General features: G+C 36.8%; 1 protein-coding gene across 1 annotated transcript; it reads right to left on the bottom strand.

Annotated features, from left to right (window-relative positions):
* Positions 1 to 22284: 22284 nt before the first annotated feature.
* On the bottom strand, positions 22285 to 40234 carry LOC150086495 (WD repeat domain phosphoinositide-interacting protein 2-like). Its single transcript, XM_090371438.1, has 4 exons — positions 40195 to 40234; positions 33148 to 33255; positions 25750 to 25823; positions 22285 to 22693 (listed from the first exon to the last, which is right to left on the bottom strand). Exons 1-4 carry the CDS (start codon positions 40200 to 40202, stop codon positions 22662 to 22664), a joined length of 222 nt encoding a protein of 73 aa, XP_090227564.1. The 5' UTR covers positions 40203 to 40234; the 3' UTR covers positions 22285 to 22661.
* Between the last annotated feature and the right edge of the window lie 31855 nt (positions 40235 to 72089).

The raw sequence follows: 72089 nt of genomic DNA, 5'->3' as shown, positions 1-72089 counted from the left end.
GACCGTGTTGGCCAATCCATGCTGTGTCGGTGTTACATGCATCGCGTATCATGGTGGAATCTTCGAGCATCTGTCGTAACATCATGAAATGCATCCATCTCGTACTCCATTGTTAATATTATGTCAAATAAATGTTTGCCACTAATTACTGTCGACGTTTCCGGTTATGGGTTCCTATGTGATTCACATTCCTTCAGATGTCACCCACCTCCCCCAAACGTTTGCACCAATATTCTTGAGACATCCTATATATATCTATATATATATATATATATAGTTTTTTTTTTTTTTTTTTTTTTTTGATGCTATATAAGCTTGCTCCCTTGCATCATTTGCTGCCACTAATACTATCCCAAAACCCTTCATTATGGAATTTGTGGTTGAATACAGTAACACCTTGCTATTTACAGAGGTTATATTCCCAAAAATATCCACAAACCACAAGTCTATGAGCAGCTGTTGTTGTTGTTACTTTGTTTTTTAGGAGCATTAGCAACTAAGGCCATATTGCTCCGGGATATGCGGTGGTCATTCCCTGACCTTTCCGCATCCTCCGTATTTGGTGGTGATGGGCTTGAACCCCGGTCTAATCAAGAAGCGTGTGCTACGCACTGCTGCTCCTTCCCACCTGGCTATGGAGGCGCCTATGAGCAGCAAAGTTAAGGGTACATGTGAGAAATGTCAGGTCAGGTTCTTAGCTCATGATCAGTCAATGTATTTTATATGTTGACTAGTCATTAACTCTGCTAGGTTTACTCCACGTAGAGGTCCAGATTGCCTGATTGTCAAGTTTGTAGTATAAATTAGCTTTCACCCAAAAACTCCATGGGAAATGAAAGCTTTGTTCAGCAGCAAGAAAATCACACATTGTCCACTAAATGGTCCTTCTGAAACACTACACATAAGAATAAATGTTAAATATGTAAATAATGATGACAAATATGTAAATAATGATGACAGTGAAATGGAAAGAGTAGTCAGGAAATTAAACTACAGAGTGTCTATGTTTATAAATTATTCACCTGATTATGAAGCTCAATTAAAATTTTATTGTAATAGGTATCTTAAAATGGCTTTCTGTAGTTATCAAAACAACTCAATGATTTTCTTCTCATTGGGTTGGCAGCCTTAATCCCAGCAAGCATTGCGACATTTAGCATTAAAATGGCAACAGTTCAAGAGAAAGCACTGTGGCTGTGGGATACCAAATCTCCAGTGACTGTAAAGAGACATTTTCAACAAGGATTGTTGAAATAATCAATGAGGTAATGGTTGAAACAGTTTCAAGAAACTAGCAGTGTGCTGCACCAAAATAGAGCAGGTAAGCCAATTGTATCTGCTGATAAAGTTTTGAAAATTCAGGAAGCATTTACTTGAAGTCCTACAAAATCTATCTACTGGGCAAGCCTGCAGCTGCAAATACTGTCAACAACATTGCACAGGGTGGTTCACAAGAGATTGAAACTTTATGCTTACAAAGTGCAAATCATTCAAGAAATTAAGCCCCATGACAAACACAACAAAAGGAATTCGCTGTTCACATTCTCAACTGTACAGATGAAGATGAGCACTTTCTGGAAAATGTCATTTTCACTGATGAAGCAACATTCCACCTGTCTGGTAAAGTTAACAGACACACCTGTTGCATAATGGGATCTGAAAATCCCCATTCAGTTTTTGTGAACATGAGAGTGCCAAGGTAAATGTGTGGTGCGCACTATCCTTCAGCCAGGTGACTGGGCCATTTTTTTTCTATGAAAACACAATAAACTCTGCAAATTACCTAAATATGCTCAAATTATATGCTGTACCTCAGCTGAAAGATATGCAGCCACAGGTATCCTATCAGTCAGATGGGGTATCACCACATTGGAGCTTGTGTGTGCATAATTTCCTCAATAAAAAAATTCCTAACCAATGGATCAGCCAGGATGGTTCCATTCTATGGCCTCCTTGTTCCGTGGATATGCAAAGGACAAGGTGCATGCAAAAAAAGTTAACACTGTTACAGAGTTAAAAGACTAAATTAAACAGGCAGTGACTTCCATTTTTGAAGATTTTTCAAAACACTTGGAATGAAATCAGCTGAAATCATCTTGACATTCTACATGCTATTAAAGGCACCTATATGGAGGTTGCTTTATTAAGTGTAGCAAACCATTTCATAATACCTGCCACAATAAAATTTTAATCAAGTGAATAATGTATAGATATCCTAAAGAATTGCAATGGGTAAGATAACATTTCAGAAGATGAAGAATATATTTATGGGCAGGATAGATATTGAGTTAAGGAAGAGATTAATTAAATGTTTTGAATGGAATGTCATGCTATATGGGACTGAGCCATGGTCACTAAAGGAGTCTGATATTAGAAATACTGAATCTTTAGATATGTGGAGAGAGAGGACTGAAAGGATAGACAAAGTTAGAGAGAAAGTATCGAGGAGGGTAGGAAAAAATTGAAGTGTGTAAAGGCTATAAGTTGAAGTAGGGATTTTTTTTTTTTTCATTCATGCATTCATTTTGCTTCTACACACTTGAAATGAAAAATAAAATTTTTCATTTCAAGTACGTAGAAGCAAAATTAAACAGGATTCTAATACCATGTGGGGGGGGAACTTAACTACTAAGGGTGTATATCAGGGTTGTCAAAAGCAATAGAGAACAGAAAAGTTACTTTATGCCAATGAGAATAGTATGAATATTCTATTTTACTATTTTTTTAACTGATGCAGAGAAAGTGCTTCCTTGCATCACCTAGCCTTACTAATAATAAGTAGGTGGTTGTGGTGTTTCTTGGGTTGTTGTAAGACTAAAATGGTACTGAGAATACCATTAGCAGTAAACATGTTACTACAGAAAAACTGATGTGATTCTATTGATTCTAAGGCCACTCACTGCATGGAGCTCATCAGTGACTGGAGATTATGAAAGTTGGAAGGACTACAGTTAGAAGGAAATGGAAATGTGATTGCGTGTTGACTGTCATGGATCTGCAAAGAACTTATAACATGATGATTTAAATAAATCTATAATCCTTTCACATCATGTCTGTGTGGAGTATGTCATTGGACTGCTGTCATAATTCTCCTGATTGTAAGGTGTGTGATGTAAATTTGTTTTAAAATTACACCCAAAAATGCCATCAGTGTTGAAATTTGGACAATTCTCTTCTCAGCACCATGCTCCAGTGGTCCTACACCCATAAAATAAAAGTTGCATATATAAATAAATCTAAAGGCTTCTTAATCACATGCCCACTGGACAGTTGTCATGGTCTGCCAGCTGCAAATTCGCATTTTTTACTAGTGAGAATGGTTGCACAGCCATAAACACATTCTGACTTTAGACATGAAATGAAAAACTACTCTGACAGCAGATAACATGTAGTTTGTTTCAGCAACTTGCACTTTCACTAGTCATATTAATTAGCAAAACCCTTTTTATATTGATGCCTTGTAGCATCAATATAAATTGGTCTGTAATCAAGTCACAAAGGAGGTTAGGCAAGCTAAGGCAGATTATGAGAAGTCTCTGCCAAAGAATGCCAAGAAAAGCACCAAAGACTTCTTTAATTATATTAATAGCAGAAGGAAGGGGTGAATCACCTTGGTCCATTTAATGTCGATAGTTTAATTGTTGATGATCCTGCTCGGGTTGTTGACAAAATGAATAGTTATTTTGCACCTACATTCAGGCATGAGAAGTTCTTTAGGGAGGGGAATACCAGAAGTTCATTGAAATCTAACAAGTAGCTAAATGATTTTGTGATAACTGAGAGCAAACTGGAGGGGAAATTGCTGAAACTTAACATAAAAAAAAAAACATGCGGTGGATGGGATCTAAGGAATATATTAAGGGAGGCAGCAAAAGATGTAAGCAAACCCTTAGCCATAATTATGAGAGCATTCTTTGATTCAGGAGAAGTTCCTGTGGACCGGAGATGCTACAAATTCACAAATCTACAAATTGACAAAGGACGATCAAAAGGTGATGTGTATTTATAGACCTGTTAGCTTAACTTCTGTTACAGGGAAAATAATGGAGTCTCTGGTTAAAGAAGTAATGCAAGACTATCTAGACAGGAATGCAATTATACTGCACTCACAGCATGGATTTATTAACATGCGATCTATTCTAACTAATCTGATTCAATACCATGATGCAGTAACAAAGGAACGGGATGCAAAAAAATATTTTGATATCATATACTGTACTTGGATTTCAGGAAGGCTTTTGATACAGTTGCACGTAAAAGATTGTTGTACAATGTAAAGAACTGTACCAATGTGGCATTCAGGGCAAGTTTCTGCTATGGATAAAGTGATGGTTAAGTGGAAGAAGACAGAGGTTATCAATGGGAACTGCTTTTCGTGCACTAATGTTATAAGTGGAGCCTCCCAGGGTTCAGTGCTGGGCCCATTGTTGTTTTCTATATCATTTAGTGACATTGATGAAAGTATATCAGACTTAACATCTAAGTTTGCGGATGATACTAAGGTTGGCAGGGTGGTTAATGACAGTAATCAGGGTAAGCTACTGCAACAGGATAAAAAAAAATTAGGCAGTGGGCTGAGAAATGGCAGTTGAAGTTTACCACTGACAAATGCAAGGTACTGCATTTGTCAGTTGTAAACATTTGTCAGGTAGCAGTAATCCCAGATTAACATACCAACTGTGTGATACTACACTCAGGGTAATTGTGCAGTCAGATATGAATTTCACTGAGCAATGCTGATAGGTTGCCAGGATAGCTCATGAGGTTTTTTCTGTTATATACAGGGATTTGCTAGCAAGGATAAAGAGGTGATTATCCCATTGTATAAAGCAATGATCATGCAGCATCTTGAGTACTACATACAGGTCTGGAGACCATTTTAGGAAAAATATAGATCTGCTGGAAGGGGTGCAGAGAAGGGCAACCAAATTGCTGAAGGGAACGAAAGGATGATCTTACCAAGAAAGGTTTCAGTTCTGCAAACTGCAATATCTAGAGACTAGCCAAGTGCACGGTGATCTGACTGAGGTATTTAAGGTCCTGAATGAATTGCGCAAGGTCAGTGCTTATGACATTTTCACTCTTGCTCAGACTACACACATGAGGGGGCAAAGTAAATTCAAATCAAGGAAGGTAGTTACAGGACAGATGTGCAGAGGTTTGCCTTCAGTCAACAGGTGGTTGATTGTTGGAACAAACTTACATCTCTTTTTGTGTTAGTCAGCAGGTTGAATAAATTGAAAGAACTAGACAAATTATTTCAGGGGACAGACAGGTGATGTGGAAGTTTATTTTATTTTATTTTTTATTTTTGGCTAATGCTTTATAAACTTGATTTCTTGCATCATATGCCATTACTACTACTCATAATAAAATATAAAATGGAATGATTTTTTTTACAAAAAAGTAAATAAATAAAATACATAAATAAACAAAAAATAACTACTGCAGCTAGAAGCATTTCAAAATTCATAAAAGAAATTACTATAGTTATAAATGTGATACTTCATTGTTATAAAGTTATTTCTTACTATTTCTGACAAAAAATAAATAAAATAAAAAATTTCAAGACAGCCAGTTAGGATTGAAAATTGTGTTTAAAAAAAAAATTAAAAAGTAAATAAGAAGGTTTCATTTTCCCCACATTTTTAATTACATGTATCCTCCATGTGATTCTCAGAGACCAATTTTTACAAAAAATTGAATATTCCGCTCTTGAATTCTCATGAAGGAAACACATAACAAAAACAAGCAATTTTATTTGTCTGTTTGCATCAACAGCCTGCTAACCTTTAAAAAAAAGTTCTGTGGGAGTTTGATATATGAATTTTTATAAAAATTAAAAGTATGATGATTTTACAAATAAATAAAATAAAATAAACTGTTTCAGCTAGGAACATTTAAAAATTTATATAAGAAAGTCACTGTACATGTCAGCATAGCCTCCTTCTGTACATAGTTTCCAGAAAACTGAGTTTGCTACTTGTGCATCAATCTTATACAGTAGAGGCACTTTGTGATGAGTTGCCACAGTAACTGCACTACTCTAAATAAAAAGCACTGCTCCAATAAAGAAGTATACTGTTTTTATTTCAATTGTGTGCCACTACCCTTGGAAGTTGAAAATTTCACTATATTACTAAGCTATTTATCTCTCTAAAAGGTCATATTTATAATGGAAATTGCACCACCCCTTCATCATTATCATATGATTTGGATGATTGTTTTCTACAGTAGCATGTTAGAGGCAACAAGAGGGAGTAACACTCTTGGTATGATCATCAGCAATGATTATTCATGCATTAAGAATTTACATATAAACGAACCACTAGGTGGCAATGATCACAGTGTACTGATGTGGGATTTACTTACATATGAAATTACCATCAGGGGTAAAGAGAAGGGTTTTTGCTTTCGTAAAGGTGACTACAGTGGTCTAAGAGATTTTTTACGTTCTATACAGTGGAATCAACCGAAAGAGCGAGCTGGCTTTAGGACAGGATTCTCAACTATGGATCGCCTTCATGTAATGTCACAGCTAATGGAGAAAGGAAATGAAAATAGAACACCATTATGCCTGGCATTTGTGGATTATGAAAAGGCATTTGACTCCATACAGCATAACAATGTTTCGGCACTGGAAAGACAGGCATAGATACCCCATATATTATGATTTTGAAGAAAATATATGAGAATGCTACCTCCTTTATTAGACCAGACAAAGACAGTAAATTTAAAATTGAGAAAGGAGTTCGACAAGGAGAGACAATATCTCCAAAGTTGTTTACTGCTGCCCTTGAGTAAGCTTTCAGATTAGACTGGTCGCAGAAAGGAGTCAATGTGAATGGAGAGTACCTAAACCATTTACGATTTGCAGATGACATTGTGGTCATAAGCCACGATTCCAAAGAATTAGAAGAAAATCTTAATCAGTTATGCACAGTTAGTAAGGATTTTAGACTAAAGATGAATATGGCTAAAACAAAGGTAATGATGAACAAGTATGCCACAGAAATGGATATAATGTTTGAAGGAGCGGGATTTTAGTGCGCTGAGCACTGACAGTGAATAATGGACCCGAACCTGGCCGGGTATTAGGCGGCAGCTGCTCAGGTGTTGGCAGCTCGTTAGTTCGGAGAGACCTGACACACTTGTTTCAGGCTGTTTCGCAAAGGTTTTGTGCTGTCGTAGGTGTTCAAGGTGGATATGGACATTTGTACATATCCATCTTGAGTAAAGTGCCACATTACTCAAGAACATACAAAAAAAAAAAAAAAAAAAAACTTATCTGGGACAAGCAATTAGCTGTAATAATGATAAATGGCTGGAAGTCAAGAGAAGAATAAATTTTGAATGGATAGCATTCAGGAAATATAGTCACATACTGAGGAGCAATATCCCAATTTGTCTGAAACATAAAATAATGAATCAATGTATACTTCCCATCATGACTTATGGAAATGAAACTTGGGCACTCACCAAAAGAATGGAAGAGAAGCTGAGAACTACACAGCGAAGAATGCAACGAATTATATTGGGAATTAGACTGTTAAGAAGAGAAACACATGGGTTAGGCAGCAAACTCCAGTAAAGGACATTCTCATCAAAACTAAAGAACTAAAATGGTCTTGGGCAGGACACATACCTCGAATACATGATGACAGATGGACTAAGAAAATAACAGAATGGTACCCAAGAGGAATTAGAAGAAAACCTGGAAGACAACGGAGATGGAGAGATGAAATTCATGAGTTTGTGGGTAGTAAATGGAGGGCCATTGCACAAAACAGAAGGAACTGGAAAGTTGCTGGGGAGGCCTTCATCCTGCAGTGGATTGAAAATGGCTGATATGATGATGACGAAAGTGGGACCAACTGATGATGTTACCAACAGCAAATTATAAATGGGACGCATTCAAGGAAGTAATTTTGGAAGCTGCTAGGCTTTTTGTTCCGACTAAGAAATACTGCTCTAGGTTTAGACCCAAATGGAGGTCAGGTGAACTAATGAGACTCGTGTCAGAGAAGAAAAATGCATGGGATGCACTTAAATTTTCAGGCGACATAGAAGCCTATGGTAGATACAAGCTAGTAGTAATATAATAATAGAGGCATGTGATGCAGGAAAGCAAGCGTACGAGCTTATGTAGCATCAGCCAAAAAAAAAAAAAAAAAAATTCACACAACCATTCCCTCTAAATGTTTGTCCAATTCCTCCTTGAATTTATTTAAGCTATCAACTTCCACAACGACTGATGGAAGTTTGTTCGAAAGTTGCGTACTGTCCACTAAATTTGGTATACTTATCAACGATCCAATCAAGAGGCAGACACTAGTTTATTTAATACCAAAGTTTACCTTTTTTTAAAATACTGTTTATCACTTTAATTACAAAAATATTTATTATCCATCTTTATATCTGTAGGTACTTTTCTGCAATTAGGTTAGTTTAGTTGTGAATGTAAAACATGACCTAACCTTAATAAAATTTATGCTTCATTACTTACAATAAAAAATATTATTTCAATTATAAATATTAATATTATAAAGACTATACTTTCCCCTAAAATGCCTAAAAGGAAGTGCATGTTTACAGAAGAGATGAAAACAAATTTCCATGTTTTGTATCTGGCCGAGAGGAATGGGAAGTTGAATGTAAAGTTTGCAGAATGGGGACATATGTTTCAGTAGCTAATAAAGGGGTTGGTAATCTGATGCATCACATTGAAACTGAGAAGTACAAGAAAGCAGTTCAAGGTGAGGCCTCTTCGGGAAAGGTTACAGATTTTTTTTTGTCAAAGCTGTCAGTAAAATAGAATATGATCTGGCTGCCGCAGAGGGTACCTTTGCTTTTCACACTGTTAAACATCACAGTAGTTACAAATCAATGGATTGCACAACTTTCATGTTAAAAAATGTATTTTTTGATTCTGAGATAGCAAAAAGATTTTCCTGCACTAGAACCAAGACAGAAGCCACTGTAAACTTTGTATTTGCAAATCATTCTCTTAATATTACTATAAAAACTTTAAAAGAACATAAAATTGCATACTGTGGGGTCTCAACTGATGGAAGTAATCATGGTTCTGAAAAAATCTTCCATTAATTATTCAGTATTTTGATGTAAATGAAGGAGGGTTATAAACAAGATTAATTGAATTACAGAAGATGCCTAACGAGACTGCAGATACCATTTCTACGTATGTTAAAGAAACTCTTGAAAAAAATGGTTTGTGTGAAAAATGTATTGCATTCACTGGGGACAATTGCAATTCAATGTTTGGAGGACTGAGACGAAATGAAGAAGGGAATAATGTCTTTGCAAAATTAAAAAAATTGTTGCATAACAAGACTGATTGGAGTGGGCTGCCCTGCACATGTTTTGAACAATTGTCTTCATAATGCCGCAGAACTTTGGGAAGTTGATACAGAGAACATTGTTCTTAAAATTTACCAGTATTTTCATAATTATACAGTTCGGACTGAAGAGCTTAAGGAATACTGTGAGTTTGTTGAGATTGAATATAGACAGCTCCTTTCTCACAGCAAGACGAGATGTCTTTCATTATTTCCAAGCATCACAAGGCTCACAGATGTTTCCAGCTTTACAGGCTTATTTTCTGTCACAAGAAAAACCACCCATTGGGATTAAAAGGTTCTTTGAAAATGGATCTAGTGAGATTCATCTTTGGCTCATGCAATCACTTATGAGTGTATTCCATACACACAACGAATTGAAAGGAAAAGTAACTCAGCTGCAGAAGTGCTAGATGTCGTCATCTCAGTGAAATAAATTATCTCGAAACGGATGGATCACAACTTCATGCCATTAAGAGTAAAGGAAATGCTATACAAAAAACATGGACTTGTACTTGATTTTATTTTTTTTTATTTGGTAGTTCTTGGCACATCGACTTCTGTGGCCATGATGCACCTCCCAAGGTTTTTACAGTACTTTGATCCAAGCCCTAGGCGGGATTCGAACCAGCGACCTTTGGGTTGCGAGGCAGGCACTTTACCCACCCGGCTAGCCGGTCGGCTTGTACTTGAATGTGAAAAATTTTCTAGTGATACAAAAAATCTGTATAGAAATGGCATGGAATATTTAGATAAGTGGCTTCACCATATGGAATCCATTTTCTGTTTTATATGGATGAAAATGGATGCAGTACCAAGCTGGAACGATGTAGAATGTTCCTGAAATTTCCTACTTGATTGACAAAGGGGTAACAATTGATGTTAAGTGTTTTGACCAATTTACAACTTGAAGAAATTGGGGATCAAATGAATAATAAAGACTTTAAACACATGCTTATACATGAAAATTGAGCCAAGTATTTTAGTAATTCAAAAAATATTGAATTCCATTCAGAATTGTTGAAAATTGCCCAGTTTTTCTTTGCAATTCCCCCTCACAATGCAAATGTAGAGAGAGTATTCTCTCTAATGCAAAGTCAGCGGACGAAAGAAAGGAATAGGTTAAATGTTAATTCTGTAAAAGGTATTTTGTTTTTGCAGTACAATTTCAAACATATGTCATGCGTTGATTTTTACACATATTTGAGAGGTTGAGTTTTATTGGCGCATCAGCAACTATGGCTATAATGCGCACACATATTTGAGAGGCAAGTCAGAGCTATTGAAAGAAATAATTTCAAGACAAATATGAATGTACTAATCCTAAACATCAGTAAATGTGGTTTACATTGTCTTTATTTTATTATTTGCATAATATATTTATCCTCTTTTTTAATCCAAGATGAACTTTGTCCTCATTTATTCACCCCAAAACCAGTATGTAAATGTCCTCTTTATGAGTGCAGAAGATGGTAACCCTAAGAGAATGGCAAGAAGACTGGCGAGGGGAAAAAGGGTGCCGTTATGAAGAAAGGCTTAAGATCTGCAATTTGCAACTTCTGGTGACAAGGTACCTGCAAGGCAATCTGATTGAGGTGTAGTAGTAGTAGCAGTGGCACGTGATGCAAGAAAGCAAGTGTAGGAGCTTATGCAGCATCAGCCAAAAAAAAAAAAAAAAAAAAAAACAATCACACCATTCCCTCCAAATGCCTGTCCAGTTCCTCCTTAAATTTATTTAACCTATCAACTTCCACAACGACAGATGGAAGTTGTTCCAGCAATTAACCACCCGCTGGCCAAAGGCAAATTTCTGCACATCTATTCTACATCTGTCCTTTCTTAATTTGAATTTATGCCCCCTTAGGTTCGTAATCTGAACAAGTGGAAGGATCCCATCAGAATTCAGCGTGCTCAATCCATTCAAGGCCTTATACACCTCGATCAGATCACCGTGCAGGTGCCTTGTCTCCAGCCACTGCGATTTGCAGAACTTAAGCCTCTCTTGGTAAGAGGATCCCTTCATTCCCCTCACCAATCTTGTTGCCCTTCTCTGTACACGCTCAAGCAAATCTACATCCTTCCAAAAATGAGGTCTCCAGACCTGTACGCATTACTCAAGGCGTGGCCTGACCATTGCCTTATACAGAGGGACAATCACCTCCTTTTCCCTGCTAGCAAAATTCCTATATATCATTGACAAAACCCCATGACCTGCCCTGGCAGCCTGTCTGCATTGCTCAGAAAACTTTATATCTGACTGCACAATTACTCCCAGGTCTTTTTCATTTTCTACCACCCTAAGTGCAGTACCACACAGTTGGTACGTTTCTCTGGGGTTACTATTACCCATATGCAGTACTTTGCATTTGTCAAGGTTAAACTTCAGTTGCCACTTCTTAGCCCATCTGCCCAAATTATCTAGATCCTGTTGCAGTAGCACACTGCCATTCACAACCCTGCCAACCTTTGTATCATCTGCAAACTTCGACATTAAGCCTGATATACCTTCATCAATATCATTGATAAATATACAAAACAACAGTGGACCCAACACCGAACCCTGTGGGACTCCACTAATAATTAGTCCACGAAGAGCAGCACCCATGATTACCACCCTCTATCTTCTCCCACTTAACCATCCTTTTATCCATTGTAGCAACTTACCCTTAATACCATTCTGCTCCAATTTGTACAGTAGTCTTTCATTGCGCAACAGTGTCAAAGCTTTCCTGAAATCCAAATATATGATATCAAAATTATTTTTTGCATCCAGTTCCTTTGTGACCACATCATAATAACCAATCAAATTTGTCAGACAACTTTCCCTTAACAAACCCATGCTGTGTCTGAATTATTGCTGCAGTCTTGTCTAGATGATCCTGCAATGCATCTTTAACCAGTGACTCCATTATTTTACCCAGAACAGAAGTTAAACTAACTGGTCTGTAATTACTCGTGTCACCCTTCGATCCACCTTTGTGAATTGGGGATACATTTGCACATCTCCAGTCCGTGGGAACCTCCCCTGAGTCCAAGGATGCTCTCACAATTATGGCTAAGGGTTTGCTTAGTTGCTTTGCTGCCTCCTTTAATATAACTGGATAGATCCCATCCCCCCAGGTGCCTTTCTTATGTTTAACTTCAACAATTTCTCCTCCACTTTGCTCTCAGTTATTACAAAATCATTAAGCACACTGCTACAATTTGATAACCTTCTTCCATTTTCAAACCTTAATAATTCCTCACGTGTGAATGTAGATGCAAAATACTCATTCAGTTTGTTTGCTATCTGAGCAGGATCATCAACAGTCGAACCATCGATGTCAAGTGGACCAATCAGATTCATCCTCTTCCTTTTAGAGTTTATATAAGTAAAGAAATCCTTGCTGTTTTTCTTAGCATATTTTGCCAAAGATTTCTCGTAATCCGTCTTCACCTGCCGAACCTCCTTTGTGACCTGATTACAGACTAGCTTATATCTGCCATAGGCTTCTGCGTCGCCTGATAATTTATATGCATCCTATGCATTTTTCTTCTCTGTCACGAGTCTCATTAGTTCATTTGATAACCATTTAGGCCTAAACCTTGAACAATATTTCTTAATAGGTATGAAACTTTTAGTAGCATCCACGATTAATTCCTTGAATGCTTCCCACTTAGAATTTACTGTGTGTAACATCGTCAGTTGATCCCACTTTACAGAATTTAAAAACTGTCTGAGACCACTGTACTCACCTTTACGGAAGCAAAAACCTTTTCCTTTACCCCTGATGGTAATTATATCTTTAAGTAAATCCCACATCAGTACACTGTGATCACTGCCACCTAGTGGTTCCTTTATCTGCAAATTCTTAATACACGAATGATCACTGCTGATAACCAGATCAAGAGTATTACTTTCTCTGGTTGCCTCTCGAACATGCTGCTGCAGAAAACAATCATCCAATAAATCCACAAAAGTCTGACTAGTGTGTGAGTGACCAACCCACAAGTTCCAGTCAATATCTGGGAAGTTAAAATCCCCCATTATAAGACATTCTGATTTACTGGCCCATTCTATTTCTCTGTACAATTGTTCATTGTACTCATTCAAGTCATTAGGCCTATAGCACACTACTACTCTTATTTTTGCTTTCGCAGTGCTTATCTCACACCAAACTGACTACAGTGCACTGTTCATCTATATTAACTGGGTGCACTTCCTTTGATTTTGTTTTTCTTAATTAACAGCATAACACCTCCTCCTCCCTCTCTGTCCTGTATCCTTTCTGTACACATTGTACTCCCCAGATTCCAGTTCTGCATTCCTTATATCTATGTGGCACCACGTCTCTGCTATCCCAACAATATCCGCCTTTGATGTCTTGACCAACACTTCAAATTCATCAAATTTATTTATTATACTTCTAGCATTGGTATACATGCAAGCATACATGTTCCTATGCCTATTCCGAGTTACCCTAACACATCCCATATACCCACCTATTTCGTGATGACTGCCATCCGTCCCATGAAACCCCCAACACCCCTCGCTCCAAGTCGCTTCTTATTCTAATAGAAGTTGTGCAAGAATCACCTTCACCTCTGCCTGCGGTTACTGTTAAACTATTAGTCTTTGTATCCCCTCAAGCTAGCAGTTTTCCGACCCACCTAACACTGCCTCGATATCATCAGCAAATATTCTTGCACCCTGTCTATTTAAGTGTATCCCATCCCTGTAGAAGCAGTCTCTCCTGTTAACAAGTACAGACCAGGCTGAAAAAAAGTCTACCCCTTGGGCCTTGCACAATCTTTCCAGGGCCGAATTGATCGACAATCAAGGCCTTGAATGGATTGAGCAGGCTGAATGCTGATGGGATTGTTCCCCTTGCTCAGATTAAATTTGGGGGGAAGCATAGATTCAAACTGAGGAAAGACAGTTGTTAAAAAAGTATGTATGTGACGTGCGGAAGTTTGCACTTTAGCCAGCAGGTAGTTGATTGCTGGCACAAATATCCATCTGTTATTGTGGAAGCTGATAGCTTAAATAAATTCAAGCCAGAACTAGACAAGCATTTGGAATGGATCATTGAAATGGAAAAGGTTTTTTTGGCTGATGCTGTATAAGCTTGCTTTCACCTCTACTAATGCCAATACCATTATCATGTCCTAATTGGCATTAGGACACGATAGTGGAGGTTCATGTCATTCTTTCACCCTACCATTGGGGAAAGTGTGTAAATCGAGAATCGTCAATGCACTCTTTTTATAGGCGGTAGCAGCATCATTCTAGTCGAATCTTTCATTTTTTTAAAATTTTATTTTTAAGAAAGTTGCTTGCATATGGGCACTCTACTTTCAGATCCTTCAACTCCTTCCACATATTTCTCTTTGGCTAAATTGACTGTCATTTGCTGCATTCTGAACCTATTCCAATGACAATTAGTTTTAAATAACTGTGGCCTCATTCATGGGAGTACCAACTTCTCCTTTCCTCTTCCCTCTATTGCACTCTTCAGATGGCCGCCTTCAATATAGAAGTGATATTGAATTTGGAGTCGTGGCTCCAGCAAATGTGTTGCAACAATATCTTTCTGAAAATCGGAAAGAACTCCCCGTGATATGCTTCCCCAGGGAAGCATATAGTGTTTATCTGTTGACGCTAATTGCAAAAGGTTTATTTATTTTTTTTTTGGCCAGTGATATACGAAACCCAATAAATTTTACCTTGTTTACATCAATGCATTCCATTCACTCGTTCTAAAAAAATTGAGCTTGATTCCAATTGCAGAATAAATCTTCTGGTGACAGTTTCTCCCCCCTTCAACACGAATATTTGTTTCCATATACATGCAACTTGCATACACTGGTATTCAAAGAAAGTGCATCACCCTTAAAATTGTAATTGCCTGAATAATGCAAGTATATGGCAATATTTCTTACAGATTGCATCAGATAAGATTGACACACATAGGTGATGACATAATATTGCATCAACTGCTACTTTCAGCTATATAAGCATGCTCAGAAAGAGTTACAGTGATTCATTGTGTCAGGGTGGCGAATTACGTGCAGTTGACGCCACAAAGTCTATTGTTGCTTGACGTCAGGATGTTCTTGTAAGTCGACAGTGAGATTTCTTTCCAAACTCAAGAATACTGGTTCTGCGTATAGGAAAAAAGGATTTGGATGCAAACTAATCTACGCCAAAACAGGACAGAGTATGCCTTAAAAACTGTAAAGCTTCTTCGTCTGAGCTGAAAAGAGAAAGGGGAAGAACATACAGTAGTTGTTACAAGTGCAGTAACAGTCAGATGCCTCTTCAAAAATGGACTTTTAGCCCATCATCCTAAGAAGCCCATCCTCACACAAAAAAATGGACCTGATTAACTTGGTGGTGTAAGGAGCATGTCAAATGTACCCCTCCCCGAGCAGTGGAAGTCAGTTATTTTCATGGATGTGAAGAAATTAGCATCAAAAGATAGGGCCACTCTTGCAGCAGATTACAGATTAAAACCACTGCTTGTGTACTATTCTGGAAATCCTTGTGCATTTAAGGGCATCAATAAAGCCATCCTACCTGTGCATTTCTGATCGAACCAGAGAGCATGGTCAATTTGCATGGCTCTGATAGGAGACAAACGATTAGCCATAGACTAAGAATACCATCCATACTGTATAGTGTCTACAGTGAAATTCCCTACTAGCCAAATGATATGGGATGCATTTCATAGCAGAGTAGATCACCTGCAGGTTATAAAAGGTTCTGTAAATGGCAATGGATACCTGGCTATATTGGAAGGCAAATTGGCGCCAACCATTAGAGACCATTTCAACTTGCCAAGTAACTGCATCTTTCAGGACAACTCTGCTCCTTGTCATCGGGCAAAAAGTGCAAGTAGGCACTTGTAGTTACTTTAGCTTCATTTCTGCATTAGAGGTTTGGCAGTAATATGTTTACATTTGTTACAGGTGGAAAAATGGTTGGATGAATGGTCTATTACAACTCTTAGCTGGCCAGGAAACAGCCTGGACCTGAATCCTATAGAACTGTTGGCATTGTGTGGAATCTGCAGTTGCCAGAAAGAAACCAAAGACCTTTCGTGGACTTCATAATTGGTGTTTGGAACCACGAACTATATGAATTTCTGATCAGTGCAGACAGGATGCTAAAGTAACTCATGGGGTCTTGTCAATAATATAATAGGAACTTTGCTAGGAGGGATAAGGCAATTATCCCCTTGTATAAGGCCTTGAGTACTGCAAACATGTCTGGAGGCCTCATTTTAGGAAATGAGGTGAGTTGCTAGAACAAGTACAGGGAAGGGAGAGATTAGCGAGTGGAACAAAGTTGCTGTTACCAAGAAAGGTTTAAGTTTGTAAATTGCAACATCTGGAGACAAGGTGATCCAATTGAGGTGTGAATGGTTTGAGCAAGTTCAGTTCTGATGGGATTCCTCCTCTTGCTCAGATTCCTCATCTAAGGGGGTATAAATTCAAATTGAGGAAAGAATTGTAGAATAGATGAGGAAGTTTGCCTTGAGCCAGCAGGTGGTTGATTATTGGAACAAACTTCCATCTGTCGTTGTGGAAGTTGACAGCTTAAATAAATTCACGGCTGAACTAGACAAATTGAGTGAATGGACGAGTGAAACAGTTATTTTTTGGCTGATGTTATATAAGCTTGCTTTCGTGTGTCATATGGTTTTAATTTTTGATGTATAGCTTGTATAAATCAAGCTGCATGACTGTTTGGGCATTAAAAACAAAACTTTGCAATCTCTATTTTACTTGCTAGAAGTTATTTCATATACTTCAACAGTCAATTTTTTGCCCTCTATTGTTAAAGTATCTTTGCTTTGAAGCACATTCGTTATTTTCTCATATTACATAAGGTGTAGTATTTGATTAGGAAATTGTTTTGCATGCATCATTAGTAATCAGCATGTTTTTTTATCTTCACTATTGTGGATAAAATGGATTTTATGTATGCTTGTGATGCAACTTAGATACATGAATGTTCTACTTCCCCGATTCAGCATATAATTTTTGGAGAAGTGGATAGAGCTGTAATTTTAAAAGATGATATGCTGTACAGCAGAAAGTTTCTTATAGTTTAATTCAATTTCATTATAACTATTGACTATTTGGTTTCAGTCTTCAAATTAGACAAGACTATTCATTAGCTGCAGAGCCCAATTTGTACTTTGAATTTCATTATATATGTTTCAAGATAAGTTGAATTTCAAATAACCCAATATTAATGAGAATATACTTACAATACAAGTAAAGAAAGAAACCAAGATTAAAAATACAAATTTTTATTTCAAATTCAAACTTCCCATATCAAGTAACAAAATTGCACAACAAAGAATTTCCCACTGAATTTTCAGCTCTTTAACATTTGATATCCTCACTATGTCATTCATATAAATATACAAAAATATTTCAATCATCACATTTCCAGACTTGTGTATAACAATAAATATTAAAACTCAACTGTATGTACAAAAACAATTGTTATTTACATTATATACATGAGATGAAATCAGACTTAAAATGCATGCCATCTGGTTCAAGGGAATATCAGATTGCATTAAAAAAAATGCAACTATAGGTATTTTAAAATACATTTAAAATAAGTTAAGTAGAAAATAAATAAACTTAAACTTAGATATCTAAGGCAGTAAAACCAGATTAAAAATACAGATCATTAGTTGCAATTCTTGTAATATGAATAATACATTGATACCCTATAAAACAATGGTATAAGGATCCTTTACACAACTTCAGGTAAGCATACATTCTAGCCCCCCCCAACAACTGCAGACCTATAGTTAAATAATTTAGGAAAAATAGGGATGGTCTCATATTCAGCTACTTTCCAGAAAACCCCGTGTGAATAATGCAAACCTGATTTTAGAGAATAAAACACTTCACATCTATAGTTTAGCTGTTGGTGCAGCAGTGAACATGTATACAGCATAGGAACTTATGTTCAAAAATATTAATTTCAATCAATAATTTAACTATTGTATTTGCATTAACTATGAGATGACAAAAACAAAAATGTACAGAAAATGAGATTCTAAATAAGCAAAAATGTAAATATACAAGTATACCAATGTAAGAAATAGCATAAGGTAAAGTACCGAGATTATTGGAAAACATCCTAATATGGTACAGGTAATCCTCATATAACGTGGTAATACCAATGTAAGAAATAGCATAGAATAAAGTACCAAGATTATTGGAAACATCCTAATATGGAATAGGTAATCCTCGTATAACATGGTAGTTTGGTTCCTACAAAAGCTCGTGGAATGCAAAACCGTGTTATATGGGACTAAGAACCAGTACAAAAAGGGGGTTACACTCCAAAAGCTAACAAAAATACACCATTTTTTATAACTATCGGAAACTTAATTTTTATAATAGTAGTAACTTTATTAGTAATAACTGAACAAAACTTCTTACCTTACAAATTGTGATACTTATGTCAGATAATGTATGTTCATTTAATTAAATGAACACAACACACAAGTTGCAACAAACACAATATGCAAAAGTGAGATATGGAGTAATGAACATTTTTTTTTATATGATTGAATATTTCATGGAAGGGGAAACATTTCACCATAATGTGAAAACCCACAGAAATCCAACTATTGGTACTATAGCAAATGCAAGATAGTTTACTACCCATTTATAATTGATTACACTAACAGAAAAGACCAATAAACTGGAAAATGCAAATCGTTTTTGTTTTATGGTAATGACCTCCAGAAATGTGCTTTGGAAAAATACCATGAAGGCAATAACTAGTGAGTCAAAAGTAGGATTCACAAAGAGGAATGGAAATATTAAAAATTACATCTAAACATATTTATTAGCAGGGTTTTCTTAGCACAAAAGCTCAAATATACCATGTTATGCAAGAATTCCCACAATTCTCAAACCATGTTAGAGCAAAACCTTGTTATATAAGTACCGCGTTGTGCGAGGATTGCCATAATTTATCAAGTGTGTTAGAGCAAAACCATGTTGTAGAAGTACCGTGTGATATGGGGTTGCCTGTACTTGAGATACCATAATAACTGAAAATATAATTATAAAAGTATAACAAGTGAAAATTGTATATTCACTAATAGAAACTGAAAACTATATGGAATATACATTTATGTCACTAGAATTTATTTCATAACAAATAAATGAATTCAATAAAATTGAAATTTATTTGAAAATTACAAAAGTTACCTCAATATTTCTTCATAGGATGACTTCTATGCTCTACTTTCCAAGCTAAAATCCATAAAAAACTTCTAAAGTTGTGTTCATCACTCTTGGTACATGAATGATCTGACATCCCAGGATCATAGTTGAAAACTCCAACCCAATCCTAGACCCATCAAACCCTCCACAGACCTAGTGTCTGAAGACATGTCAGGTATTTAAAAATAGATTGATAAAAATATATCATGAAATAAAATAAATCTACATAAAATGCAACGATGAAATAATTTACAGTGATTATTTCATTGTCACATTTTATGTAGGAGATTTAATTTTTATTTTTATTTTTTTATCAACATCTGTTTTTAAATGCCTGACAATGTCTTCAGATACTATAGGTTCTGGGGTTGGGTTGGGGCTTTCTACTATGATCACTGGACATTGAATCATCCATGTACACAATTAATAATTTTAGAGGTTATAAATTTTAAATCTGCCTTGGAGAGTAGAGCATAGAAGTCTTCCTATGAAGAAATAAAGTAACTCTTCTGTAATTTAAGTATTAATAACATAGGATAGAGCTATAGTTGCTCTTAGGTTTATAATAGAAATGTATTTTGCAATTTTCAAACAGCAATAAAAGGGAGAAAAATGATTTTTTAAAATCATTGTCCGCTGTTACACTACAATGAAGAGATGGTTGTGACTACAACCAATAATGCTGATCAGATACCTGCATGCATGCAAAAATTAAAAAGTTAACGAATAAGCAGATGCCTTACTATTGAATTACAGCAGTAAAAGTGTTAAAGTTGGCATAACTACAAATTCAAACAAGCTAGGAGCTTCCCCCAAGTCCAAAGAAAAATCTAGAAGAAAAATCTAAAAAAGAGAAATTTAAGAGAATAGCGACCATTTTTACAAGGAGAACTTCCAAATCACCCAATTTCTGCCATGGCTTTCTAACAACAAAAGAACCATGGATGTCCTAATGCTTGACAGACATGACAAGGAAACACATTAATTTTGATTATCCCAATAAATAAGAAACAACTAAAACTGAAAGACAAAATGCAAATTAGATGCTGACTGCCCAGTCAGCAAGCCAAACTAAAATGCATGCAACATAACATAAACTAAAATTAAATTGCAAATTACTTACAAAAAATTGATTAATTTATTAACCAGACAAATTTAAACTTATAATAAATATGCACATGAATTAACAACCTATATAGCAATAAGGTACCCCCATCAAATGCAATCAAGGAAAAGAGTAGAAGAAAAAAAAATGTAAGTGGCCAATACTATGTGTCAGAGTTCATTAAACGTTAAAAATAAATGTGGTAAAAGTAATTTTCTAAAATTAATTGTACCACAACCCAGTAATGCTGACAAGGTGCCAATTGCCACCCGCATACAAACAAAAATAAGAAAAAATAAAACAGGCCTATATGCACCTAGGGAAGCAAAGCAACAATATTTCCTGCTTAGTTAGCACAACTGTTACCAGAAACAAACTAGGAAAATCTTACGCTCCACCCAATCCACAGGTGAATGCAGATATGCAAAAACCTAAATGGAAAGATAATACAATGAACCACAGTTACCACTTTTTTTCAATAGGTGCCAGCCCTGTGGGAATTCCCAAACACTTTCATTTCTGTCGTGGCTTCCTAACAGCAGAACCATGGAAGTCCCAATGTGAGCAATCAAAACAGACATGAAACAACTCTTTTTAGGTTGTTCTTCAGTGGAATTTGCATTTTCCCATGGGTTAGTGAATTGTGGGGGGGAGGAAGAGCCCTAGCTTATTACCAGTGGCAGTTGTACCAACTTTAAACAGGAACCCTTGCAGTTTTGTTTTCCTTATGGATGTTTTGCTTATTTTTTCTAATTCTTAATTTTCTTTTTGCTTGTATGCAAGTGGCACATCATTACTAGTTGCTGTCAACTCTTCAGTATAGTATAATAGTGTGTGGTATGATTGTTTATTGGCACATTAGCTGCTATGACTATAGTGCACCTAGTATAATAGTATTTTAACTTTAAAAAAAACTTGAACACTTACACTATCTGTTGTAAAAATGTAACATATCATGTATCCACATCAGGTTATCCCCCACCAATTGTATTCTTTGATTTGGTTACTTATCCCTATTGCTATTCAGTTTATTTCATTTGCATTTTTTCTATCTTAATTGTTTGGTTAATAAATTAATCTAACTTTAGTTACCTGTTTAAATTTAGATATGCTGCATGTCTTTCAGTTTGAGTTCCTTAGTTACTAGGATAACCATATTTAAGGTATAGTTTGTTATTGTGTTCATCTTGACTGCTTACATTAGGGCATCCACAGTTCTTTTGCTGTTAGCAAGTCATGAGAGCAATGCAAGTATTTGAGAATTTCCACATGTGCTATTGGTCACTGTGGTTCCTCTAAATTTTCTGTAGATTTTTCCTTCTCTCTAGGGGACTGCATTTGCCCATAGGTGTAGGCTTCTGCTTATTTCTGAAATATTTAACTTTACTTTCTGCTTGTACACAGGTGGAACCTTATCAGCATGACTGGTTGCATCCACAACTATCTATTCAACATGTTAAGTTTTAATTTCAAATTATCATTATTTGATTTATTTTTTTAATTTATTATTAATTAAATTTAAAGTAATATTTAATGAGAGACCACATAGGGAGGAGAAAAAAAAAAGTCTAGTAGCTGGTTCCCTCCCAAGTTTCCCTCAGGAATCAGTCTATTCTCAAACTTTAAAAGGGTGAGAAGTCCAGCCTACTTGGTTCTAAGCCCAGACAAAAGGATTCAAGTGCCCAGTGGGCCACTTTTGGTAAGCAAAACTGGTGCTGTGGGATGATAATATATGCTGATACATTATCCACATACTGATAGGTCTTATTACTCAAATTTTTCTGGAAAACAGGAGCTGAACTCAGTATTTGGAGTGTGTATGGGGAGGGGGCATATACTTCTCTTTCCAGATTTATATGCAGAATTCTTTTTCCCCCTAATTATCTAGCTGATATTCCAAAATGGCCTTCAATTTCTCATTACAATGAACTTATAGAATTCAGCTAATGTCAAACTGCATTGTTGTTATGAAAATCTGTATCTGAAAAATATAAAAAAACATTTATAATTCAAACATCTATAAAAGAAAAAGTATCCAAGTACTTTATAACTACTAGATGCAAAAAAATATAAATTAAAATGACTGAATTTGGAAAAGATAGTAAAAATGAATAGTTAAAAAAGTAGTTACTATCACCATTAGAAGTGAAACAAGTCTATGATAAAACTAGAGGTATTGCATGGTAAATTTGTTTCAGAGAGGGGGGGAGCAAGGCAACCTTCTCTCCCAGACTAACCTCACCAGCACAAAAAACCCATATAAGCTCCTATCCTGATGCAAATAGTTTCCCCATGTTGAAAAACAGGAGCTATAGTCACAATGATAGCCATGAAGGCTCTCCTTAGCTTACATCCTCTGATATAGGAACTAGATGTTGGGTTTTACAGCTACTAGCATCTTAGGCCACATCACACCAGTGTATTATGTTTGTACAGTGTGTTCATGGACCAATTTAAATTGTTTTTTTGGACTTAAAAAAGTAAAGAAAAAAGCTTGAATAACTTTCAAGGGAAAATGCCACTGCCTCTGCTTGAGATCAGCTTATATAGCCTTAACTGAAGAGACTTGAAAATTCCTCTAGTCTGCATGCATTACTAACTAGGTTGTTCAAATTCTGACTGCTTTAGAAAGTGAGTAAATTAAAAATACCCAATCAGAGTTGTATGTTCTGTTTTGAAACTAATTCAGTCAGTGGCTTTATTCTAAAGCAGAAAGATTAAATTTCAGCTCTATAACAAGTATACTGTTTAATGTGGATTAATATTATTGCTATACTCTTCAAACAACCGCTATGCAATTTTCTTAAATTATACTCAATTTATTTGTTTCTTATGGGTCAAAGGCTATTTTTAGCTATGAAAGTTAGCTGTGGTGCCTCTCCCTAATACTGCAGTCATTTTGTACACAGATTTAAGTATTATAGGAAAATGTTCTCATTTTTATTGTCATACTTATTCACTGAGTATTTCCTGTAGAAGGCAGTCTAAGGTTACAGTGAATGCCCTATACATAAAAATCTGCTCATTCACATTTTATAAAAATATAAAAGGAAAATAAAAAAGCTTGTATAAAAATATCAAATTAGCACTGGAAAGCAAAGTTAAAAGTTGAGCAAAATATAATAAATCTATCTTCTTCCATTTTTGACTATCTCAGCATACCTAGAATACTCTGAACTGTGTCCCAGCATTATCCAAATGGCATTAAACTTCTCTCCAAATTAATAGCTAATTAAAGAATTTCAAATGCTGCAGCTGTTAAATTGCACATGTTGCCTTGAAATGCAATAACTATTTTAAAGTTTTGTCTCACCAACAGTTGATCAACTATGTAGCACTGGCTATTCAATTCAAAATCTGTGTTCTGTGGAGCTGACTGTAACACACCATGCCAACTGTGAATCAACTATTGGTCACAGCCACATTATAAAAAAGTAATAATGTATTAAATCTTTACTAAAAAATGCAAACATTTGCCATAACTTAAGTCCGAAAACAAACTGCATATTCTTTTTTTGACGTTACAAATGTTTTACACACTTAATGTTGAGCAGTATTGCTTTTTCTGCCACACGATGTCACACTGGCAATCTGTAAGCCTACTTCCTTTTTCTGATTTTGAAATACAGGGGAACATTTGTATATACACCCCTAAATTCTTGAAAATAGTTGCTCTTAATAGTAAGGACAATGAGCAAATAACAAGACATTGTGGTAAATAAGTTAAAATGAAAAATATACACTATCACATTAAAATACAGATTCTTTAATTCCTAGATAAACGGATGAAAACTCATATAGAACAGTGTGATATTACAAATGAAAGTGAATATGCCACTGAATTGCTACCCATTCAATTCATTAAAAAAGTAACAAACTTGACCAAAAACTAACAGAAAACAAAATTCATTGAAAACAAAGAAAACACTATCATTAGGAAACTTACTAAATCTAAAGAGTTGGCAGAAATGCCTTAATTACAATCCTCCTTCCCATTCTCAGATTTTTTAAACACTAAGTGCATACATGGCCACTGATGAGACTAGCCAGAAACAAAATGATCTGGGTAGCAAGCACCATACACTTTAAATAAAAAGCAATATACCCTTTTGGAAAGAACCTCCACGATGAGATCGATGCATTAAGTAGAAAATGCATAGTAACATGTACAATAACTACATCTTTCATAACCCCACACTTATCCTAAACTAAAGGATGTCTACTTTATTTACTGCACCATCTTGCACCTCACATATTGTGGATATCTGATCACTGGGTGCTCAGGCCTTCACAATGCATGCTTGCCCACTGACAAAACTCTAATAAGTTGAAACCTATATCCAGGTAGTGGCATACACTGTGCCAAGTGCCCCACAACAAGATCAAGAAGTGAAGTGTCCTACAGTGAGATCAATACACCAAGTAGCAAACCTAGTTTGCTTGCAGCTACATATATAAAAAGGCTATGCCCTAGACAACTGTCTAAACATCCAATAATTTTTTCATGTCCATTCCCAAGACTTTTTCTTTAATCCTTCACTTATATCTCAACCTTTTTATGGTGTTCTCTATTTTCCAATTAGACAACTTTTATTTGCCAAAAAAAATGTTAGTTTTCCTTTCTTTCAATCATCCAACTATCTTGGGTCATGCATTCATTGTTTTTATAAATTTTTTCCAGAAATACCTCTTTTGCAACCCACACTAAATTTCTTAAAAATTTTGCCATTATTCATTTAAAATAATTTTAGAATCAGGAATGCCACTTAACATTTGAGCAAGGTTTTTGAATTAATGGTAAATAAAACTATTTCCATTAATTACTGAGGAAAATACAAAAAATTATCTAAGTTTTATATACTTAGAAGAGTAATCTTACACACACAGGTAGCACAATACCAAATGATTTGAATAAAGGAATGAGCGAGAGAGAGAAGCTTGGTTCTTACTTGTAAAATTAACAACCAGTGCTGTTCAGTCAACAGGAAAAAGACAACACAAAACTACAAGAACATTTTCACTCAATTTATTTCTTACCTGAGACAGGAGAATATCTTATGGACATTTCATCTTTAGTTTCCCACTGTAAAATATCAGTTGATCCTGCAAACCTACAAACACATTCAACAATAAGACATCAAATACATTTAGGTGGCACTACAATAAAATCTTTTTGGAAGTATCACTTGCACTGAATAACAGAACTACTTGTAATATACACTAAATCTTGAAATTTAGTTATATATAATGTGTTTCTAAATACTGCTCTTCATGAACTTTTAAGGGGAAAAGTGCATGGAGAACAAAAGTGAGATCAGAATACAGTAATCATGGGTGGAATTTGAGAAAATGAGAATGAAATAGCTATTTCCTTTGTAAAACTGAACAAAAGTTGCATATTACAAAGGAATCAGCTGTTTTGTACAGGCCCATACAAAGGCCAGTTGAAATCTTATCCCCCCCCCAAGAGGACCATTGACCAGACATTCTGGTTTTTAATGTTTTGTCCCAGTGTCTGAAAAGGTTCTTTGATATGCATAACTGTCCTGACTTCCCAAAGTCAAGCACAATTGATTACACAGCAGTTCTCCTTTTACAGGAATTCACTTTCATTCTCACACTAGATCTATTCACTGCAACTTTAGAAAAGAGACATTCGCACTATTCCTAGTAAAACCACTTATGCAAGTAAGTTCAAAGAGTTTGTTAGAAATTAAGGATATATTTCCCTTCTTTTTCTTGTATCTATAAGTAATATTTCATGGTGGAGACTAAGTACACCTACACTATCCTGCAGTACAGTCCTGTAAGCTAGAAGGCTTTCTTGTAAGCAGAATTCTAAGTGGACAGGCATCTGCACTAAGATGGGACAATGTACCTTGTAATCTCAATTGCTCTTGTTTAAGGATGCAAATGTTATTTCTATTACTATTTCATTGAATTTTGTTCTTTAGAACATGTAGCATAAAACAAATTGCTAATACAGTAGATTCTAGTTATGTGGGACACATCTAGACTAGTGCATTTTGGCCCAATTAAGCGGCTGCCCCAATTATGCAAAGTTCCATGTAAATAGTTAAAAATATGATATCAATTGTAACGATTGATTCTGTATGATCAAATCACATTTTTATTTTATTTATATATTTTTTTGTTAATTGTTGGCACATCAGCTTCTGTGGCCATAATGCACCTCCCAAAGTTTTTGCATTTTATTCTGATCCAAGCCCGAGGCGGGATTCGAACCCACGACCTTTGGGTTGCCAGGCAAGCACTTTACCCACCTGGCTAGCCCTGTCAGCAAATCACATTATGATGGACTCACCATAGTAAAGTACCGTTCACAATACATGATGATCACAATGACACCGGTCATTGTGATAATGTATTGTGATATTTCTGTTCAACAACATTTGGGGGGGGGGGGGTTAATAGTAAAAGATAAGCAATCAATAACAAAAAAACACTGTACACACAAATTGCAACTAACACAATATGTACCTGTTAGTTGCAATGAGATACGGTTAAGAAGCTTAAAATATAGGAATGAAGAGAAGATACTGATTTGTTTGTTTTATATATGATTGAATTCATGGAAGGGGAAACATTTCACCATAACATAAAAATCCACACAATTCCAGCTGTCAGTATTATTTAATAAATTCAATAAGATAGTTTATTATCCATTTATAATAGACTGCACTAACAGAAAAGCCCAATAAATCAGAAACATCTCCAACCAACCACATGGTATGGTCGGAGACAATCTTAGGGTAATCAAGCTGCAATCTCCTGTCCAGATTAAACAGCATCTTGTCCCAACCAAGCAAAGAAAACCTGGCTATTTTCTCAATTTGGTTTTGTTCTTTAAGATTGTCCCAAATAAACAGCTGCCCTGATTATACCAATGCAATCAGAGCATTAAATTTTCAAATAATTCAATGAATTTATTTTTTGAATTGCCATTAAATGAAGCACTTCCTTTTGTGTATAGTACACTTAAATTATTAAATAAGAATTACTAAAAATTGAGTGTTCCAAACTGCATGAAGTCACAAGTTGGGTACAGACAATCAAAATGTTGAAATTACATAATAAAGAAAAATTTGTTCCCATGAGTGTTTGCAAAATTAACAAATCACAAAAGATTGTCCCAAATAAACAGCTACCCCAATTACACCAATGCAATCGGGTTCAGGATTAAGAAATGATATCCTTTAAAGATATTTGATATGTAAAATATAAATTTTGAATATTTAGAAAAATGGACTAAATCCTTCAATAAACTCAAATTTACAGAAAGATTATTTGAAGCATGCCAGTTTGGTAGGAAATACCAAAGTACCAAATATGCATAAAATCTCATTGATACAGTTGGTTAGTATTTTATGGTGCATTGGCAACTAAGACCATAATGCACCAAGTCAAGATTGATATGGAATTAAATTGAAAAGAACTTTAGTCAGCTCTATAATTTCATTTCAGAAAAGTTGAAAGATGAATGATGATGGCTTAAGAAATCTTGTTACAGTTGGTAGTCACTGTATTTTTCAAAGTTAGTAGACCTTAGAAATTGAAAAATTCTGGTTAACAACATTCCAGCATCATTATTCAAACATTATAAATGGCCACGTTTCAGCACTACAACACTGAAATCAAGTCAACTTATTTTCAGAAGTCTACTTTGTATAAAAGATTTTGAAATTTATAATCTACTATTGATCACACTAAGAACTATTTTCTTGGAAAAAATTTATTTTCCCAGAATTTAACACATTAATTAAAGCAGGCTAGACAACCATCTGGGTGAAAAAACCATTAATGACATTATGTCAATTTAATGTAATTTAACTTAGATTGTTTTATTAATCAATATAACATTAGAGCAAAAAAAAAAAAAAAACACAAATAAAAATGACTGAATAAAGCCTAACTATTTTACTGCTAAACTACCTTTATATACCAGAGGAATAATTAAGCAATTACTTTATGGTACAGTGACAAAAAAAAAAATGAACTTTTGTATTAAGACAGTCACACATGGAAGAAATGCAAAGAGATGCAAAGAAAACTGATGTATGGCGATGGCATTTTGCCTCAAGTATAAACACTGCACAGGTGGTTCAACTGCAGTAATCTGAAGCCAGAATGGCAAAAACATGATCTATCAAACCTTGATAAAGGTCTTATTGTGGGTGTACAGGAAAATGGAGAAGACCTGGAGATAACTGTGCAGTCAGACATGAAGTTCTGAGCAGTGCCAGCCTACACACCAACCCCAATGTCCAGAGTATGGGAGCAAAGGTCACGCTAGGCTTCTACTACCCAAGAATCCCAGATCCAGGATAAAACCTGGCACCAGCAGCATGGTCTGATGATTTGTATTGGTAAGATCCTGAACCAGCCTGCACATGAACCCTGATGTTAAGAGTATGGGAGCAAAGGTCACCCCTTTACTATACAAGAATTCCAGATCCACGATAAAAATGCAACACTATCCTATTGGTTAATGGTGTTAATCCCTCTGCTATAAATTAACTGCTGGCAGCTTGTATGCACAAAGTTTCTTGTAGCACTGGCAAAAGGCTGTCAGCAGGTATGAATTTAACCTTTGTTATTACCTCAGATTTCCTGTTTCTATTGTAACAGCAATTCAAAAAACTTATTTTAGAATTTTAATTTGCAAATTGTATTACTGGAATTTGCAACTGTTATTATTGATAATTGTAATATACTAAAATATTCAATTTGTATCCCTTTCTGTTCTCTCACAGCATGGTCTGATGATGGGTATCAGTAAGATACCAGAAACACCTTATTAAACTATATAATTAATAATAGTTTTATATTATAATAAAATAGTTTAAGGCAAACAGTGTAATAAACTATATTAATTTTATGTGATATAAGTGATATGAATATAATAACCTTCATGTTACAATATTTCATAAAATTTTAAGACAGTGCTTACTTCAATATTCACAAGCATTTTTTTTATTCCAGTGACATCATAAAAATGTCAAAGTATAAAAAAATAAGTAGTCATTTTTTTTTTTTTTTATTGAGCAGTGGCCAATTAATTACTTTTTTTGCACTGCTCAATGATACTTGCACTTGTCTTATTTGCAATGAAGCCTTGTCTGTGTTAAAGGAATATAAATGTGACATCACTACACCACAAAACATGCATCAAATTATAAATTTGAGGCCAAGCAGAGTTTCTTCAGAATGACCTAGATAGACTTCAGAGATGGTCAGAAAAATGGCAGCTATGCTTTAATTTATTTTATTTTTTTGTTATTTGGTTTTTAGGAGCATTAGCAACTAAGGCCACATTGCTCCGGGATATGCGGTGGTCATTCCCGGACCTTTCCGCATCCTCCGTATTTGGTGGTGACGGGCTCGAACCCCGGTCTAATCAAGAAGCGTGTGCTACGCACTGCTGCTCCTTCCCATCTGGCTACGGAGGTGCCAGCTGTATGCTTTAATGCAGCAAAGTGTAAGGTATTGCACCTGGGGAACTGTAATCCGAAAATCTTATACACTTGGCAGAGTTGAACTAAAGCCAGTATTGGAGGAAAGGGACTTTGGTATTATGATACGGTCAGATATGAAGTTCTCCGAGCATCGTAGACTGGTTGCAAGGAGGGCCCATGGTGTCCTATCGATGATTTATCGAACAATCGCTAGTAGAGATAAGGATGTCATAATCCCATTATATAAGGCTATTGTCAGACCACACTTGGAATGGTGTATTCAAGTATGGAGACCACACCTAAAGACATTGTTCTTCTTGAAAGGGTCCAAAGACAGGTAACTCGCCTGGTGAGATCAGCAAGAGGGCGTCCATATGAGGGAAGACTTCGAATACATGGGTTGCAGAGCTTGGAAACTAGGCACCTTAGAGGATACTTGAGGTGTTTAAGGTTCTGAGAGACAAGCAAAATGAATAAGGACGAAATTTTCATGGTTATAATTCTGGAACTAGGGGCCATAATTTAAGTTACAGGGGTAGTTTAGACTGGAATGAAGTTTTATTTTAGCCAGCAAGTTAAAAATTACTGGAATAAGTTACCTACATGGGTGGTAGAGGGCTGACAGTCTGGGGAAATTCAAAGGTCAGCTGGATAATTACCTAAGGGAGGAGGGAAATGCATAGGTTGTCCATTTCCTTTTCTCTTAATTTTTTATGTTTTTTTTTTTTTTTTTTTGGCTGGTGCAGCATAAGCCATAGGCTTCCTTGCACCATGTGGCCATTACTAATACAAATAAATTTCAAGAAGCTTTGCAGCATAAAAAAAAAACTCCAAGAACTAACTTGAACTTTTCAGAGTCAATGACAGAAGACTTGAACTTTTCCTCAATTTATCTGCAGTTAGAGCCTCCCAAATCATTGCCAAAGCAGGAAGGGCTTTTACAGATGGAGAATTTGTAAAACAAATTTGTTTGGCAATTGCAAAACAGTATATCCTGGGAATGTAAAGAATTTTGTATCTAAATTTATCTTCATCAACTGTAACGAGAATTGAAGATTTACAAGCTAATGCTCATAGAAAGTTCATGAATTCACATATTTTTCAATAGCAATTGAAAAGAGTGAAGATACATGCCATACAGTTCAGTTACTTGGGTAATATGATACAGTCAGACATTAAGTTCTCCAAGCATTGTAGACTGGTTGCAAGGAAGGCCCGTGGTGTCCTATCAATGATTTATCAAACTGCTAGTAGAGATAAGGACATCATAATCCCATTATAAGACCACACTTGGAATACTGTGTTCAAGTATGGAGACCACACCTAAAGAAAGACTGTGCTTCTTGAAAGGGTACAAAGACTGGTAACTTGCCTGGTGAGATCAACAAAAGGACATCTGTATGAGGAAAAACTTAAAATGTGGGTTGCACAGATTGGAAACTAGGCACTTTAAAGGAGACCTGATAGGTGTTCAAGGCTCTGGAGAGGCATAAATAAAATGAAGACAATTTTCAGTTATAAATGATTCTAAAACTAGGGACAATAATTTCAAGTTACGGAGGGAGTAAGTTTCATTTTAGGCACAGTTATAAATTACTGGAATAAGTTACCTATGTGGGTGGTAGAGACTGACAGTTTTGGGGAAATTCAAAGGTCAGCTGGATAATTACCTATGGGAAGAGGGAAACTCATAGGTTGTCCATTTCCTTCTCAATATCATTTTTTTAATTTTCTCTTATTTTAATTCTTATAATTTTATTTTATTTTTTGGCTGGTGCAGCACAAGCCATAAGGGTTCCTTGCACCATGTGGGCCATTGCTAATAACTAAAGGTAGGTATAAAATTTGTTTCTCTGCACAACATTAAAGTTATGCAGAGAATGTAGTTTTCAGTAATTAGGAATTCTCTGCCTACCAAATATTCATATGTGGTCCACTTCTCTAAAAGTTTGGGGACCTCTGCTACACAGGAACTTTGCTAGCAGGGATAAGGGAAGGTGGTTATTCCATCGTACAAGGAACATTCCAGCAGATCCTCCTCGAAATGAGGTCTGCAGACCTCATTTCAAGGAGGAGGAGGATCTGCTGGAATGGATATATAGAGAAGGGCAACAAGATTAATGAAGGGAACAAAAGGGTCCTCTTAACAAAGACTCAGTTTTTGCAAAAACATACCTGGAGACGAGTTACCTGCAAGGTAATCTGACTAAGGTTAAGGCTTTGAATGGATTGAGCAAGTTCAATGCTAATGGCATTCTTTCTGTTGCTCAGAGTACACACATGAAGGGTCATAAAATTGAGTAAGGGTGGTTACAAGATGTGTGGAAGTTATATTGGGCAATCAATCACCCACTGGCTAAAGACATTCATCTTTAGCCAGTTGATTGTTGGAACAAACTTCAGTCTGTTGTTGTGGGGGTGGGTAGTTTGAATAAATTCAATGAACTACACAAAAATCTGAGAGGATGGACAGGTGATGTTGTTATTTGGTTTTTAGGAGCATTAGCAACTAAGGCCATATTGCTTCGGGATATGCAGTGGTCATTCCCTGACCTTTCCACATCCTCCGTATTTGGTGGTGACTGGCTTGAATCCCGGTCTAAACAAGAAGCATGTGCTACGCACTGCTGCTCCTTCCCACCTGGCTACAGAGGCACCTGACAGGTGATGTGGGCATTTATAAGCACATTTTCTTGCATTATTTGTCAGACATGCTATAGTAGCCTAGGCATGAGATACCAGCTTTTGACATGCAGTTATTACTTCCCTACTTAATTTAATATAAAGTTTTCTCTTCAATTTATAAATTAAGAAATAAACCCAGAATCCAGAAGTATTTGTCCTTTCAGTTTTGCATTAAATATCCCCTTTATACTGTATATGAGACAATCTATTAAACTGCCAGAAATAAACTTGAACAGATATTTTCTACATAAAATGTCTTGAAAAAGGATGTTACCTATGTTTTGAAACAAAAGAACACTGGCCTCCCAGTAATGGATGAAAATCATATATGTATAACCATCCATCAGCTGTTGCAATCAGAACCCGAGGTTGGCCTTGGATCCTAAATTTAAAAAGAAAGTAATAATTAAAAAAACTCTCAATTTCTTTCCAAAGAAAGAAAGAGCACAAGAACTAGCAGCTTTGCATGTATCAAGGAGGCACACATGCAAAAGAAACTTAGTACATTAGTGATACATATAACATGAAGGTTCAGTGTCAAGAGTTTTTGTAATTAACCAAGAAAGTCATTTGACATTTTGTTGGTTTACCAGAAATGTGCTTATAGCCCAAGCTAGCTTGTAAACTACTAGAGAAATATATTTATGACATGCATTGTTATTTATATAAAATTAAACTAAAGTTGTCTCAAAACAAAAATGCAATTTTCTAGTTAATGCTGTCTGACACTAAGCCCTCTAAGTTCTAAACTATTCAGAATTTCAACAGAAATATTAGGTACTAACTAACCCTTTTCAGGAGAAAATTTATAATTACTGTACAGGATGAGGATTTTATGAAATTAATTCTTAATTAAATTTGTACATAAACTCTTATTTTGACTTGACCCAATATTAAGGAGAGTGAAATCATTCCAAAAATCAAATCAGAATTAATTCCACTACATTTCTAATGTAATACTATTTTTTACACCTATTTTGTTACTTTTTCCAAGTTCACTTTAATTCCAGAACATCCAGAATACCAGCTTTTGTAAACTAAAATTAAGCAATGGTTGATGGGCATGATCTGAAACTCCAATTTTAAAAAATTCTGTGCTTAAATCTATTAAGAACCATGTCTACAATTACTTAGGTATAGATAGCTGGCAGAATTTACTGAATAACTCTGAAATAACCTTGGAAATGTATATGTACTTCAGAAAGGGCTACTTTTCCATTTGTTATAAAGAGATTTTTCTTATAGCAGCTTAAAGTCCAACAGCCAGCAAGTTGCTTTCAGTTCCTGTTTGTTCTGGAGCCTGGCCTTTAACACACACACGTCAAAACATCACAATAATAAGTATGTCCTCTTTATCACCAGTACTGCCACCATATGGCAAGGCACTCTACAAGGCCTCTGAATGTTGCAGGAGGTGTTGCACATGTTACCTGATTGCATATCACAGATCTGGCATAGTCCATGATGGAGGACCTAAATGCCTGATGTGTAGATCCACACAATCACAGGGACATTCTATGGAATTCATACCTAGGAAATTCAGCAGCCACCTGGAAGACGTTTTCATATTTGGCAAACTATGAAGTGGCAGGGTGCATTATCTTGCTGAAACAACTGTGCCATCTGGGAAGACAGTCACCATGAAGGGGTGTACCTGATCAGCCACAATGAATATGTCATTTTTAACATTTGGAGGGCAGTTGAAGGATATGATGGCTCCAAAATATTCCCACATAAAAACAGCTGCCACCACCTTCCTGTTTAACCAGGACAGTGGAATGGTTTTCCTCCAGTTTGTATGTATACCTTTCATGTAACCAGCAGGAAACAGTTAACTGGAAAAGGCAACTTTTTACAGTCATCAATAGTCCAGTGATGCCATTCAGATGCAAACTGTAGGTCTTTAGCAATGGGTGGCCATAAAAATACATACTTTGTTATTTCTTAGACAAATCTGTTCCATTTTGTTATGGAATTCAAGGCCTACTGAAGTTGTAGGTTAGTCTTATTTACCAACATGACAAATCACTTCATGGACTTTGGAAAATTCATTGATACTTCCAAATATGAAAAATTAATGTTACTTGCAGTTCATGAAATTGTTTAATAGTATTCTTCCTCGAGTTTTGTTTCTTTGATTGGTTATCTACATTATAATAGCTGTTCACAAGTTTAATTAGCAACTGCACTATAATTAGGTTTTCCTTTTACGTAATTCATTACTTTCAGGAGTTTACTCTTGTTAGCCCCAAATGCCATCCAGTGGCTGTATCAGGATTTTTTTTTTTTTTTTTTTTTTTAATGTAAACCCCAAACACTAGAGGTATTAGGACCTATAGTACTTAGTACCGTGCTTGGGTTGGAGGTTGAGAAGACGAAAGAAGATTTGTTGACATTGGACTTGAACTTCTGTAGACTGTAATTTTCAGGAAATACGTATAAAGGAAGGCTGTTCCAGAAAATGGCAGTTGAATGAATAAACGAGGAAGCTGAAAAGTTGGTTCTGTGAGTTTGAAGTTGGACAGTAAATGGATGTTGGCTGGTGGCGGCACGTATTTGGACTGTTTTGAAAGAGAGAGCGGGAATTATAGAAGCCAATTCAGAAGAACAGTACCCATGGAAGTATCTGTAGAAGAGGCATGCAGCAGAAACAGTACGTCTATGAGACAGCGAGTGGAGAGACTCTGTTAGAGATGAATCATTAATTAACCTAACTGCCCTCTTCTGAATGGAATCAAGAAGCCTGAGAGGTTTTGGGGGCACCACTCCAGATGTGGGAACAATATTCCATGGCAGGGCAGATTTGCAATTTATACAGAGTGAGCAGTTGTTTGGAAGAAAAATAACGCCGAGAGCGAAAGAGAAAACCAAGTTTTTTAGATGCAGAAGAAGCAATATTTGTAATGTGCTTGTGCCAAGAGAGAGATTAGAAGTCAGGGTAATCCCAAAAGAGATATATCATTTTGACTAGAAATCGGAGTGTCACTAAAGATAAGCATAGGAGCAGAAGAATCCTTTTTGCGAGATATAAGACAAGACTGAGTTTTAGAAGGATTGAAATCAACTAAGTTGTCTTTGCCCCACTGGAGAATTACCTGAAGATTGGCATTTAACGAATTGGTAGCACATTTGAGAAGTTGAAGCTGATTGAGCAGAACAAGGTTTCTCAAAATGGAAAGTGGAATGCAATGTGCTATCATCAGCAAAACTATGGATAGGATTTCTAGTCAATGGAAGAAGGTCATTAATATACAAGAGGAAAAGAGTGGGGGAAAGAACTGAACCTTGGGGGACACCGGCATTAGTGGAGAAGTTAGAAGACAGAGAGCCATCTACCATCACCCTCAGTGAGCGATCAGAGAGAAAACTGGATAACCAATTACTAAAAACAGTTGGCAAACCATAAGATGGAAGCTTGTTTAGAAGAAGACCTTTATGCCAAACACGATCGAAAGCCTTAGAGATGTCAAGAGCAACTGCTTGTGTTTCACCGAACCTTTCATTTAAATTAGTCCATAAATGGATAACGTAGGCCAGAATATCACCAGTGGATCGACACTGACAGAATCCATACTGGTGATCGTTGATCAGACTGAAGGTTTCTAGATAGTTTAAGAGTTGGCGGTTAATTGATTTCTCCATTACTTTAGAATGAGTAGAAGTAATTGCAATGGGACGATAATTGGATTGGAGAGATTTGTCACCCTTTTTAGGAACTGGCTGGATATGAGCCACTAGTCTATATGGAGACAGTATAACAGAACCAAGAAAAACCTGACTAGATTATTATAAATAGCTCAACCCATTCATGTGTATGCACACATATGAAGAGGATAAGAATTCCTTTAATCAGATGGGATTTGAATCCACCATACTGTCCAAAGAAGGAAAGCAAAAATTAGCATAAAATAATTTGTGCTAATTCTAATGGGGGGGGGGGAATAAACCTTTTGGATAAACCTGGCTTTAACAATCATTTTGCCAGTTGGACCCACATAGTCACAAAAGTTTAGATCAAAGCAAATTTGCAAAAGTTATACAATACAACATTATTCCTAGTTAGAGAAGAAAGGATTAAAATCTAAACAGAAATCTCTGCCAATAAATGTTGACTGCCACAAATTTAAACAAATACACCAACCGTTTAAAACTGATTTAATAATAAAACAAAATAAAATAATACAAAAGACTGTAAAATAATATTTACAAAAATTGATTTACCAAAAACTAGTTTACAACAAAAATAAAATAAGTAAATAAGTTAAAATGCATTAAAATATAAATTTTAAAGCAATAAAAACACTATTGAAGCTTTCGGAGGTGTCTGCCTCCTTCCTCAGCAATAATGAAACTTAAGCAGCAACACATCCTTAAATACCAGGTTCACGGCACACGTGGATGACCAGGTGCATACTCGGTATTCCTTTCACGTGTACCAGAACCGGAAGTGGTCTGGGGGCATGGAAAACTAAAACGTTTATCTCTGGCAAAAACCACCGCCTCAAAAAGGGGGTGAAGCCTAACTCCCCTGTCTCTGTTCATGCTATTGTTGCCAGAGGATCCAATCCACAGACTTTCCAGCCATTGCAGTCCCAGAATCTATGCGTCCGGTCAAGGATGACAGCTTTTTCGGGGGAGATCTGGTGTTGTTTTTCCCAATAGTGCTTGGCAATGGTGGATTATTGAGCTCTGCGGTCCGTATCGCTCTTGAATGGTCCTTGAGACACCGTCCCCCACGTAAAATTCCCCACAATCTGGGCATGTGATCTCATATACGACCCCACTACTAGAATCCCTAGTAATGGGGTCTTTGACCTGTGACACTGTGTGCAATCTCCAGCCCGGGAGCTGCACACAGCGCGTCTGAAAGTCTCGAAGCATCCTCAAAATGCAATTTGACAGGCCCAGATAGTAGGGAACATACACTGTGGTAAGCGGTACAGGCGGAACTACCCGATTGGGCTCTTCCTCTATTGTATTTATCAATGACCCTCTGGGGGTAACTGCACCTCATAAGATCCATTGTAATTTGCCTATGGATTGGATTGCCTATTTGAAAGGTAGTGGATTGGATCCTCTGGCAACAATAGCATGAACAGAGACAGGGGAGTTAGGCTTCACCCCCTTTGAGGCAGTGGTTTTTGCCAGAGATAAACGTTTTAGTTTTCCATGTTCCCAGACCACTTCCGGTTCTAGTACACATGAAAGGAATACCGAGTATGCGCCTGGTCATCCATGTGTGCCGTGAACCTGGTATTTAAGGATGTGTCGCTTAAGTTTCATTATTGCTGAGGAAGGAGGCAGACACCTCCGAAAGCTTCAATAGTGTTTTTATCGCTTTTAAATTTATATTTTAATGCATTTTAACTTACAGTAATACCTTGACTTACGCTACCCCGACTTACGCGGTTCTTGATTTTTTCATTTGGTGTATATCTAAAATTAGCTTACCAGTGATTTGGAAGTCAAATCATAAAGCTTGGGTGACAGCTTCCGTTTTTGAGGACTGGTTTGGTCACCACTTCATACCCGAAGTCGAACGTTATTGCAAATCTAAACAGATTCCATTTAAAGTGTTCCTTCTTATTGACAATGCACCCAGTCACCCTCCTGCCACCCTAATTAATTTCGACCCTCGTGTAAAAGTTGTTTTTGCCTCCAAACACAACCAGCTTGCTTCAACCGATGGACCAGGGAGTCATCAAAACATTCAAGGCTTACTACACGAGGCATTCATTTGCACGTCTGAATGAAGCTATGAGACAAAATAGTGAGATATCTGTTAAAGACTTTTGGAAACAATTCAATGTTTTAGATGCCATAAGAATCACTGAAGAATCTTGGGATGAAATTCACAAAAAACATTGGTGTCTGGAAGAAACTTTGTCCATTTTTTTCAAAAACGGAGACGAAAACAACGCCAGAAACTAATCATGTCGCTCATGTGATAGAAGTTGTTAATCTTGCCAGGCAATTAGATTTGGAAGTCAATGGTGATGTCAACGAGCTGCTGGATTCACATAGTCAGGAGCTGACAATAAATGAGCTCAGATGCGTGAGCAAAACATCACTGAAGTATCCGACACTTCAGATCCAGTTCCACCAGAAAAGCACATGACAATTGCAAGCTTGAAAGAAGGTCTCAGCTCAATTGAAAAGGGCTTAAAAATTTTAGAAAACAGACTCGAACGAAGAAAGCGTTATAGCTACAAAGCAAGGAATAAAAAAAATTATTAGCTTGCTACAAGAGGCGCCTCCGTTGCCAGGTGGGAAGGAGTGCCAGTGCGTAGCACACGCTCCTTGATTAGACCGGGGTACGAGCCCGTCACCACCAAATACGGAGGATGTGGAAAGGTCAGGGAATGACCACTGCATATCCCGGAGCAATATGGCCTTAGTTGCTAATGCTCCTAAAAACCAAATAACAAACAAACAACAACAAACAGCTTGCTATGAAGAAATTCTGCGTGAAAAAAAGCGCTATGTCGTCAGACAAATTTGTTAGATTTTATGAAGCCATCGACATAACTTTTTTACGTAACTCATTTATTTTTTTAATACATATTTTGTATTAATATGTATAAAGAACTGCAATTTTAAATATTTTTCTTCTAGTGTTTTTGTTAGTCCTTGGTCCCAGTTAAACAAAATTTATGTATTTATATGCAAAGTTGTACCCCGACTTACGCAAATTCGACTTGAGCGATTTTCGTCGGACCCACCTATCGCGTAACTTCGGGTGTATTACTGTATTTAATTTTTGTTGTAAACTAGTTTTTTTGTAAATAATCAATTTTTGTAAATATTATTAAATCAGTTTTAAACGGTTGGCATATCTGTCTAAATTTGTGGTATGAATAATCCCAACCTTAGAGGCCTTATTGCAGATAAATGTTGACTGGAAAGGTCAACAGTAAAAATAATCCAGGAATTATACATTATTACTAGAATTAGTAGGAACAGATAAATAAAATACTTAATGAATCATAGAAAAATATCTGCTTAATCTAAAATTAAGATAAAAGGGTATCTTTATTTGGATAAAACAGACTCAGTTCACTAGTTTAATTTCCTGATAGCAAGTAACTGTTTTTTCAATTGCTGATACCAGCAGATCAGTAAAGCCACTGATTTTTCTTTTAAAAATAATCAAATCACAGGAAAACTTCTATATAATACTGCCTTCCTTTATAATCTTATTTCTTATCCACTGTCTTTTAATCACACATGCCAACAAATTGCTTTTATTCAGATTATTCAAATGCAAAAACCTTTCATTTAAATTTAACTGACAAATTTGCAGTTATGAGACTGATTTTACCTTGTCATTCCTCGCCTAAGTTCGCAAATCTTTTGTCCACCATTTATATTAAAAACTTTAATAACAGTTCCCTAAAAATAAAGCACAAAAAATTTTTCAAAATACACCAAAAAACTAATGTGTATAAGCATCTGAAATTGAGTTGGATTAACTATATATTCTCCAATATCCAAATTTAAAACATGGTTATATAAAAAAAACAAGTTAAATGAAAATACAGGGAATTTCCATAATTTTAAACAAAATTAAAATAAACAGAAATCAAACAATATTCATAAGGTTGTTTTTATTACTTTTTTTTTTGTTTTTATTGAACAAACAACTAGACTAAGAGACAAACATTTAAATTACTTAGTATTTTTTTAAATTAAGCATGGGAAAGGAATTCAAACTTGATAGCACTTTCAAGGTTTCAATCACCGGCTAATTAATTATATAGGGTGGTTATGATTGAAAGTTGGCTGCTGACAATACACTTTCAGGGATTGGCTGCTAGGCAATAACACTTCCAGCCAGGCTGACAATATAGGACACAAATAGGTGTATCAGGATCAAGGAAGGATACCATCCTTTGTCCACAAAATGCTGAAACCACATTTTCAAAAGTAGCAGAATTTGGTAATGTGACTGAGTCATACAGCTACATTTTTATAACAGCATACATAAAAAACAAATTTTTAAAGTCAAATAATTTAATGAAATTTTATAAGGAAAAATTATCCTTCATTTTTTCCCTATGCCTAGATAGCACAGTAATTGACTGATGATACAAGGTGTGGACAACCACCCAATGCTATCAATATAGAAACAACTGCTGCTATAGAAAAATTGATCTTAAATGATTGGATAAGGGGAGCACTAAAAATATTATTCCTAAACCTCTGCACATATGGAAATTGCATGTAAGGTGGGTCCCACAAATTGACTGTACACCGAGATTTAATCCCTACTGTACACTGCTGAGATTTAATCAACAAGGGCCAAAAAAATTTCTAGAATCATTACTTAGGATGAGAAGCCAGCCCAAGAAATGCATCTTCAATGACATGTTGCACCCCAATTTTTCATAAGTAATAAGATTTTCCACCAGCTGCCTGTAGTTGCCTACTTTAACATTTCCTAGAATCTTTCACAGGCTTTCCACACTGATTTCTCATTACTAAGGACATTAAAACTATTGAAAAGTTGCCTTATTCGTGGACCAATGAAAACTGCCCACCTTAATCTTCTCTGTACTAAGTCTTGGGAATTTCTCTTGCAAGTATGTGAATGCAGGCCCATTCACTTTCAAAGCCTTGACAATTTTCCACAAGCCCCAGTTTGATGTGGAGTGGCAGAAGCAAAAAACTTTATTTGGATCTATCAGAGGTTTAAATGCTACGTTCTTCATTTAAGGTTTTAGTGATTTTTGTTGAAGCCAACTTCTCGTATTAACTTTTCACGTCATATATATATAATTTTTTATGTATAAAATATTGTAAGTAGAACACGAGACGGAGATTTTATTGAATTAAATCTAATGAATGTACGGTATACACTGGGAGTGATATGGTATAAAAAAGAAGAAATGGACCGGAAATTACAAAAGATAAGTGAAAAAGCAACCAAGATGAAAAAACATTGCGGTGTCCTTCACAATTTCAGTGTCATCATCAGAGGTCATCCACCGAAATTATGAAAAAGACAGCAATGTTCTTGCTTCTGTTTCTAACATGCTCTGTATGCTATGGTGCACGTGTGTGGTTGCCACGTGTTGCGAAGGCAAATTTAGATTTTGAATTTTGCAGTAAGATTATGATGGAATGTGCCAATAAAAGTGGTTATGATATGTGGCGCATACAGATCATGGATGACCTTACAGAAGCAAGCAAAAAGAATTGAAAAAATTGGATAGACCAAAGTAAGGAATATCGGTATAGGCAGGAAGAAAGGACTTACCATTACTTTGTAAAACTGACCAAAAGACCAAGATGGCGGAGTGCCAGTATATTTATGTGTGGGTACGCTAGCAGCTCCTAGCGTTAGGTGTGCTAAAATAAAAAAAATAAAAAATAAAAAAATTGTATGGTGTCTGTATAAATTGAAATGAAATGGGTGGTGATGATGAGCTAGGTTAAATACATGTCCAAAATGCACAGGATAGTTAAGAAATATAATAGCTGACAAAGTAGCAGTAAAAAACAGCTAAACTTTAAGGCAAAAAATAGATTGGGTAAAGTTAGAAAATAGTGTCTCACTATTGCTTTCGGTAGACTAATGGCTCACAGGGCATAAGTAATGGCTAGTAAAGCAGAAAGATGAATGAAGTAGAGATAAGTAGTTGGGCTCTGGTAGTTCGGGGTTGCAAACCCGTTCCTATAGTTAGAACTCTGAACGATGGTCTGGGAGTGAGTGCATCATGTATTTAAGGTCAGTTGTGTGAAAAATGTGGTAGGAATATAATGAAATGAAAGTTAAAATTAAATGTGATTACAATAGATACAAGTTTAATACACTGTGTTAGGCCAATTGGTGGATACAAGTTTTCTAGACTGTAAGACACCAGAGGCCTAGTGTATTGTATATACACTATTTACATACTTTATTTGTATGGGTTTTGTTATTAATTAAAGATTATGCCATTTATTTTAATGTCCCATAGTTTATGCTTTATGATGTTAAGGGCTTTAAAGAAGTGGTAGCGAAGATATGCTTTAGGAAAAAGGTTGTTAGTTTTTTATATAGTATCTTGATGTTATCAATAGTTGTTTCCTTATTGCTGCAAATGATTGCTATTCTGATGCTTTGCACCAGTATAACGTTAGCATGTACTCCTCTGGAAATATTGGAATTCAATCGTGTGAGGTTGACTATATTAAAGTTGAATGCATCACGTTTGTTGTACAGGTTGATGGTAGCTTTGTTGTTTATTAATGTAATTTCTAGATCTAGGAAATGGGCTGTAGTATCATTGTTGTTTGTTTTATCTAGTATAAGTGTCCATAATCTTTGATGAAGTTAGGGCAGTTGATAACTATGAGGTCATCTATATATCTGTAGAGGTTAAGGTCCTGTGGAAATGAGTTTTCAGGCCAATATAGATTAGCTATTATGCATGAAGCAGGACTACCCATGGGTGTTCCATTAGTTTGTTGATACTGTTTTGCCATCATATACAAAGTTATTGGAGATATACAAGTTCAGTAGGTTGTTCCAGTAATTGGTATGATTCTGCTGTTATATATGATGTTTAACAGAGGTTGCAGTAGCTGTTCAAGTGTTTTGCCCAGTTTGTGTACATAAACATTCTTGCAGGACATTATAAATCTGAATCCTATGGGTTTTTTGTGGAATTTTGGAATGAAATATATATATATATGGTAAGCTGTAATTGTTAATGTTCAGTTTTAGTTTTTTGTTGAAGGCTATGAGTTTCTTTGTAATAATATTGCAGGCACTGGAAATAGGTTTGTATGTATTGCTGGAGTTAAGTTCAGTTCTCAAGGTGTGTGCATAAAATATTTTGCAAATAAATGCATAGTTATTTGATGCTTTATCCACAGGTGTAATGATGAAGTCTGTATATCTAGTAGTTTTAGTTTAGCTATGTTATGGTAGTTGGTTTTGTACTGGCTATATATTTGAACTTAGTGATGCATATTTATGTTTTAATAGAGTGAATGTATAGTAGGATTCTAAATGATTTAAGCTATTACTGAACAAAACTACGTTTTAACAGTCACAAAAATGAATTCAGTAATTAGCAACAGAAGAATTTAAAAAAATATTGTCATGAATGCTTCTTGAAACAATATCTTCAAGTCTAGTGAGCTAGACATCCAAGTATTAGAATCTAAAAGATCTGAAATCACATTACAGGAGAGTGAGGCTATTTAAATGGATGAGATCCCAGATCTAGGACAGGCTTGCATGAAACCAACTGGGGTCAAGAATAATAATTATTTTTTAATGTTATTATTAGCCATATGGTGCAAGAAAGCCCGAGGCTTATGCTGCACCAGCCAAAAAAAAAAAAAAAAAAAAAAGAGTTACCCTGAGAGAGAGAGTCAGAAGGGAATCGCCAAGAAAGAGAAGAATGATGATATTCAGCTCAGGACCCTGGGTGTACCAAGCCCATACTCACCAGATGAGAGCTCCTGGGTTATTGACATTCAACCATCCACTGGTAAGTAGCGGGCTCATGCCTGCTACTTACCAGTGGATGGTCGAGTGTCCAGGCTACATAACTGCACTGCTCACAGAACCTCATTTCTCTGAGCAGTGCATAATTACCCCCAGGTCCTTATCATTTTCCACTACCCTGAATACAATACAGACAGTTACTCTGGGATTATGCAGTACCTTGCCTTTGTCAATGTTAAACTTCAATTGTCATTTCTCAGCCCATCTGCCTCATTTTTCTAGATCTTGTTGTAGCAGCATACCTTCATTACTATCATTAACTACCCTACCAACGTAAGCATCATCTGCAAATTTAGACATTAAGCCTGATATGCCTTCATCGATAAAGACAGAAAAAAAAACATTGGCCCAGCACTGATCTCTGTGGAACTCCACTAATAATATTAATCCACAAAGAGATGTGTCCACTGATAACCAGTCTTTTCCCACTCAACCATCCCTTTATCCATCATCATCATCATCATCAGCCATTTTCAATCCACTGCAGGATGAAGGCCTCTCCAGCAACTTTCCAGTTCCTTCTGTTTTGAGCACTGGACATCCATTTACTACCCACAAACTCATGAATTTCATCTATCCATCTCTGCCTTTGTCTTCCAGGTTTTCTTCTAGCTCCTCTTGGATACCATTCTGTTATTTTTTTAGTCCATCTGTCATCATGTCTTCAAGCTATGTGTCCTGCCCAAGACCATTTTAGTTCTTTAGTTTTGATAAGAATGTCCTTTACTTGAGGGCCCCGGGTGCCAAGCGTTTCCGTGGCCAAGCGATTCTTGCGAGTTTATAAAGCGTTTTTCCTCCAAGTGACAGAGTTTTCCTTGTTTTTCTCTTAGAATTAAAATTTTCTGTTAAGTAGCTCTACTTACTTAAAAACACTAAGAAGAGAGCCCAGAAGAAGGCAAGTACCTTTTTCTTTAATTTAGCTAGCTGTACTAACTTACTAACTCTACGCTTGGCCACCAAGCGGCACTGCTCCTGCCTCCCCGTGGCGGGGCCGGTAACCTGGGTGGTAAAGGCAAACCCCCAGGGCAAAAAGGAGCGATCATGGATAAAAATCATTATCCAAACTTAGAGCCTTTGAGCTCAAGAGCGGAAGCTTCTAACACAGACCATGACTCAAGTCAACCTAAAAGACTGCGAAGAGAAGCAGAATGTCATGACAATTGTCCAAACTTCCTGGTGATTCACTCCCTATCTGCCCAACCTGTGGGTAAGTTATCACCGTTCTTAATTCAGAAAATCTTGGAGTCAATTGCTGGATCACCAAAAATGGTTAAAAGACTGCAATCCGGAGACCTTCTGATAGAAACAGCCACCTCAAAACATTCTGAGCGGCTGTTAAAAACAACAACATTTGGTGGGTTGACAGTAGAAATTACTCCCCACAAAACACTAAATTCATCAAAAGGTGTCATCAGCGAGTGGGACCTAATTACAGTCTCCGAAGAAGAACTACTCCAAGAACTCAGCAGTCAGAAAGTTGTAAATGTAAAACGGATCATGACGAAAAAAGATGGAAATCTTACTCCAACAAGATCCATCATTCTGACATTTAGCACTCCAGACTTACCATCCTCTATTAAAGCTGGTTATTTAAACTGCCGGATTCGACCATACATCCCGAATCCTGTTCGTTGCTTTAAATGTCAGAAATACGGCCATTCCCAGCAGGCTTGTCGAGGAGAAGCCATATGTCCCATCTGTGGCTCTAAAGGTCACACCCAAGCGGATTGTTCAGTCAAAACTCCTGTTTGTCCAAACTGCAAAGGAAGCCATCCAGCCTTTTCCAAAACCTGTGAGCTATGGATAACAGGAAAGAAAATTCAAAAATACAAAATTGAAAATAAAGTCACGTTTCCTGAGGCACGTAGACAAGTTATGTCGACCATGCCTAGTGATCGTTCTTATGCAGCTCGCACTAGAAACTTTGTTTCTACTGCAGCTCAAACGGATGTATCAGTTCCGCCTAACACCTCTCTAGCGAATTGGCTTAAATTTACACTTTCAACCTCTAAAAAAGATAATCCTCCAAAAAAAACTAGCGAAGCCACAAATACTCCAATCAGTATTCCTACTCACACCCCATTAGTCTCAGTTGAAAAAGAACAATTAAAATCTCACTCAGTCTCAAAAAAAATGGAATCGCCTACCAATAATATGGATGTACATGAGCTGCTAAGTAACGAGGAGCCCATTCTAGAACTCCATGCAGATGACACCATGGATATTGGACGCCCCACATTCCCAAAAAAAGACCGGAAGAAATGTCCCACGAACAAAAAACAGTCAGACGAATCATCCTCAGCTAAATCTAAATAATGTATAACATCATACAATGGAACTGCAGAGGACTAAGTAGTCATTCTGATGACTTAAGGGATTTACTAGCTCAATTCAATCCCATAGGTGTATCCTACAGGAAACTTTCTTGTCACCCCACATTTCACCAAAATTTTCAAATTATGTGATATACAGACGAGATAGGAGTTCAAACTCTCCTGCTCGTGGCGGAGTAGCTATTCTTGTTAACTCCGACATTCCATCCAGGCCGATCCAATTGAGAACCACTCTAGAAGTTGTCGCAGCTCGTATTGCAGTTGGTATTTCAGTTACCCTCGTTTCCATCTATATTTCACCATCTCTACCACTTCCGCATTCAGAACTTGACAGCCTGATTTCACAACTCCCAACTCCAATTTGTCTCTTTGGTGACTTTAATGGACATCATCCATTTGGGGGTCTACTACAATGGATAGAAGAGGCAAATTGATGGAGGAATTCATGAACAATAATGATCTTAATTTATTAAATTCTGGATCTCCTACTTACATACACCTAGCAACAGGATCTGTTTCTGCAATAGACTTGTCAATTTGTTCACCATCTATCTTTCCAATCATGACATGGTCAGTTTTAACCGATCCCTTTAACAGTGATCACTTTCCAATTATTTGCTCACTACAAACAAGAGTAACTCCGAATCCTGTTCAACGATCCAACTGGCAGTTTAAAAAGGCAAACTGGGGAGGCTATTCTGCCCAAATACTCTTAGACAGATGTTATGTTCAAAGACAACATATTGATGAAGTAAATACTTATATAATCAATCAGATTCTCACTGCAGCTAATGGTTCCATTCCAAAATCCACGCCTTATCACAAACACAGAAATAACTGGTGGAATACAGATTGTTTAATTGCCAAACAGGAAAAAAACCGTGCTTGGAATAATTTCCGTAAGTATCCCACCACTAGTAACCTAATTGCTTATAAAAAACTCAAAGCGAAAGCTAGACAAGTTAGGCGGAAAGCGAAACGGGATTCTTGGATTGCTTTTGCCTCAACCATTACCAAAGACACGGATACACGAGTCATCTGGAAAAAAATACAGGCATTAAATGGCAAATTTACTCGGCTGCCCTCTCCGATACTTCATTGGAGAGGGAAAGACATTTCTACTCCTGAAGAAGTTGCAAATGCATTAGCAGAATCATTTGCAAAAATATCAGCTTCTGCCACCTATGCGTCCACCTTCCAGAACATCAAAGCAGGTGCGGAACGGTATAAAATCAACTTCTTCACGCGCCGCTCACTGCCGTACAACCAACCATTTACATTAATAGAACTTCAAGAATCATTAAACAGATCTTCCAATAGCGCTGCAGGTCCAGATGGAGTTCATTACATTATGCTAAAGCATTTACTTGATGAAGACTTGAGAACTCTATTAATTTTTTATAATCGGATCTTCACCGAGAATGCCTATCCTTCTTCATGGCGCCATTCGTTCGTTATCGCCTTACCAAAACCAGGAAAAGATCCTTCCTGTGTTGAAAATTACGGGCCAATATCTCTTACGAGCTGCATGGGAAAAATTTTCGAAAGGATGGTTCATACTAGGCGCACCTACATCCTGGAGTCAGAGAATCTCCTTCCAGAACAACAATATGGCTTTCGGAAAAATAGATCAACGCTCGACGTGCTTATCAAAGCCGAATCTCATATCCGCAATGCCTTTGTCATGAAACAACATCTAGTCATGGTCAATTTAGATCTTGAAAAGGCATTTGATACAACATGGTGTCATGGTATTATTAGGGACCTTTACCATCTGGGGCTTCGGGGCCATTTGCCGGAAACAATTCAAAATTTCCTGCAATTGCGCTCTTTTCAAGTCCGATACAAAAACGTCCTCTCTACATCTCACATACAGGAAGAGGGAGTTCCGCAGGGATCAATACTCAGTCCAACACTGTTTTCAATCCGAGTTAGCACAATGACACGAGATATCCCAAAAACTGTTCAAACTTATATGTATGCAGATGATCTTACCATTTCCTGTCAATCTCAAAGTATGAATACCATTGAACGGCAGCTACAACTAGCCATAACCAAAATAGAGGCCTGGACTTCACGGAACGGTTACAGATTGTCAGAAAAGAAATGCACTGTCACTCACTTTTGCAAGAAGCGAGCTCTCCATCCGGAACCTGAACTAGAAATAAACAATACTCCAATCCCGCTTGTTAATACCGTTAAATTTCTTGGACTATTACTAGACCGCAAACTAAATTTTCAAGCCCACATCAGTTATTTGAGAACTTCTTGTTTAAAGCATTTAAATATACTTCGTTCGGTCTCATCTATGTCATGGGGAGCTGATCGGTGTACTTTGCTGCATCTTTATAGAAGTTTAATCCGTTCACGACTAGATTATGGTTGTCCAGTGTATGACTCTGCCAGGAGCACTACTTTAAAACGGCTAAATATGATCCACCACAGTGCTCTGAGGACTGCGCTGGGAGCTTTCAGGACTTCTCCTATCCAAAGTCTATATATTGAAGCGCATGATCCCCCATTACATCTGCGTAGAAAAACATTATTGCTTCGCTACGCTGCTAAGATCCAGAGTCTACCATCGCACCCAAGTTGGGAGTATCTCTATAATACTCGTTGGGATGCCTTCTATGAGAACAAACCAAATGAAAATAGACCCGCCTGTATCAGGATAAAAGAGCTTGTTCAGACTTGGAATATCAATTTAAATGAAATTTTCCAAGACACAACTACACCTGTTGCTCCTTGGACATATGTGTCTGTCTCTCAAGATACATACTTCCTCCAGTGGGGGGAAAAATACCTTCCTGCAATATCAGACAGTTATATTCAGCTCATGCTATGAACAACCATGCCTGTAAAATTTATACGGATGGTTCAAAAACTGCGAGTACGGTAGGTGCTGCGGCAGTTTTCCCTTTATGTACAATTTCAGCCACTCTACCGCTTGCCTGCAGCGTCTTCACAGCCGAATTATATGCCATTAAGTTAGCGCTTAGTAAGATAATTGAGCTTTCCATCTCATCTGCCATAATTTACACAGATTCTCTTAGTGCTGTCTCTGCCATAAGGAAGAATTCCTCCATTTCTCACCCTACATTGAAACAGATTCATTCCCAGCTATTCGTTTGCAGTGTGTCCAATCAGTCAATCAGATTTTGCTGGATCCCTGGCCACTCAGGCATTCTGGGAAATGAAAGTGCTGACTTTGCTGCTAAACATCCGGAAACAACTCTCTCACAACATCCTCAGGTTCCTTTCTCTGATTTTAAGTCTGTCATACGCAAAGCCTGCTACAATAAATGGTCACAAACCTGGAAAAGTGACACTAACAATAAACTATACCAAATAAAAGAAGACCCAAAGCTGTGGTTGTCTGGCTTCCGAAGAAACAGACGAGAGGAAGTAGTACTGGCAAGACTGAGAATTGGACACACTCACCATACTCATCTCTTCCTATTATTGGGAGAAAGCCCACCACAGTGCTCATCCTGTCAGACGCAACTTACAGTCCGTCATTTCCTGGTTGATTGTCCCTTGCATTCGACCATCCGGTCAAACACTTTTCAGTCACTGTCTACATTGAATGTATCACCTGATTTATCTCGCATCTTAGGAAATGAAGCAAATATTGAAGAACTTTTATTATATCTAAAACATATTGGTTTGTACAGAAGTATATAATTTAATCTCTCTAGCAATACGTTTTTTGTAAATTAACGATTAGGAGACACAATTTGGCCGTAGTAGCCCTTGTGTCATTAAACCGAACTACAACAACAACCACCTTTACTTGAGTTTGTTGCCTAATCCATGTGTTTCTCTTCTTATCTAACAGTCTGATTCTCAATATGATTCGTTCCATTCTTCACTGTGTAGTTCTCAGCTTCTCTTCCATTCTTTTGGTGAGTGCCCAAGTTTCACTTCCATAAGTCATGGTGGGGAGTATACATTGGTTCATCATTTTACATTTCAGACAAACTGGGATATTGCTCTTCAGTATGTGACTATATTTCCTGAATGCTATCCATCCAAAATTTATTCTTCTCTTGACTTACAGCCATTTATCATTATTACAAAAAATGACTTGTCCCAGATAAGTATATGACTCCACCTTTTCAATTACTGCTCCTTCAATCATTATATCCCTTTCTGTGGCATACTTGTTCATCATTACTTTTGTTTTAGCCATATTAATCTTTAGTCCAAAATCCTTACTAATTCTGCATAACTGATTAAGATTTTCCTCTAATTCTTTGGGATCATGGCTTATGACCACATTGTCATCTGCAAATCAAATGGTTTAGGTACTCTCCATCCACATTGACTCCTTTCTGCAACCAGTCTAATCTTCTAAAAGCTTCAAAAGGTAGAAGTAAACTTTGGAGATGTCTTCCCTTGTTGAACTTTCTCAATTTTAAATTTACTACCCTCTTTGTCTAGTCCAATAAAATAGGTAGCTTTCTCATATATTTTCTTCAAAATCATATATGGGGTATCTATGCCTTGTCTTTCTAGTGTCTGAAACATTGCCTTACACTGTATGGAGTTAAATGCCTTTTCATAATCCACAAATGCCAGGCATAATGGCGTTTTATATTCATTTGCTTTCTCCATTAGCTGTGATATTATGTGAAGGTGATCCATAGTTGAGAATCCTGTCCTACAGCCAGCTTGCTCTTTTGGTTGATATTCATCAAGTATTCTTTCTAATCTGTTAGTAATGACCCTTGTGAACAACTTGTAGATATGGGATAATAGATTTTGTATTGCACACAGACTTTTGTTTGAGCAGCCAAGGCCATACCATGGGGGTTATATAAAAAAAAATTATATATATGCACAAACACCAGCATGTGACTTCTCGCTCAAGATTGCAACGAAGTCTCATACTCCAGTTTCTGTCTACCTTCAGCTCTATTCACAACACCGTGCAGAACATTGACTTCTTGCCAGTTTACACAGATGGCTCGATGTCAGAATCGTATGTGGGATCTGCTGCTGTTTTTCCAAATTAAACCATATCAGAACAGATACCCATTGACTGCAGCATTTACACTGCAGAGCTGCATGCTATAGAGTTAGCTCTAGATCACATAAGAAAACACTGTTACCAATGGTGTATTATATATGCTGATTCAATGAGTGCACTACAGGCTTTATCAGCAGTGTCACGCACTAATCATCCAACCCTGTCTCGAATTCAGCAGATAATATACAGCCTCTATGTAAGTGGATTCGATATCCGCTTCTGATGGATCCCCAGTCACATCGGGATTAGAAGAAATGATTTGGCTGACATTGCAGCCAAAGCAGCACCCCTGACGATTAATCTTGGCCTGTTAGTCCCCTATACAGACTACAGGCAAGTGATCCGTAGTAACCTACAATCTTAGTGGCGAGATTCATGGCATCGCCTGATTACTACAAACAAACTATGTCGAATTAAGCCTGTGATCCATCCTTGGCGGTCCAGCTTACACAGGGATCGCAAAGAGGAAGTTGTTCTTGCTTGGCTCTGCATAGGACACTGTCATGTGACACACTCCTTTTTGCCGAGGGCTGATGACCCTCCTATGTGCGAGCAGTGCGACACAATTTTATCTGTTCAACATATTTTATGTGACTGTACCAGTTTTAGAAATGCTCGTTTTATCGCTTTTAACCATCTGACTGAGTTGTATACACCCAGTCAGATTTTATCCGACAATGACCATGTGTCTGCTATTTTTAGTGTTCTAAAATCAGTAATCCTTTTTACTCACATTTAAAAAATCTACCTTATTATTGTTATTTGTTTACTGATATTTGTCTTTTACAGTTTATACTGGTTTTTATACTCTGACTTAGTGACCTAATTCATTAGGTCACTGAAAGTTTTACTTTTTTTATGACAAGGTTTTGGCGCATTATAACCTTAGTTACTAATGCGCCAATAAAACTCAACCAACCAGCCCTTGTATTGCAGTAATAGCCCAGAGTGTGGAAAAATTATAGTTTAGGGAAAGTGGACGGTATTTGATTGAAGAATAGAAAGCTGCAGCTCGGGTTATCTGGGAACCTGATTCCCGTCCGTGCTAGTAACGGCTTTAGAGTAGTAACATCCAGGCTAGTAACGCAAAGCAGAGCATGGAAAATAAATCTAAAATAAAATGAAATAACAATAAGGAAAGAAAGTGAGGGAGGTAGAGTAATAGAAGGGAGATAGAAGATAACTAATAAATAATTATAAAAATGATAACATAAGGATGTTGTCATATAGCTTACAAAACTGGCCTCCCATCAGGTGTCAGCGGCCAGAATTGGATCTGATGTAAAAGTAAAATAATACAGAAAAATATAATTTTGACTAAGTAAATCAAATATATAAATAGGCTGCATTCTAAAAAACTTACCTAAAAGTTTTCTTCCCAGAAACTTGACACTTTTTGCTTGTATTTAACTTGTGGTCACGCATAATAGTTTGTGTAGATATAGCTTTCATTACTGGTGGGATCCATGTCTGTCAGTTATGATCTCTTTGATGCCTTGCTTATTTTCACAAGTGGAAAAGTGTTCCCATGCATATTTAACTTTTTTTTAGAATTGTTCTGCAGGTAAATAGGAATAAAAATTTGGTATTTCCATGTTATTACACTTTTCCTTAAAACTGAATCACACTACAGTTCAGTGAGTGGATCTGCTTTTTTTGACATCAAAATTAAATGATAGCTTGAACATGGAATTTGTTTCACAAAGTTTGAAATCTTGAAATCAAACTTTCAAACTCATTTCTCAACAGTCAGATATTATTTGAGTATCAATCAGATTCTGGCTACATCTTATGCGTATTTAACAATTTGCAAGTTTCAAAATGAACTACTTTATTATTTTATAATTAAATTTCCCAGAGCTGAGTTTTGTTTGAAGTGCTTTTATGTTACTATACAGTTGTTTTATGCTACCATACAGTGATATTTTTTACTTGAAGTTGGAGGCTTAATTCATTCATTTGCTTCATAATGCCAAGTAAACATTCCAGTTACTCCCATTTAATGTTTTATATGTCAGTCAGATCTTGCTCTTTCATTTCCAAAAATATGATAAAAAATAAATAAATAAATAAAATAACCCCAAGGGCTCACATCTGGTGCATATGGGCCTGGCACACCCAGGGTCCTGAACTGGATATCATCATTCTTCTCTTTCTTGGTGATCTCTCTCTCTGGGTAACTCAGGATATTTTTTTTTTTTTTGGCTAGTGCAGGCAAAAACGTCAGGCTTCCTTGCACCACATAGCTAATAATAATAATTTAACTTTTCAAAGTGAAGTTTTCAATTTTAAAGGTTTCCAAAAGTTTCAAAGATAATTTGCATTACTATGCTGAAATTTACTGGCTTTCAGTTTACTAGATGATTTGCATTATTATGCAAGTCATTTAGTAAACTTTATATCTTTGCATTACTATGCTAAAGTGGATGATTGCTATGATCCACTTTCCACTTAACGTAAGAAAAGAAGAAAGCTGTCAGTGATTATCTTCAGCCATTGAAGATGTGAATGCCACGCGATTGCAGTATCATGCATTCACAATCATACTGCTGTCTTCGAAGGCCTAGATGCATACAAGCAGAGATGGCACCTCCATAGCCAGGTGGGAAGGAGCAGCAGTGCGTAGCATATGCTTCTTGATTAGACTGGGGTTCGAGCCTGTCACCACCAAGTACGGAGGTTGCAGAAAGGTCAAGGGAATGACCACCGCATATTCCCGGAGAAATATGGCCTTAGTTGCTAATGGTCCTAAAAAACCAAACAACAACAACAACCTAGCATACAGCAGACTCGATTTATCGGAACACTTCAAGACTCCAAATAAAACAAAAAAAAAAATGACCAGAAATCATAAAATTCTAGTAATAATAACTAGATAGGTATAAACAGGTGTTCTGCAAGTCATAAATAAGCGACAAGAAGTAGCATTATAAGTCGGCATTGGGAGATTAATGTATCTATTACCTTGAAATCCCCACTGTCTTCACACCTGCTACTAAAAAAAAAAAAAAAAGAGAGAGAGAGAGAGAGAGAGAGAGAGACCAAATATTTAGCTTTAGTGCATCGGTCAATTGTTATTCCATCTCACCGCAAAAGGACATATTTTGTTTGTTTTGTTATTTATGTCAGAGATGTCGGAATTTTTTTTTATAGTAACTTTTTAAAATTTTTTTTTGTTTAGAAACCGTGAAAATGATGGGCAAATGCAAGAGTTGTGCTTTCAATTAAACAAAAACTTGAAATTATTCAAAAGTTCGAAAATTCTCTAATGAACCATTATAATGTTGGTGAACAAACCATATGTGACATTGTAAAAAATAAAGGGAAGCTATTAGATTTAAAATTTACATCATAAAAAAATAAATGGAAGCTATTAGATTTAAAATTTACATCATAAAAAAATAAAGGGAAGCTATTAGATTTAAAATTTACATCATAAAAAAATAAAGGGAAGCATCGAATTGGACATGCGAGTAGTGCGTGGTAAGTTTCTTTTCGTTTTTATCTATCGCCATACTTTTTATGTAGGTTGCTGAACATTTTTCGATACAGCAAGTTCCCAACTTACGTAGATTTGTACTTACATTATGTTATTTCTATTTTTTTTTTTTATATGACTGCAGATTTCAGTGAAGGAGAACACACATTTCATTATAATAACGTAAAAACTCACCGAATTCCATCTATCGGTATTATTGCAAATGCAGTAAGATCGGGTTTACTGCCCATTTTTAATGAATTGCACTAACAGAAAAGCCCAATAACCCATAAAGTGCAAATTGTTTTTGTTTTATTTCAGTGATCTCCATAAATGTGCTTTAGTAAAATGTGATCTTGCGTGGGGTGATAATAGTGAGTTTTCGCCTTAACCCTGTGAAGTTCTATTCAGAAAATTTAATTTTGACTGTTATCGTGATGCCAACTAAGAAAATAAGTGACAGCAGTACTGGTAAATCTACCAAGAAAAGGAAAGCAATCAAGTTGGATAAGAAAGTTAAAATGATAAGGATGTATGAAAATGGCCAAACATCGCGCAGAATTCAGATTTGTCAGTGACAACAATGAACACAGTAAAGGAGAAAGACAGAATATGAGAAGCGGTCGGCACCAATGAAGTCAACTTTAATAATAACCAAGGCTATGAAATACATACTGTATCAGTTTTTACAGTACAGGTAACCATCTTATGACACGGTAGTTTGGTTCCTGTAAAATCTCGTGTAATGCAAAACCGTGTTAGACTGAACTCAGAACCAGTACAAAAAGGGGGTTAAGTTTCAAAAGCTAACAAAAATGCACCATTTTCGTTTTTTATAACTATCGGAAACTTAATTTTTATACTAGTAATAACAATATTTTAACTTTATTTTTATAATAGTAGAAACTTAAATAGTAATAACTGAACAAATGTCTTATCTTATAAACTGATACATTATATGTCAGATGATATACGTTCATTTAATTTTCTTTCTCTTCATCACCACTAAGCACGATCTCTTCTGCAGCATCTAGATTTCATGTACCTTCTGTTCTCTTTAAAAGTCAATCTGCGCACTTCGAAGTCAATTTTTTATGGTCTCAAACAAGCATAAATTCAGTAGTACAGAACCTAACCCAGTGATCTCCCAACAAAATATAGTGGACCCCCGCTTTAAATGATACATGAAAATCAGAAGAATATTTTCCAGTTAGCAAAATAAAAATAAATTTACACTTACATATATAGCTTAATTAATACGTACTGTAATATGTACATACTAATTGATATTTCTGTTCACTGACTTTTTTTTTTGGTTGTAAAATTTAAAATAGTAAAATTGATAAACAATTAATAACAAAGAACACGGCACACAAGTTGCAACAAAACTTGATACGCACAAGTGAGATACAGAGTAATGAGTTTCTGAAAATTTGTTTGTTTTTTATATGATTCAATATTTCGTGGAAGGGGAAACACATTTCACCATAATAACGTGAAAACCCACAGAATTGCAGCTATTGGCACTATGACAAATGCAAAAAGTTCGAGTTTACTACCCATTTATAATTTATTACACTAACAGAAAAGACCAATAAATTTATAGGTGGTAGATGGCTTTCATCAACCGGTGAAATACCCCCACTTTGCTTATTTGAGGCTTGAAGTGGTGAAACCACTTCATGTTTAGTCTCTAGAGCAAAGTTTCCGGCATCCCCCTTCCCCCCATACTTCTCCTTCAACCCATGCACGGTACTAAGTACTATAGGTTCTGATACCTTTCGTGTTTGGGGTTTTCATAAAAAAAAAAAAAAAAAAAAACAACCAGCTTGCTTCAACCGATGGACCGGCGCCTCTGTAGCCAGGTGGGCAGGAGCAGCAGTGCGTAGCACACGCTTCTTGATTAGACCGGGGTTTGAGCCCGTGCCTACCAAATACAGAGGATGCGGAAAGGTCAGGGAATGACCACTGCATATCCCCCGGAGCAATATGGCCTTAGTTGCTAATGCTCCTAAAAACCAAATAACAAACAACAACAACTGATGGACCAGGGAGTCATCAAAACATTCAAGGTTTACTACACGAGGCGTTCGTTTGCACGTCTGAATGAAGCTATGAGACAAAATAGTGAGATATCTGTTAAAGACTTTTGGAAACAATTCAATGTTTTAGATGCCGTAAGAATCATTGAAGAATCTTGAGATGAAATTCACAAAAAAACATTGAAATGGTGTCTGGAAGAAATTGTCCATTTTTTTTTTCAAAATGGAGACGAAAACAACGCCAGAAACTGATCATTGATCATGTCGCTCATGTGATAGAAGTTGTTAATCTTGCCAGGCAATTAGATTTGGAAGTCAATGGTGATGATATCAACAAGCTGTTGGATTCACGTAGTCAGGAGCTGACAATGAATGAGCTCAGAGATGCGTGAGCAAAACGTCACTGAAGTATCCGACACTTCAGACCCAGTTCCACCAGAAAAGCACATGACAATTGAAAGCTTGACAGGTCTCAGCTCAATTGAAAAGGGCTTAATTTTAGAAAAGACTCCAATGAAGAACGCATTATAGCTACAAAGCAAGGAATAAAAAAATTTATTAGCTTGCTACAAAGAAATTCTGCGTGAAAAAAGGCGCTGTGTCGTCAGATGAATTTGTTAGATTTTATGAAGCCATCGACATCACTTTTTTTTACGTAACTCATTTATTTTTTAATACATATTTTGTATTAATATGTATAAAGAATTAATGTATCACGCATTACTATTTGTAGATAATTTGCCAAACATGTTACAAGTCACAACTTGCTAAAATGGCACAATTCCAATATAAATGCAGTCCCTAAACATTTTGATCACACCCTATTATTTGCAACACTAACTCCACCTTAAATATTGCTAAACCCTGCCTCCTCAGCAATTTTGGAAGATTAGCTTGTCACACTTTCCTAGCCATTCCTCATACAGCTGCTTACTAATATGATAAGCTTTCTTTGAACCCTCCTTTAGAAGCTTTGCTTATTTTTAGAGATGTAGCCTTCAGACCTGAAAACAACAGAAATCACCACTGTGTTACAGAAAAACAATGACAATCCTCCCTACTTTCAGAGGTTAAAATCACTGATAGGCCACCATGTACTTTTCCTTGCTCTTTTCACACTGCACATTTTTATTTAAAATAGCCTTCCTTACTTTAATCTTCCCACCCCACCATCCAAGTCTATGGGTTATTCCTGGATTTTGTTGCCCAAATAAAAAAAAAAAAAAAAAAAAAACCTTAATTCAGCCTGATTCTGTAACTGTCCAAGTCATCATGAGGCTGCATTAGCAATTTAGCCTTAGTAGAGGCATACATGCAAGAAAGCAAGCTTGCAGCATCAGCCAAAAAGTCTCCCATTTCACTCCTCCATTCATTCCAAATGCCTGTCCAGTTTAAGTTTATTTAGGCAATCAACTTCCACAACAAAAGATGAAATCTGTTCCACCGATCAACCACTCACTGGCTAAAGGCAAACTTCCACACATCCATTCTTCAACTGTCTTTCCTCAATTTGAATCTATGCCCCCCTCAGGTTCTAAATATGAGCAAGAGAAAGAATCCCATCAGCATTCAGCCTGCTCAACCTATTCAAGGCCTTATACACCTCAATCAGATCACTTCGCAGATGCCTACTCTCCAGGCACTACAATTTGCAGAACTTAAGCCTTTCTTGGTAAGAGCCACCCCTTTGTTGCCCAAATAAGACCTTAATTCAGCCTGATTCTGTAACCAGTCCAAGTCATCATGAGGCAGCATAACCTAGTCCTAGTAATTAACCACCCTTCAAATATTTAGAAGAATTTGAGAGCTAACCACATACATCCTCAATATCATTAAAGAAGGTAAACCAAGATGGGCTCCTATCACCCATTCCTGAAGGAATCCACTTGTTACACCAGTCCATTTTGAACTATGCCCATTTATGACTTCCTCCTGTCTATTGGCAATTCAGTTAGTCCCTGATCAAATGAAAGCTCTTACTGTAATCCCAACTCACTCCAGTTCATAATTCTCACATTAGGCTAAAATCTAGTGTTATATCAAAGTTGCTTTTTGCACTCTACTGCTTTATGGCCTCATAACATAATACACCAATGAGCCAAAACATTATGACCAACGAGTCATTATGCAAACTGAAGCAACTGCAGGTGAACTACAGCTCATGCGTGGGTCAGGACACTATCAAAAACACCTGATACTGAGCTCCGTTAATCAGTGTTACTCTTGTTATTAAGATGGTAAAAGCAGCAGACTTAAGCAAGTTTGACCAAGGCCAAATTGTACTGGCCAGATGATTGGATAAGAGAATATCCGAAACAGCACGGCTGGTGGAGTGCTCACAGTCAGCCATGGTTAGTATCTACTGAAAGTGGTCCGAGGAGGGGGAACCCACAAACCACCAGCAAATTGTTGGACAACCACAGCTCATCAATGCTTGAGGTGAGTGAAGACTCTCCCAGATGGTACATAGCAACAGAAGGGCAACTGGCACAACTTGCCGGTAATTGGAATGCTGGTGATGGGAGTAATGTGTCACAACACAGTACATCAAACCCTGCTGAAAATGGGGCTGCATAGCCGCAGGCTGCTCAGAGTGCCCATGCTAACTACAGTTCACCAGCGACAGCACATACAGTGGGCATTTGAGCATCGAAACTGCACTTGAGTGATTGGAAGAATGTTGTCTGGTCTGATGAATCACATTCCCTGTTGCACAATGTGGACGGCCAGGTACATGTGCATCATTTACCTGGACGCACTATGGGACAAAAACAAGCCGGTGGTGGCTGTGTCATGCTTTAGACGATGTTCTGCTGGGATACCTTGGGTCCAGCCATCCATGCTTGGCACTCTAACATCTACCACCTACCTAAACATTGTTGACCAGGTACACCCTTTCATGGCAACAGTCCCCTCTGGCAGGATAATGAGCCATTCCACACTGACCAGATTGTCTGAGATTGGTTCGCAGAACACGAGGAAGACTTCCAGGTATTGCCCTGGCCTCCAAATTCCCCAGACATCAATCCCATCGAGCATCTGGTTTGTGTTGGAATAACAACTCCAATCTGTGACATCTCAACCACTGACCTTACAGGAGTTAAAGGATATGCTGGTTACATGTTGGTACCAGATACCAACAGACATTTACATTTAGAAATCTTGTAGTGTCTATGCCTTGCCAGGTACGAGCTGTTTTGGCTGCACATGGAGGACCAATATTGTATTAGGTAGGCAGTCATAATGTTTTGGCTCATCTGTGTATTATGTTATAGGAAATGATACAACAGAGCAAGTTTATACAGAGCATCAACAAAAAAAAAAAAAAAAAATTACTTCTCCATCCCTTCCAATAGTTTGCCTAGTTCTTCCTTCAATTTATCTGCTTCCACAACACCAGATGGAAACTTGTCCAGCAATCAACTACCTTTTGCCGAAGGCCAACTTCCACACATCTATTCTGCAACCATCCTTCCTCAGTTTGAATGTTCCCTCCCATGCATATTCTGAACAATAGGAAGAATCGCATAAGAACTGGGTTTGCTCAAGCCACTCAAATCCTTAAACAACCCAATCAGATCACCTTGCAGGTGCCTAGTCTCCAGACACTGCAATTTACAGAACTGAAGCCTTGCCTTCATTTGTAAGATACCCCCCTTTGTTTCACTCGGTCTTCTTGCCCTTCTCTGTACCCATTCCAGCAGCTGTACATTCTAATATGAGGCCTCTAGACCTGTATCTAGTACAAATAACCAAAATAATTAGATTTCTTCATAAACTTTGATACCACTAGGTTTCAATTCTTACTCAGGTGGTCCCATATTGTGACCTTAAAGTTTTCACAATACATGATAAACAGGGAACATGATTTGTGCTAAACAAATGCACCTAAGGCCAGTGCAGAGAATATGCAATGCCTCAATTTTTTAAAAGATTTTATAAACAACTTTCTATAAGTTGTCAAAAGTAAATGTTCCCAATGTTATTTGGTTTTAAGGAGCATTAGCAACTAAGGCCATATTGCTCCGGGGATATTCGGTGATCATTCCCTGACCTTTCTGCATCCTCCGTATTTGGTGGTCACAGGCTCGAACCCCGGTCTAATCAAGAAGCGTGTGCTACTCACTGCCGCTCCTGCCCACCTGACTACGGAGGCACCAAAAGTAAATATACATAAAAATATAAACCTTAAAGCACCTGTATCTCTTGCTATTATGTTAAAATGTTATAAAACAAGATTCTTTAGAGGGCACAAGGACTGGTATAGTCACACCACTGATATATTGTCATCAGACAATCTTTGTACATAATAGGAATGCAGGATCCCAAGGAAAAAATTTGAGCTCTCTACATAGAAGTTAGTTTAATGATATACCTGCTCCAGAAATTAGTGCAAGAATTCTTACACAGCATGCTAAACACCCACTCATTTTATTTTTCTCCTTTAGTACAAGTAGTGGCAAATGATGCAAAAAAGCAACCTTATAAAGCATCAGCCAATTCACCACCTGCAGGCCTGGTGTCCTATAAATCATCGATAGGATACCATGGGCTTTCCTGGCTGCCTGTTTATACTGTTCAGAAAACTTCATATCTGTCCGTATTGTAACTCCCAGATCCCTTTCCTCCTACACTGCATTTAATTCACCTCCACCAAAGTGAATAATTTATTTGTGGGTTGCAATTCCCCAAATGTAAACTAACACTGTCCTGTAGAGATAGTGAGGTCATAATCCCACTGTATAAGGCAAATGTAAGACCAAATTGGAGTACTGTGTTCAGATATAGAGACTTCACATGATAAAAAAAAAAAGACATCTTGAAAATGTCCAAACACAGGCAACTTGTATGGTGAGATCAGTAGAAGGATGACCCTATGAGGAAAAACTCCAATCATGTGGACTAGAGCTTGGCAGCCAGACACCTCAGAGGTGACCTGATTGAGGTTTATAAGGCTCAGAGGGATTAGTAGAATGAAGGTGGAATTGTCACTGTTCTAAAGAATTCCAGAACTAGGGGTCATGGACTTCAATTACAGGGCTTGAGGTTTAGACTGGATTGTAAACAGGTTGTTGATAGCTAGAACAAAGTTTCCAGAGCATAATTTTTCTTAACTTGGGTTTTTTTTGTTTTGTTTTTTTGCCAGTGCAGCAAAAGCCTGCAACTTTCTTGCACTATATGGCAAATACTATTAATTAATGATATTACGAATAATGATATAAATTCAAAAACCGTATAAATGAGTTAATGCGATTATAGCAAGGAATAACGATAAATAAAATCGAAAGTCATCGGTATTTTGATAGGCTTCTATTTATATTAACGATTAGCATATTTTATTCTAAAGATACTGAAACAGGAGAGAAACTGTAGTTGAGAAAAAGTAAAAATTCGAAAAAGCGAAATCGTGAGGATCAGGGGCTCACATCTGGTGAGTATGGGCTTGGCACACCCAGGGTCCTCAGCTGGATATCATCATTCTTCTCTTTCTTGGTGATTTCCTTCTACTTCTCTCTCACACACGTGCACACACACACGGTAACTCAAATTTTTTTTGGCTGGTGCAGCATAAGCCTCAGGCTTCCTTGCACCATATGGCTAATAATAATAATAGATAAAAACAATGAATAACGATAGAGAGGGCGGGAACAGACAAAGAAAAATCGCGATCTGGGCTAGCATATACTCATTCTGGAAATAAATGATCGATAAACCAATATTTACCTTATTTGGACTTGACATCTCGGTAAAACTCCATTAACGGCAACAGCAATTTTTTCGGAGCAGCGGCCAAAATAATTATACGCAAATTTAACACACTAATTTCGTTCTTCAAAACGAAAAAAAAATAAAATAATAAAATAATGAGACGCAGTAAACGACCAATTTTCGACAAATAACTGCCGAAGTCCCGCAAAAAGGTAACCTAAAAACCTAATCATTTTTCATTAAACACAAACGAAAGACAATTAAAAACGTAATTCCCAATTACAAAAATACATCCTTCCCGAAGTCGCATAAAAACATAACCTTTTCTGGATAAACAGAAACGAAAGTCAATTAACACGTGCAACGAACAATAAAATTGCTCTTTGCATAAGCACAAAACGTTTTTTTTTTTTTTAAAGAACGCAACGGACACAACACTAGGTTAATAATAGGTGAAAATTACACAGAAATACAAGTCAAACTAAGCTCACCTCACAGAAGCAAAAAATAAAGAAACAGTTTACCTGCAGGATGGAACGGGATAACGACAAACTGAAAACCACGACGCAATAACCAGAAAAGCAAGAAGTAACAGCTGAGCACTAGAAACCAGCATTCAAAAAAAGAGAATACAGTCAGTCCTCGTATAACACGTGTTTACATTTCACGAATTTGATCATACACGATTTATAAACAGGGGAACGATATCTTATATAATACGAACAATTCGCTTATGCACGATTCGCCCTTGTGTTTACAAGAAATGGTAGTCGAACGCAACACGGGAGGAACGAAGAGAAGATTCTTAAAATGTATTTGTTTTTTATATCAGTGAAGGGGAAACACATTTCACCATAATAACGTAAAAACCAACACAATTCCAGCTATCGGTATAAAAATTATTATTACAGTATTTATTATTTTAGGGTTTTCCGTAATTAAATACATTAACCCGTATTTGTGTCTGTAAATTGCGTACGTTCTATGGTTGATTTGCCTGTTTTGCTGGACGAAAAAACCCCAGTTACTGGGGAGAAAAACCTTGCTATCTACGCCTGAGACCAACTAACTCAGCCACGGAGTGAAAAAAGCCCATTAAAGTTCCTCGCGTCATCGACGGGATTCGAACCCAGGCCTTTTCCACCCGGTGTGGGGAGGACGGTGACGATACCACTGTGCTACCGCGCAAACCCAGCTATCGGTATAATCGCAAATGCAATTAGATCGAGTTTATAACAGATTCCACTAGCACAGGCCCGAGCAAGCTATGGTCCGCGAGCTTTAATTGTATTTTCTAAAAACGTTTACTTATTTTATGCCTTTTGCGACGCCTTTTTGGAAAATAAATTTGTATATATAATACATTATAGAATTTGTCGACTTGTAAATTGTTTTATCATCTCTGTACATTTGAAATTGTGCACGAACCGGAGCGAGCCAACGGGCGCTTTTATACCCGCGAAAACCACGCGAAACTACGGTAACAGACAACCGGTGATGACGACAACGGCTTCGGCGCCTCCGTAGCCAGGTGGGTAGGAGCAGCAGTGTGTAGCACACGCTTCTTGATTAGATCGGGGTTTGAGCCCGTCACCACCAAATACGGAGGATGCGGAAAGGTCAGGGAATAACCACCGCATATCCCGGAGCAATATGGCCTTAGTTGCTAATGCTCCTAAAAGCCAAATAACAAACGACAACGGCTTTGCTGCGGTAGCGGAGTAATAGGATAAGACTGCTGACCGGCCGCAGTTCCAATCTGTTTTCTCTGACTGTCATCCGGCAGTTTGTTTTTTTGCGTTATCTTCGGTTATCATCTTGGTGCCAGTAGCGATAAAAGTAATATTTACGCCCTTTTAAACGAAAAATTCAACAAGAGCATCGTATCTTCAATGCAGAGTGGAACACAAAATATTTTTTTTGCTAACATACCGGTAAATAACAAGGCTATTTGTCTCATCTGCCGGGAGAGTGTCTCAGTGTTGAAAGAGTACAATATTAAAAGACATTTCACTACTAAACATTCCGAATATGGTGCCAATTCAACTCCGGAAGCGAGAAAGAAAACTGCTGATGGATTGATTCAAAATTTATCTAGACAACAAAATATGTGTTTACGCGGCTAACTAAGAAACAAGAAGCTACTGTAGAGGCAAGTTTTGTTATTTCTCGTATAATTGAAAAAAGCAACGAGCCTTTTTGTGATGGAGACTATATTAAAGAATGTATGACTGAAGCTTGTGGAATTATATGTCCTGACATTAAACACAAATTTGAGAATATAAGTTTATCTCGGCGAACCGTAGTAAGAAGAATTGAATGTATCGATACAAATTTGAATGAGCAATTATTATCAATATGAGAATCCATAACATGGTACGCGATAGCTCTCGACGAAAATAACGACCAAAAGAATACTGCCCAGTTATTAATTTTCATACGTGGATGTACTTCTAATTTTCAAATTATTGAAGAGCTTCTTTCAATGGAATCTCTTAAAGACCAAACAACGGGCTGATATACAGTATTTGAAAAATGCTTAACAAGATATAATTTACAATAAAACAAAATGGTAAGCGTAACAACTGACGAAGCACCAAGTTTGACAGGTAAAAATGTTGGACCGTTAAAGAAAATTCGAGATAAAATTTGTGAAAATTATCCTGATTATAATTTAATTACAATTCATTACAATACATCGACAAGTATTATGTAAAAATGTGTTAAAAGTTGAACGTGTCACATCTTGTATCATTAAACTAGTAAATTTAAGAATCTCCACTACAAAATTAACACCCGAAATTAAACAAAATGTTAAAAGATATAAAACAGTTCCATTTATCTCATTAAACATTGGTTGTTAGAGTATATTTCTTCTTCATGATAACACATAGGGCGTGCTGTTTATATTGCACGAGGGGTTTTTAGGAACACAAATATCGTTCTATATGTACGCAACGAATTTCGCATTTAGCGCGCTCCAGTGACGTCTGTCACGTCTGACATCCACGTGAAACGAAGAGGGACGCAGTCATAGCGTGATCAAAACCTGTCAGAATTCACGTATATTGGAAATAAAGAGAAGCAATTATATTAAAATCGACATCTTGAAAAAGCTTTAATATAGAAAATCTGTTACATTCATTATGTTAGGAGAACGGTAAGTTTTTTCGTTTTTCATCTATCGCGCCATATTTTTTACGTAGGTTGCTAAATTTATAAATGAATATATAAAATGAATACTGTATATAATATCGACATTGTAAAAAAAATATAGGAAAGCTGTTAGATTTAAAATGGAAGGGACGCGGGTAATTTTTTCGTTTTTGATCTATCGTAGGTTCCTGAACATTTTTCGATACAATAAGTCCCTGACGTAAATTTTTTTTTGCTCAATTTTTTTTTTTTTTTTAGGATTGTAAAATTTAAAACAAAAATAATAAATAAATAAAATAAGCAATCAATAACGGCGATTGCGGCATGCAGAAATTGCACAATTAAAGCGAATTTCCTTGCAATTTTCCTTTTTATATATGGTGTTGGACTATTATTTTTATTCACATGTTTCATTTTCTATTTTGTTCCCTCCTTGACTCAGACTAGGAACCCAGAATGGAAAAAGAATCTGAAAAAGAAATTTTTTTACAGCGATCTACACGCTTCGCCACTGACGGTATTTTCCCTAAATTTATATCCTGCTAAATATCTTACATAAGAGAAATTTTTTCTCCCATATAAAACTAAAATTAATTAATTAAATTTAATTAATGAATTAATATTTGAAAAAACTGTATTAACATCAAGTGTCATCCACTACAAGTTTTAAAAAATGTATTTGAACTTGAGTGGATGAATAAAAAGTATTTTATTAACGATTGAAAATTTGAACAAGATATATAAATATATATAGGGAGAGTGTGTGAACTAATAGTAGGAATTGAAAAATAGGAAAGAAGACAATATTCTTACAATTTATTTTTGTTTTTCTTTTTTAATATGACTGAAGATTTCAGTGAAGGGGACACACACTTCACCGTAATAACGTAAAATCCCACACAATTCCAGCTATCGGTATTATCGCAAATTCAATAAGATCGAGTTTACTACGCGTTTATAATTTCAGAAAAAACCCAGAAGGTACAAATTGTTTAAATTCAGCGACCTTCAGAAATGTGCTTTAATATAATGTGAGTTCGCGTGAGGTGATAATAGTGTGTTTTCCCCCTTAACCATGTGAAGTTCTTTTCAGAAATTTTCGTTTTACCCGTCATCACGGTGCCAACTAAGAGAATAAGTGACAGCGCTATTAGTAAATCTACCAACAAAAGGAAAGCCGTCGATTTGGATCAGAAAATTAAACTAATAAGGATGTATGAAAATGGCCAAACATTAACAAGTATCGCGCGGAATTCAGATTTGTCAATAATAATATAGTAGCAATATGTTATTAGTCTTTCCCGAGTAAGTAAAATACGACGAAGTAAGAAGGCCTGGAACGTATCATCTTTTAGGGGCATAAAAGGTGATATAGTTGTACACGTTGGCACTAATGATATTAAGAGTAGGAGACCGGCAGAATTACTTAACAAGTACAGGTCACTGATGAAAAAAAAGCCGTGAATTTGGGCTGCATTTGAAAGTGTCTGCAATTCTGCCCAGACACGATAGGAGGGAGTATATGATGAGAGCCTTGTCGATCAATTCGTCCCTGGAAAGATTGTGCAGGGCTCAAGGGATAGAATTTTTTTCAGCCTGGACTGTACTTGTCAACAGGCGAGACTGCTTCTACAGGGATGGAATACACTTAAATAGAAAGGGTGCAAGAATATTTGCTGATGCTATCGAGGAAGTGTTAGGTGGGTCGGAAAACTGATAGCTTGGGGGGATACAAGGACTAATAGTTTAACAGTAGCTGCAGGCAGAGGTGAAGGTGATTCTTGCACAACTTCTATAAGAATAATTAGCGACCTGGAGCGAGGGGTGTTGGGGGTTTCAGGGACGGATGGCAGTCATCGTGAAACAGGTGGGTATATGGGATGTGTTAGAGTAACTAAAAATAAGAATAGGTGCATGTATACCAATGCTAGAAGTATAGTAAATAAATTTGATGAATTTGAAGTGTTGGTCAAGACATCAAAGGCGAATATTGTTGGGATATCAGAGACGTGTCACACAGATATAAGGAATGCCGAACTGGAATTTGGGGAGTACAATGTGTACAGAAAGGATAGACAGAATAGGAAGGGAGGAGGTGTTATGCTGTTAATTAAGAAAAACAGCAAATCAAAAGAAGTGCATCCAGTTGATATAGATGAACAGTGCACTGTTGAGTCAGTTTGGTGTGACATAAGCACTGGAAAAGCAAAAATAAGAGTAGGAGTGTGTTATAGGCCTAATGACTTCAATGAGTACAGTGAACAATTGTACAGAGAAATAGAGTGGGCTAGTAAATCAGAATGTCTTATAATGGGGGATTTTAACAACCTAGATATTGACTGGAACTTGTGGGTTGGTCACTCACACACTAGTCAGACTTTTGTGGATTTATTGGATGATTGTTTTTTTACAGCAGCATGTTCGAGAGGCAACCAGAGAAAGTAATACTCTTGATCTGGTTATCAGCAGTGATCATTTCATGTATTAGGAATTTCCAGATAAAAGAACCACTAGGTGGCAGCGTCACAGTGTACTGATGAGGAATTTACTTTACCATCAGGGGTAAAGGAAGAGGTTTTTGCTTCCGTAAAGGAGAGTACAGTGGTCTCAGACAGTTTTTAAATTCTGTACAGTGGGAACAACTGACGATGTTACCAACAGTAAATTCTAAGTGGGAAGCATTCAAGGAATTAATCGTGGAAGCTACTAAAAGTTTGATACCTATTAAGAAATACTGTTCAAGGTTGAGGCCTAAATGGTTATCAAATGACTAATGAGACTTGTGACAGAGAAGGAAAATGCATGGGATGCATATAAATTGTCAGGTGACACAGAAGCATATGGCGGATATAAGCTAGTCTGTAATCAAGTCACAAAGGCGGTTAATGCAAAGGAAGGCAGGCTACGAAAAATATTTGGCAAAGGATGCTAAGAAAAACAGCAAGGATTTCTTTACTTATATAAACTCTAAAAGGAAGGGGATGAATCTGATTGGTCCACTTCATATCGATGGTTCGACTGTTGATGATCCTGCTCAGATAGCAAACAAACTGAATGAGTATTTTGCATCTACATTCACACGTGAGGAATTATTAAGGTTTGAAAATGACAGAAGGTTATCAAATTGTAGCAGGATACTTAATGATTTTGTAATAGCTGAAAGCAAAGTGGAGGAGAAATTGTTGAAATTAAACATAAGAAAAGAACCTGGGGTGGATGGGATCTATCCAGTTATATTAAAGGAAACCCTTAGCCATAATTATGAGAGCGTCCTTGGACTCAGGGAAGGTTCCCACGGACTGGAGATGTGCAAATGTATCCCCAATTCACAAAGGGGGATCGAAGAGTGACACGAGTAATTACAGACCAGTTAGTTTAACTTCTGTTCCGTAAAATAATGGAGTCACTTGTTAAAGATGTATTGCAGGATCATCTAGACAAGACTGCAGCAATAATTCAGACACAGCATGGGTTTGTTAAGGGAAAGTCTTGTCTGACAAATCTGATAGGATATTATGATGTGGTTACAAAGGAACTGGATGCAAAAAATAATTTTGATATCATATATTTGGATTTCAGGAAAGCTTTTGACACTGTTGCGCATGGAAGACTATTGTACAAATTGGAGCAGAATGGTATTAAGGGTAAGTTGCTACAATGGATAAAAGGATGGTCAAGTGTGAGAAGACAGAGGGTGGTAATCATTGGGTTCTGCTCTTCTTGGACTAATGTTATTAGTGGGGTCCCACAGGGTTCAGTGTTAGGTTCACTGTTGTTTTGTATATTTATCAGTGATATTGATGAAAGTATATCAGGCTTAATGTCGAAGTTTGCAGATTATACAAAGGTTGGCAGGGTTGTTAATGACAGTAATGGCAATGTGCTACTGCAACAGGATCTGGATAATTTGGGCAGTGGGCTAAGAAGTGGCAACTGAAGTTTAACCTTGACAAATGCAAAGTACTGCATATGGGTAAAAGTAATCCCAGAGAAACGTACCAACTGTGTGGTACTACACTTAAGGTGGTAGAAAATGAAAAAGACCTGGGAGTAATTGTGCAGGCAGATATGATGTTTTCTGAGCAATGCAGACAGGCTGCCAGGGCAGGTCATGGGGTTTTGTCAATGATATATAGGAATTTTGCTAGCAGGGAAAAGGAGGTGATTATCCCTCTGTATAAGGCAATGGTCATGCCACGCTTTGAGTACTGCGTACAGGTCTGGAGGCCTCATTTTAGGAAGGATGTAGATTTGCTTGAGCGTGGTACAGAGAAGGGCAACAAGATTGGTGAGGGGAATGAAGGGATCCTCTTACCAAGAGAGGCTTAAGTTCTGCAAATTGCAGTGGCTGGAGACTAGGCACCTGCGCGGTGATCTGATTGAGGTGTATAAGGCCTTGAATGAGTTCAGCACGCTGAATTCTGATGGGATCCTTCCACTTGTTCAGATTACGAACGTAAGGGGGCATAAATTCAAATTAAGAAAGGACAGGTGTAGAATAGATGTGCGGAAATTTGCCTTTAGCCAGCGGGTGGTTAATTGCTGGAACAAACTTCCGTCTGTCGTTGTGGAAGTTGATAGGTTGAATAAATTTAAGGAGGAACTGGACAGGCATTTGGAGGGAATGAATGGTGTGATTTTTTTTTTTTTTTTTTTTTTGGGTGATGCTGCATAAGCTCATACACTTGCTTTCTTGCATCACATGCCACTACTACTTCAAGCCTCCAATAAGCAAAGTGGTGGTATTGCACCGGTTGATGAGAGTCATCTACCACCTAGTACTGCCTGGTAATATAGAGGGACGGCATTCCTCCATGTGGTGTGGGCGCCACATCTCGACCCCCTGCTTACTTTGGTTCACACCTGGGTGGTCACTCACCATGTACTTGTGCATGGAGGTTATACCCAGGATTACTAACAGTCCCACCATCGTGAAGGTGCAAGCAGAGGATTTGCCTCTCACAGACCGTCCAGACTTCGCCGAAATTGGGTCCACTTGACTTGAGTGTCACCCGAATATCAGTTCCATCAGCATTTTAGACTGCCAGGTAGCAAGTACAGCTTGTCTGGCATATCTGAGAGAATGCCTGTGACAACCTCAAGGACCAATTGACATTTTTATACAAATGGTGTGTGTTTTGTGTTATAAAAAAAAAACTGGAATGATTGTGCTACAGCTAGCAACTCTTCAAAGTGCAATCACTACCACAATCTAAGTTAATTGCAAATTTCTGATTAACTGACAAGAATGGGAAAATACTATTCAGCCCTTATCAAGCTGGTCAAAAATAGGAAGAGCGAAAAAAGAACTATATGGGAGCAACTAATTCATTTCCATATTATGGTGATCAAAAATTTCAAAGTTTACTCTCATTCTCAGTGAATAACATACTTCCAATTTTTAGATGCGATTTATGGGAATACCGTAATTCATGCCTTGGTTGTTGTAATTGGGATTAACGACACAAGGGCTACCAAAGCCAAATTGTGTCTGTTCACAGTTTATTTACAGGCAACATATCATTGGAGATGTTAAATTATATGCTTCTGTACAGGCCAATATGTTTTAAATACATGAAAAGTTCTTGTATATTAGCTTCATTTCCTAAGATATGAGATAAATTATATGAGACATTCAACGTTAAGAGTGACCGGAAAGTGGTTGAATGTAAGGGATACTCAATCAGAAAATGACGGACCGTAAGTTGCACCTGACAGGATGAGCACATCAGTGCTCATCCTGTCATCTCTTCCTGCTACTGGTTTTCTCCTAGTAGCAGGAAGAGATGGGTATGATGAGTGTATTTAATTTTGAGCCTTGCCAATACCACTTCCTCTCGTCTGTTTTGTCAGAAGCTAGAGAGCCACAGTTTTGGATCTTCTTTTATCTGGTAAAGTATATAGTTGATATTACTTTTCCAGATCTGTGACCATTCATCATAGCAAGCTTTACATAAGACAGA

The sequence above is a fragment of the Mastigoproctus giganteus genome, chromosome 4, assembly GCF_048544385.1.
Source record: "Mastigoproctus giganteus isolate SK-2022 chromosome 4, ASM4854438v1, whole genome shotgun sequence".
Lineage (NCBI taxonomy): Eukaryota > Metazoa > Arthropoda > Arachnida > Uropygi > Thelyphonidae > Mastigoproctus > Mastigoproctus giganteus.
The sequence above is the reverse complement of the archived record's forward strand: the minus strand, read 5'-3'. Positions and strand labels throughout refer to the sequence as shown.

What these genes read in the sequence shown, in the direction of transcription:
- LOC150086495 (XM_090371438.1), bottom strand. An exon ending in TCTTTTGTTTCAAAACATAG is followed by an intron (nt 25,824 to 33,147) that starts GTAACATCCTTT and finishes ATGTGTTTGTAG; the next exon opens with GTTTGCAGGATCAACTGATA. An exon ending in AAGATATTCTCCTGTCTCAG is followed by an intron (nt 22,694 to 25,749) that starts GTAAGAAATAAA and finishes TATATTTTTCAG; the next exon opens with ATACAGATTTTCATAACAAC.